This window comes from Silene latifolia, chromosome Y (genome assembly GCF_048544455.1).
Source record: "Silene latifolia isolate original U9 population chromosome Y, ASM4854445v1, whole genome shotgun sequence".
Lineage (NCBI taxonomy): Eukaryota > Viridiplantae > Streptophyta > Magnoliopsida > Caryophyllales > Caryophyllaceae > Silene > Silene latifolia.
This window is the reverse complement of record NC_133538.1, coordinates 369,353,283-369,425,371: the sequence shown is the minus strand read 5'-3', so window position 1 is coordinate 369,425,371 and position 72,089 is coordinate 369,353,283. Positions and strand designations below refer to the sequence as shown.

Here is a 72,089-nt window from a genome sequence, read left to right as displayed (position 1 = left end):
ACCATACCAGCCAGTCGATCGACCAAGGTGACAGGAACAGAAGCCCCTAGAGTCGCGGCACAGTCGATCGATCACACAAACCAGTCGATCGACTGAGATACCTGCTGTAAGTTTCTGATTTCTTCGAATTAGCTCAATAACTTGAGCTAATATGGTCTATGGACATGCAAATACACATAATAACGCGCCCAAAATTGCGCAAAACCCAAAGTAATAGTCTAAAATCTTTAAATCCTAAGCAAACTTATTAAAGCGAAGTCTCGCGCACACCAAAGCAATAAAAAGTCTATCAAAAGCAATAAAATGTTTCTTTTAAAAGTCTTAATCAACTAATAGTTGATCAAGAATGGCTACGGAATGGCCCACTTGCTCGGTTTCTGGCTACAAGAAGTAGCCTCTACAGTGCTCATCTCCTAAGCGGGGCTCCTAACAACTCCAATATCCGTTGAACTCAACGGATCGACATCTCTAACATCTTCCCAATCAATAACCTCGTCTGGCTCGTCAAATACCAAATCGGATTCCGTCACCTTACTGGCTCCTCATCAGGCTCCTCATCCGTGCCATAGCTAAGACATCCTAGACCGCCTCTTTGAACGATTGGCTCCTTCACAACTGGAGCAACACGCGGCTCTAACATCCCCAAACCAGCCCCTGCAACAGTCAAAACAAAAGGATCTTCCTCCACTTTGCTCCCAAACTGGGGCGGAGGTGTTATAAAAGAAATAGGCATAGGGACAGGCATATCAGGCAACACAACATAAAACGTAGCTACATTGCAAGTTACTGGGTACATAGCATCCTTTTTCTTATAGGTCTGGGCAAAAACAATCGACCGTTTCCCTACCTTAAAGGTCAATGTCCCTGAGCCTACATCTATAATTGCACCAGTAGTGTGCAGAAATGGTCTACCGAAAATGATAGGAATGTGAGCATCCTCGGGTATATCTAGCACAACGAAGTCAACTGGGAAAAAGAACTTCCCTATTTGCACATGAATGTCCTCTAAGACTCCTATAGGCTGAACCACAGAACGATCAGCCATCTGTACTATCATGTTTGTGATTGCAAACTTAGTCAATTTGAATTTCTTAGCAAGACTCAAAGGCATAACACTAATACTGGCCCCTAGGTCACACAAGGCCTTCTCGATAGAAAGGTGCCAATATTACATGGGACTGAAAAACTACCTGGGTCTTCTAGCTTATGAGGTGCAGTGTGAGTCAAATAGGAAAATGACTCCTCTGTTAGTGCGACAGATTGCACAGTATCAAGTGACTTCTTTTTAGACAACAGCTGCTTCATAAATTTCATGTAAGCAGGCACTTGATTAACTAATTCTAAGAAAGGAACTTGCACATTTGAACTACGAATAACATTTTCAAACTTGTGTAAACGATACATGTTTCTTTGTCGGCACTAATCTCTCTGGGTACGGGGCTGTAAGAAGCAACTTAGCCCTCTCCTCTAGGTCTCTCATACCGACATCAGTGGACTTAGGCTGAAAATCCACTACTTTGTCCTTGTTGTAGATCGAACCTTCTTCAGACCGTCTCAGGAATGAACCATTAACCGTCGTAGGGTTATACTTTGGAACCGGAACTGACCCATCATCATTTGGATCTTGCCTCGATAATTTCAGAGTCTTCGTACCCCGAAATAAGTAGTCCCTCAAGTTATCTGGCATTGGAGGACGAAAAGGTTCACAATCAGCAGCACCTTCAGTAAATCGATCATGTAGGTTAGTCGATCGACTGGCTTCCGTAGGACCAGAAGCTTCACTGTTACCCGAACTGGTCGATTGACCAGGTATGTCAGTCGATCGACTGATGTACCTGCTGATCGTCTTTTTCTTGCTACAGGTCATTCCAGCCTTCTTCTTACTCGGTTCCTCCCCATCTTTTCCAGTAACATCTTCCACCATAGCGGGCCCATCAAGGGTAGACCCACTCCTCAAAGTAATCGCATTTAGAGTCTCTTTTTGATCTGGCTGCGACGGTAAATGCCCCGGAGCTCTAGTTGCACTTTTGCTTGCCAATTGGGCAATTTGACTCTCCAACATTTTTGTAGAAGTCTCTCTAGCTAGAGACTTCTTTTGCAGAAAACCCGACAAATTCTGAACCATGTTTTTCAATTCAGAAATATCAGAACTTTGAAATTGCTGCTGCTGAGGCAGATAGGGAGGCTTTGATACTGCTGCTGCTTATGAGGGGGCACATAATTTTGCTGCTGCTACTGCTGCTGCTGTGGACCCGGATTAAGGACATTCTTGTTAGTCCGGACATTAGAGGGATCGGGATAAGTACCAGTCTGCCTAAAGTGTTGAAAGGCAGCACATGTTTCATTCGAACTAGTGAAAAACTCCGAAACATGTCCCTCTCCTCCACATATTTTGCATGTAAAGGGACTGTCTGAAACTGCATTAACTTTATATATCCCACCTTTTTGGGATCCCCCAAAATCTTGCTTGTCAAACCTCGCAGTAAGGGCCTCTATTGCAGCTAAAGCAGGAGATTCAGCTGATCTTCTCTGATTTCCTCTAGAATTCCCATGCTCAACTTTATGTGTGGCCAAGTCATCGATGATTTTCCACCCCTTTGTCTCACCGCTATTTTCTTGAAATCTCCCATTAGCTGCAGCATCTAGGACATCTCTTTGATCGTCATAAAGACCATTATAGAACTGGTTACACATAAACCATTTCTCAAACCCATGGTGCGGAATAGATCGCACCAGCTTCTTGAAACGGACCCATGCCTCATGAAAATCTTCATCAGGACCCTGTTTAAAGCTTGTGATCTGAGCTCTAATCGCATTGGTCTTTGATGTAAAGAAATATTTCTTATAAAATGTTAGGGCCAGCGAGAATATGAACATCGTCTCCTTTATCTGGTCCTGGGTCACACCTGCTGGTGGGGGTATGGAACAACAGTGGTCAATGAATATCTCCATATGTTTAGCTGCATCTTCATTTGTAGCTCCCCCAAATTGGTTTCTCTCAACCAAATTGATGTAGGACGGTTTTGCTTCAAATTTTCTTTCCGTCCCGGCTGGCAATGTGAATCCCTCATAGAGATTCTCAGCTTTTGGCTCGGAGTGACTGGCTATACTTGCTTCTTCAGCCGTATCTGAAGATGTAACGGTCTCAGCTGAAGAAGTAGAAATAGGAGACGAAGGTGGATCCTCCTCAAATAACTCGTTCTCGTAGTAACTGGACAGAGTACTCAACTCTTCCTCTGTCGGCAATACTCTAGATGATCGTCTCAACTCACGCAAAGTCCTTTCGATCTCAGGATCCAATGGTCGAAATTCACCACCCTGTGACTTGCGCATAAGAGGAAACTACAAGTAGAATATGAGAAGAGTTTAAGGAACAGATGTCCCTTAAACTAAGATAAAGACTAAAATAAAAACAACTAAAAATTTAAACAATTGCCTCCCCGGCAACGGCGCCACAATTTTATACCATCGTTTAGTATCAGAAATAATATTTATAACCTAAATACTACTAACAGAAGCTAGTGGCAGTCAGGGTCGAACCACAGGGAGGCAATGCAATTAATAATTGTCTAATTTTAGTCTAAGGTAACAGTTTTGAGGGGGGTTTGATTTGAATAATTCTATAACTAAAGGGCAATAAAATTAAAACTAAACTAAAGCAAATAAATGAGCAATAGATGAAAATATATGAAATCAAATATTTAAAAGGATGCTAAGATGGTCGGTTTACTGTAGTTTCAACGGCGGCAACTCTAAGTAAACTGTTTTAGGCATGTTAGACGGGAAAATAAAAAGTCCTCGCGGTCCAATTTAACAGGTAGCAACTTTTCGGCCTAAGCTACGGGTCCCTAAATCTCACTAATACTAACTTTCGTTCTTGATTAATGATACTAAAAACCTAAATTAACTTACCTCTCGATCTTATTAATTTAGTCGTCTTAATTAAGTAGTCTATTTCCCTCCCCATCTTTCGATCTGTCGGTTCGGTCAATTCCTAAGCATTCAACTAGTCGCGTGCACTCGATTCGTCAAATATAGCAATTAAATTAAATAAGACGCAGCTAATCTAACACGCGGCGGTCGATCGACCATGTAGATCGGTCGATCGTCCAGAGCCCGATAACAGGTCGCCTAAGTCGAAACCGTCTAACCTACAGATCCCCTACATCTTAACACAAAGGATTTAGCTACTCATGATGGTGATAATAACAACAATAAAATTAACAAATAAAGCAATTGAATTCATAATTGAATTAAGTAAATAAATAACTAACATGAGACGATAAATTGGCTTTTGGGAAATCTAAACTAGCAATTCTAAACTACGGAAGAATTAAAGCAACGAAATTGAACAAATGAACAGAGAATACCGTAAAGAAGAATTGAAGAGAAAAGATCAAACCCAATACAAAAGGGAACTTTATTGACGGAAAATTAATCTAAACTTATGAAAATAATCAAAAGTTCAACTTCTCTGTCTATTGAACCCTAATTAATTCGATATCCTAACCCGATGCCTGTTCTGAAACATAGGGTTCACGTTATAGGAATATAGCGTGATTCTTATTCTTAAAACCTGATTACAATTGGGCTTGTAACTTCTCATCCTTTTAATTTGCGTCAGATTAAAATAGCGGTCGATCGACCACTATGACCGGTCGATCGACCAAGATGCGATGTACAGAAGCTTCTGATAATCGTGCTCGGGTCGATCGACCCAAGGAATCGGTCGATCGACTGCCCCTCTTTCCTGCAGACTTTTGTTCAGCATTCTGACAGTCTATAGACCACGTAGGTCTGTCTATAGACCACTGTAGCTGGTAATCTGCTTCTGAAACTCTCGCAAATCTATCTTTCACGCCTTGATACGCGCACCAAGTTCATTTCTTGAGCATCTACTCCATGTCAAACGCAATGCTAAGAACTTAGGGACGGATTCGGCTTTATTTCCGCTGGATTCTTCACATTTCTGCAATATTACACAAAAACATGAAAGTAGACGGAAATAGGGAAAATAGTAGCATAAACTACATATTTGAGCTCTGAAATGCGTGTAAAATAGGGTTAAAACATCATATTTAGGACACGCATCACCAAAGATTTTAAAATCAACCATCATACAACTAATCGTCATACAACCAACTCAATGACCTAACCTTTGATGTTCAAAAAGCGGTTCTCCAAATGCAAAAGAACAAACAAGAAATCTTTGCTCAAATGTAAAAAGATAGCCAAGCAAAAGATATCACCATCAACAATATCCTTGCACATAACAGGATGCTTGAGACTCAAATGTCTTAAATGGCTTCATCAAGCTCACAAAGACAAAAATGACAATTATCTTCTCAAGCTAATCTACCCACAAGAAATGAAACGACTAATGTTATCCATTTGAGAAGTGCACTCAATATGAGAGTCCTATGGTGCGAAATCAAGAGATTATTGTTGAGGTGAGGAGCAAGATAGATGACAAAGGTTTGGAGAAGAATGATGAGGGTAATTCAAGGAAAAATGATGAGAAGGTGGTGGATGTAAACAATGATGAAAGTGAGCCAATGAAGAAGAATAAAGAAGAAGAAGAAGAAGAAGAAGAAGAAACAAAGTAGAAGGTTGAAGAAGAGCCTATTGTCATTCGGCTACCATTTCCATGTTGGAAAATAAAGCTTAAGATGGATAAGCAACTCGGGAAATTTATGAAAATTGTAAATAATTTGGAAGTCTCAATATCGTTCAACGAGTTAATTACCCATGTGTCGGCCTATGCAAAGTATATGAAGGATATTCTCACAAAGAAGAATTCCATTGGTCAAATGGAAACAATTGCTTTTGCCGATGCTTCTGGTGCTATCCTATAAGGTACTTCACCACCAAAGCTACAAGATCCCGGGAGTTTATCTATGTAACACTCGCTCTTTTCTAATAATAATTACAAAAATACTTTTATATTACTTTATTTATTTAATTTTATTATAAACGTAAATTTTATTAAAGCAATAATTTTAAAGCTTATTTTATATGAAATATACGTTCTAGTCGGATATAATAATAATAATAATAATAATAATAATAATAATAATAATAATAATAATAATAATAATAATAATAATAATAATAATAATAATAATAATAATAATAATAATAATAATAATAATAATAATCATAATAATAATCATAATAATAATCATAATAATAATAATAATAATAATAATAATAATAATAATAATAATAATAATAATAGTTTCCGTCTTAAGTTAATATAGACTTGAGACATATTCCCGTATAGCAAAAGACCGTCACATTTCAATTTTGTACCTAAGCTAAATTCGAACCAACAAAAAATGGACAACACCCTACCTACTTCTATGATTTTATTTTGTTGTCTCTCAGCCTCACAATTGGATAAAAGGAACATAACCCTGATTCCCCCTTTCCTTCTTTCTTCTTTTTTCGAATCCTTACATCAACAACAATAAAACTACAGTGCACCGTACAAACACCATTTCCGTGTCCTTCAAGCTCAGATTTCGGCTTCATTTCTCAACTAAATTCTATAATTCTTGCACCATTCTCCTCCTTACTTCCTCCTTCATCTTTCAAGGTAAGAAAGACGTAGTCTTTTGGAGTTTTTGTCTCGACCCATATTATGGGTGTGACGTTTTTAAGCTAATTTTGGGTGTAATTTTGGTTGCTAGGTGAAGACTTTAAGGACCCGGAAGGAAACTCATACATAGTAGACCATTCCCTCGAAGATTGAAGAAGTTATAAGGTAACGGTGATAGGTTATTCGACAAAACGTCGGGAAACTCGCCCTTCCTACTCGGCTTTTACTTTGTTTATTGTAAATTTTAAGTCTTTATGTGTTTCCTCATGGATGGAGTTGATTTTTGTAGTGCTTGTGGTTAAGTTACTTGGTAGTTGTGTGTTTCCACAGCTTAGCTTTCATTTATATCCGGTTATGAACCTCGAATATGGATGGTTGCTTGTTTTCTTGTCGAGTAAATGTGCATCTTTCTTGCTAATTTTCTGGGTTTGTCTATGCCAAAAATTGATGGTGTTATTCATATTATAGTCATGCCAATTCCTGTCTTAACATTGCCTTCAATGTCCGTCTAAAGTTGCGTCTAAAACGGGCTGCTAGAAACTGGTTTTGTGCTATGAAAATTGACGTTTTACCTCTGTTTTGGGATGGACAAATCAGTCCCTCGGAAAGGTTTTTGTGCTTGTTTTATTCATGATAGGATCGTCACATGTACACTTGATTTTTCCCGCTTGAAAAACCCAGTTTTGGTATCGTGCTTGCCCCTGTTTTGGGCGGCTGTTTACATCTCTTCTAGGCAGCCGCAAGTGGTTTTGGGTGGTCATCTTGCAGGAGATTTAAGGAATGTTTTGGACTGGTCAATGTGTGTATAAATATATACCTGTCTTAAGCATGTTCTTATGTCCGTCTTTTGGTTACCTGATAGTTTATTCGGGTGAGTACCGGTGAGTATTGGTGGTGTTTGCTGGCTGTTCGTGGGCCTGGCATGGCGGATGGGTGGTTGTGGTGGCCGACTGTGGGCTGGCAGCACGGCCACGGCCTAGCCACAGTTCGCGGTGAGCTCGGGCAGTCGTCGGTTGGTATGCTAGTTGAGTAGTATACATGCTTGCTAGTTTACTCTCTTGGCTTTAATTTTGGACTCACCACAACTTAGTGATTGGGCTCACCATATTTATTTTGTTGGGCTCACTCTTGCTTAATTTTTGGGCTCATTAAGTTCCATTTGTTGGTTTTCACATGCTTCCATTTGTTGGATTTCACATGAATATTGTGTTGGGCTTAACATGTTTCATTTTATGGGCCGCATATTTTGAGTTTGGCAATTTCATACTTGGTAATTTCTTTTGCATTCTTTTTGAACATTTTCAAAGTAACCCCATTTGTAAGAAGGGTACTTTTATTAAAGCATAGGTGTCTATTTTTGCTCCTCTTTTCATTTGATACAATTTTTGCAAACATTTGATTTCGATTTGGTACTTGAACTCCATTTAATGTTTTTTTTTGTGCGGAGCTCCCTTTTTGTTGACAAAATATGATGATAGAAGTGAAAGAACGGTTGCATGGCTTCAAAGGTCACCTTTGAATAAACGGTAGACAAGGAGTTATCACGCCACAAGGTACTCTTGACTAGGCCTAGTCCATGGGTCAAAAGATACTAATATGACACATCCTAGGGTGTCTTGAGGGTATTATAGCAAACGAAGTCTCAAGGAGAAAAATTTTCTACAAGGGCCTTATATAAACTTGTCAAGCTTCCCAAATAGGCATTTTCACAAACTTTTCTAACCATGTAACTACATGACATGATGCAACTAACATATATACAACTATAATGAATATGCTTCTATCAACTATTATGCCATAAAATCTAGATGCAACTCCTAACAACACATAGATACACAAACCGCAACAACAAAATTCACCACATCCTCCTTGACATGTAATCCCATCCTCCTCATATGAATAATGAAAATAAATGGAAGGGAAATAGAGATTAGAGCGATCATACCAAGCGGTCTTCATATTCCCTTGCTAATGGCTCAAATGAAGTGTCGTATCTATGTGAGAAGACGACAAAAAACACAAGTATATACAATTCTACACTACTAAATTAAGGAACATGTTTTTGGTTTTTTGAAATTTTTCAATTTTTTATGTATTTTTGGAATATAAATTCCTATCCTCCACTTTATTTTGGATATTGTCCTCAATGTACATGTAGGAGTAGGAATGAAAAAGAAATACATGTCTTTTGATTTTTTTGGTTTTTTGGAAGTTGAATTACAAATGCAATGATATGATATGAATGAATACATGCTTTAACTAAATGTAATTCTATATGACATATATAACAAATGAATGCAATCTAAACTACACTATATGATGTATGCTAAATGCTTAACTCACCTATGATCAAACCTCCCCAAACCGATTTAAGCACTATTTCTTGTGTAGAAATGAATAGGTTTGGTCATTAGTGATGATGTATGAATTCTAGTCTATATGCAACTAACTATATGAGATATATCACAATGAAAACTAATCTATTCATATGAGATATATTACAATGCAACTATATTATATGAACTAACTAATGTAAATGCAATATGAAATATAATACAAATGCAAGTGAGGTGTAAACTAAATGCAAGATGATTTAAAATGCAATGCAACTATACATGAGATATAGGTAAAGAGAGTATCATACAAATGGAGGTGGTGTGGTCAAACACCACTTGCTCTTTCAATCATCGTCATCATCATCATTGCGGTACCCACATTCGCTAGAGCCTCCTTGGTCAAAGAATCCTCCACCTTGGCCACCAAAGTTCCCTTCTTGGTTCCCATAGTTAGGGAACAAAAGGTGTGGTTGAGCCCAAGATGGGTGAGGGCCTTTAGGGTTGATGTACCCTTGTTGAGCCATATTGTAGTAGAAGGGGTATTGTGCCAAGTAGTAGTCGACCCTCCCTTCGGGCACTCCAATTAGATCGACATTTTGCATGAGTTGCATTAAATCATTGATGTTTGGAGCTCTTGGATATTGGGGAGTGAATGGTAAATGTGGTGTGGGGTAGGGTGGAATGGGTAAATAGGATGTTGGTGTATCTCCCCATTCCGGCAACTAACGAGGTTGACGAGGTGCTTCTTATCTTTTTGGTGGGTTGTTATAAATCTCAATGGGGAGGAGGTAGTTTGGCCTAGGTGAGTACCGACTAAACCGGGGCTCGATAGGTGGTATGTTCCACCCCAAGAGGACAAGTGAAGAGCATCCCTTTGTGAACCACACTACACTTACGACTTGATTGTAAGTGCACCACCGATGGTGGTTGAAGATAGAATCCTTATCTCTCAAAGTCCCCCCTTTGAGCTTTTCACAGCTCCCATGGAGGTTAAACCCGAGGCAAAGTTCATTGGCCAAAATTGTGATTAGGCCTCCCATCACAAAGGTCATGATATTAGAATTCCCTTGAGCATAGTCATTGAGCCTTGTAAGCATCTCAAGGGGTGTGTTGAAATTGTAAGCCCTTGTCCCTTATACATTCAAGTAGGACTCTAAGAAGGTCAAGTCAAGAAGGGTGCACCTATCTTGTTCTAGTCTACCATTGACGGTTCTGGCTATAAAGCGCTCGTCGATCCGAATCACCGGATGTTGGATGGTAAAGGTATAACATTGTTTAAAGGAATGGAGTTCTCTCCCAAAAATGGCTCTCTATATGTGGTTAACGGTGAAGTCGGAGGGCTTATCGGTGTTTTTCCTCGGCACTTCAAGACCAAAAATGTTTTCAAATTGGTCTATGGTTAACTTATGGTCTTGATTACAAAGACGGAACTCCAAACTAACATTTCTCCGTGTATTATGACAATACGGAGACTACACAAAAACTCGAGGGTAAGACTTAAGTAGATATCCTCTTGAGCATAGAATAACTTCCCAAGACCCAAACCATTGAAAAATATCTTGCTTTTATACCTTATGCCAAGAACTTCTAAAACATCGGTATCAATAAATTGAGTAGACTCGTAGTGCTTTCCTAACAATTGTTCAAATCTTCGACGGTGGTCATCGCTAATAAAGAGTACCTCGGGGAAGTATTCAAGTTGTGTAACACCGTGTATCTCTACATTTTAACGGCCCCTTGCCTCCCTTGGGGTGGATGAATTAGCACCCTTGCGCCGTTTAGGTGCGGCATCGGCGGATTTCTTGCTCTTGCCTCGTAGGTTTATCATTTTCTTGATGTGAATGTTAGGGTTTTGGTTGTTTTTATGATGAGGATTGTTTGTGGATGATGATATGATATTTTGGGTAGATAAGATAAGGAAAAAGACGGATGGTGAGGGGCGTTTATAACAAGGAAGTGATGGGAGACGAGCGGACCTGGGCTGGGCTCGGGCGGATAATTTGAGAACCCAGCCCAAAACCGTGCCAACCCGAGCATCCTGCTCAGGAGACACTCTGATTCTCATTCAGTGAGTCCGTGTGTTTTGCATTCAGTTGGGGACGAGCAGATTGTTGTGGGGATGAGCGGTTCTGCTGGGACGAGCAGCTTCTTGAGAATCTGCTCGGATTCACATCCAGTGGTTGATGCTACTCAAGTTATTGCCCAGGACTAGCGTCCCAGGCTCGACTCGAGCGGATTCTTATTGGGATGGGCGTCCCACTGCCAATCCGTGCGAATCTTTAGACATAGTTGATTTTTGCCTGCAGCAGGGCTCAGGACGAGCGGCTCGTGGCCAGGACGAGCGTCCTGAGCTTCTCTTCGTCAATCCCTCATTTCTTTCTTTTGAATTTTTATCTTGCACCCTTTTGCGATTCCTTCATATCATTTTCTAAAAAATATACTCAAAGAATGGGTAAGCAACCCTATCTCACTACTCTCATGTAATAATGCAAGTAATTTAAAGGTATATACAATGCAAAAATTGTGGGAAGGTATATATTACAAGTGGTGGTTTGAGATAGGACTCCACCAAACTAGTTTGAACTGTCGAAATTTTTTGTCCATAGATCTCAAGGCACTTAGAAGAAGGTCAAAGGCGTGTGAACAAGCCCCAAATAAGCATAAGTATGGTTTGCTCCAATTCAAAATAAAGCTTGGCCCAGGGAGCTTGTCATTCACTTTCTTTCTCACTTTACCCTTGGCACTTGAATAATTGCAATTTTTCAAACCAACATGCCCATGATTCTTGTCAACACTAGGCATGAAGTATGGTTCATTTTCATCAGAAGACTTCAACTTACCACCTTCTCCTCTAATTTCGGTGATGATGATAGCACTTGGATTGGTCAATCCTTCCAAAGTAGAAGGAGAATTCTCATAACATTAATGATCGGATACCTTAGAGGTTTGAATTGTAAGTGCCAAATCTCCACAAGTAAGTTCATTTGCAAGTTTGTTCTTGAGTATTTCCACCAAGTACCCTTTATATGAAGACTAGACTTTTTGTAGAAGGTCCACCATATCATCTCTAACAATCATAGGTTCCATGGTGGGTGTGAAATGGTCTTCATAGGCAATGGGGGAGAGACATTCATTTTCATCATGATAGGATGCCTCAGATTTATCAAGGATGGGCTCCTCAAGTAAGGTGATCTTACAAGTCTATTCTTCTCCCCTATTCCAAAGGTCCTTGCAAGACACATATTCTTCATAAGATTCTTTCACGATCTCGTCATCATGGCTATCCTCATTAGAATCATAAATGGGGACTTCACTCTTCTTCAATAATTCTTCTTCCACTATCTCGATATTCACATCAAAGGACACACCCTCATACTCACAAAGGCTAAGAGTATTTGGCGTACTCAACCTCATATCTTCTTCATCAAACACAACACTTTAATACTCACAAGAGCTCAAGGAGCTTGGCCCTTCCCACTTCTCATCAAAGGTAATTCCTTCAAACTCGCATTCATGATCAATGTCTAAGGAATGGTGAGGTGTAGTTACTTGGGCTTCCTTCATTTGGGCAATTTGAATTTCCAACTCCTCACCTCGGGTAACAATGCCTTGAAGAACATTGTCCCTATTTTGGCTCTCCTCTAGCATTTGTTTGAAGAAGTTTTGTTGTTCTTCCATCATTTGGAGAATCACATTTTGAATGGGCTCATCTTCTTGTTGTGGGTGGGTGTTAAATTGGCTGTATTGTGACATTTAAAATTCATTGTGAAGTGGGTATTGGGTGGGTGGTTGTTGTGGATATCGGATGTGGGGATTTTGGTGGGAAAAGTTGGGGTAGTAGCTAGGACTTTCATTGTATGAGTTGTAAGGTAGGTTTGTGTTGACTTGCTCCTCAAACTCCCTATACCCATAGGCATACTGAAAAGATCCACCACATGCTCCATATGTCATGTCTTGAGCCATCATAGCTTAGACAAGGAAACAACTACAACCAAGGAAACTACAATAAAATGGTAAGAACGACCTTGAGGAACTTGTTCCTCAAGGTTAAAGCACAATTAAAATAGACAAAAAAGTAAGAACTTAATCACATAACACCTTCCCCGGCAACGGCGCAATTTTGATGGTCAACGCGGTCGTCACACGCCGAATCAAACACATTTATAATCTCAACAAACAACTAGATAGTGATTAAGTCGAGGTCCATCCACGAGACGGTGTGCTTTCGATTCTAAGTCTATCTATCTCAATTTATGCTAGTGTCACAATTGATTTGGGTTTGTAGTTGTGAAAGCAATAAAGTAAAATAAGAAATAAGGTAAATAAAGATGTAAACAATTAATTAAGATACTGGGATGTCATGGGATTATAGGGGAATCATGTTAAGATGGCATAAATGAGTTATATAGATGCAAGCAATTTATTATTGTTGGATTTTAAGTTAGTTCATGTCAAATAATTCATAGGAAGATTTGGGTGCAGGAGCCGAGTCATTTGTGACTGTACAACACCTACAAGTCGACTTAATTCTTCCCATTAAACTATATTCATGATAAACGAAATCCTAGGGAAACTTACGTCTCGGAGCCAAGTCGTTTAAGACTTTACAACACCTACAAGTCGACTTGGGTTATCCCTATTCAACTCTATGCAAGGTCTAACAAGGCTTGAGTTGGTTTATATCTTACAAGCCTCATTAAAAAGATAGGAGATGGTCAAAAAATGCAAGGTTTCGTAGTCTAGCATTTCATCAAACATGACATGTGCATAAGTTGAAGAACAATAAGCAAGCATTCATATGCACTCATTAAGTATAAATCTATCCCATGATTAACTCCCCTAATCCCCCACTAATCCTAATTAAGTAACTACCTACTCATTATCATGGGAAACATGTTATTAATGGTGTCAATCATCACAACAAGTATAAACATGATAAGAGATTGAGGAAATAAACAATAAAGAGTAAAGAGTAAAGAGATTATACCAAACTTAAGATGGATAATTGGAAAGGAAAGAATAATAGAAGAAAACTTGATTGATTGGTGAAGAGTTGTCAATTCTCCAATAATAACCCAATAATCTTCAATTACCCAATAATAAAGCTTGAACAATAATTAATGAAAGATTAATGTGGAATGATTGAGATTAATCTATTCTAATCTACTCCTAATTTAATTTAAGGAGACTCTCTACTATCGGAACTTCCTCCCTTGATTATTACAAAATGGAATATCTATAGTAGTAAATCATTAGGTTAAGCAAGGGTGGGTTAGTAAATAACAATGCTAAGTGTTGGATAGAGAATTTCAAGTCCCGAGGGAAATGCGCAGATTAGGCTACTACTCCTAACACGATCCGCCCGGCCTCGCTTGAGGCACAGTTGATTCTGTAAAGGGATCCGCTCAGATCGCAAGGAAGACGCTCGGATCCAAGCTCCATGATCTGCTCGTCTCGTCTTCGGGCCGCTCGGATCAAGACATGGCAATCCGCTCGTCTGGTGCTTAGGACACACGGATCTTGGTACAGTGGTCCATCCTCTTGCTTCAAAGCCTATGATCTATGTATACTCTTTATTCTTACTTCGTTGGTCGTCGTTCTTGCCTCCTATTCATACTAGTCCATCTAAGATCGTTAACAAGCTTCAAAATATGCACGAGAGACGGGAATTCCGCCTCATTATCTTCTTTCCTACAAGACATATTGTTTTAGCAAGATTTTCCCTGTAAAGGGTCCGACTTGATTATTAGGTAGTGAGGGTATCTAGCTCTTTATATCAAAGTCCAAAGTATAAATAAATGAATGGAAAGTATGAAGTATAAACGATGTTGTTTGTATTTTTTGGATAAGCTGAATATTAATACGGAATAAATGATTGAATATACAATAAAAACAGAAGACAAATTGTATTCAAGTGATCTCTTTCTCTCCCCCTTTACAAATGCTTCCTCAAGCTATTTATAATCTTTCAATATTAACGTTGCATTCAATCCAACATTCCTCTTGACTGTTGAAGTTGTTAGCTGAAAAATAGGGCACATTTCCTATTAACCCGGTTGACTTGTTCTCCTTCAACCAACTTTTGTTCTTCTCCTTTTGCACGTTCTTATTTATGGAAATAGTGTGCTCTTGTAGTTGGACTTGGTCTTCCATGAGAATAGGACATGGGTATTGGTTTTTATATAACCGTTTTTCTGCTTGTTAATTTGATCCAGCCTGTTTAAGAGTCCCATCAGGCTATTCTAGGCTTACCATCAGGTCTTTCTTCAAGGGTTTAGTAGCTTGGTTGACTTATGGTATCCTCTATCTGCCAAATAATAATTAGATTTGTCCGGAGCTTGGTTGCCCCAATCAGCCTAATTATGCGAGACTGGATAAACCTCTGTCCAGGCTAATTTAGGCCTAACAATTGCCCCTTGACATTTTACCCGTGCTGGATCAGGTCAGGGGTGAGATGTCAATTTACCGGGCTCAAAAAATAAAGGGAATCGTAGTTATTCAGTGACTCTTAGACTTCTAGTGACCGTTAAACACTACAACGGCTAGCTTGATGATGTCACGCCGACAGTTTTGCAATTTCCAGGGTTTTTGCACCGTTATACTGCTCCTATAAATACGGTGTTAAGAATGAGTTTTATTTTCACCAAAATTCTTCTACTTCTCTTCCTATATTCTCTCTATAACTCTTAATTTTCCAGAAATCAAAAACTAACTTGTTCCCTGTAATTCTTAAAGAATTTTCTTAATTTTCACAAACATATTTATTTTTAAGAAATACCAAAGAGTATGGGAGCCAAAGAATGCCCTGCTTCTCAGAAGGCTGCGGCTGGTCCTGAACCAACAAAAACCCATAAAGTGGAGGTGGTTGAAGTTGATCCTCCTGCTCGTGCTATAGCTTTCAAGTACCAAGATTTTATTTTCTCTGCTCTCCGGTCACTTGATTCTTCTTTTTCTGAAGAGAACCAGTTGAAAACAAATTATGACGGGATTTTGAGGGAGAAAAAATTGATCCTTGATTCACCCGAGGTTTGGATCCCTGAATCTTGTCTTGTCAGGGCTAATTGAACGTCACTAGGCTGGTTTTGCATCTATGAGTGGGCTTTCAAGGCTGGTTGTAAGTTTCCTTTTACTCCTCTGATGATTGATACCATCTGGGCCATGGAAGTATCTCCTTTAAAGATCATGCATTGTCTGGAAGCTTGTTCACTCTGTCGAGAACTTATGCACCAAGCATAATCTTACCATTACTGTTAATGATATTAAGGCAGTATATCATTTAAAAAATCCTTCTACTGGTCATTTCAATTTGAGGATCTGATCTAACATGTCTCCATTCATCACCAACCTGGATTCAGGAGATGATAAAGGCTGGACGAAGACTTACTTGTTTGTCCGGACTGAGAGTCTGGGGTCTGGCCTGGACTATTTAAGATATCCTCCTTTGGAGAGTCGTAAGTTTCGTGTATTCCTGGTTTATACATATTTTAAATTGTACATATCTGAATTATTTAAATTTTACCTGAATGTTTTGGCGATGTTAGCAGCACCTGATTGGAATTTTGATCCTCTTGATGGGGAGTCTGTTACAAGGATAGAGGATTTCCTGGCTCTTCCCAAGGAAGAGAGAACTTAGCCTGGTAGTCTGGGTAGAGACCTGTTGCCCCGTTATATGAGGCCTAAGCTGAGTGTAATTAAGGCGCCAAAGGCAAGCTTACCACTTCTGCTCTTTCCTGTACGTCTTCTTTGTATTCTTGTGTTAACTATTTTCTTTCTATTATTTGAAGGCTGGTGTTGCTAAAATTTCTGAGCAATCCAGGAGTCAGGAGGCAACTGGTAGTGGGAGTGATAAAACTCTCAATATTTCGGTTTCTGGTGTTCAACCTCATAAGGAACTGCCCTAGCTTGTGTCTCCGGAAGTCGTCCAGCCATCCAAAAGGAGAAAAGAGGCTGTTATCGCTAAGGAAGTGGGAGAAGAGAGGGAGCCAATCCAGGCTCAGCCGATTAGGAGTATCAGGGAGGTGCCTGCTCAGGTTGGCGATATGGAAGCTGCCTGGACACAGATAAATGACTTTTCTGCCAGCATGAGTAATCAGCTATTAACTGATGAGGCTGTTGAGTCTTTCACTAGGGTTGTGGCTCTCCTGTCTTCTCCTGTGGAGAATTCTGATGCTCTCACTTCTCAGGCCAAAGAGGTTGGTTGTAAAGGGTTTCATTACTTGTTTTTATTTTTTATATTGCCCCCCCCCCTTTTGTTGGGTTAATAAGTTTTACCTTTCCCTTCTTAGGGTTTGAATGCTGGGTTGATTACCGCTTGCCAGCTCAAGGATGACCGGGCTAAGATTGTAAGTTTGGAAGAGAAGTTGCATAGGGTTAACCATGAGTTGCATAAGTCCAGGGGTATCGACTCAGTGCTTCAGCCCCAGCTAGGATCAGCCAGGGAAGCATCTAGGGCTGCTCAGGTTTGTGAGGTGGCAGCAAAAAATGCTGAGAAGGCGGCCAGGAAGGAGCTTGATGCTATAAACGGGGAGCTTGAAGCTGTCAGAAGAGAGTTGCTTATTGAGAAGCAGGCTATGCAGGATCAGCTGAAGAAAAACGAAGATCTAGGCGCTGAAAAGGAGTTGGTGGAGGCACGACTTGCTGATGCTGCCCTATATTGCTTTGGAAAAGGCCGGGTTGATACTTTGAGGGATCCTGAATCTGTCATGGTTAAGTGGGACCCAGATCGGGATAAGACAGCTTTGGATACCCATTAGCCTGACTTAGCCAACCTGGGGCATGAAGAGGAAGTAGATTCTCCCCCTTCCAAGGAAAAATCTGCTGATCAGGAAATGGTGGAGGGTTGTGGGTCGGTTTCTGATTCGAAACCTGTTTAGATTTCTGTCTTTGGTTTGGCCCATCCAGGGGGGATGTCCCTGGAATGAATATTTGTTTCTTTTGGGTGTTTTTGGTAGGTAGGTCCTATCAAGGGGGTATTTCACTAGAATGAATATTTTGGTGGTTGATCAGCTACGTTTTGATTAACCTTTGAATAATTGGTCTTTTGTAATTTTTCTGGTATTTGTGTAGTTTGATTTTTTTTTTTATTTTCTTTTTCTTTGGGGATGTATCTGGATAAGGTATATTCGTAGTGTTAGATGCGTACTGGATCGGGCCAGTTCGTTGACTGGATCAAGCCAGGTTCCTGGCACTGGATCTGGCCAGGCTTTTATTTTATGGGCGGGGTTATTGCCTGTCTTGAGGGCTTACGACCCATGCCTATATGGAGGGCTTATGACCTATTTATGACAAACAATTCAGGAAAAATATTCCCAAGTTTGTTTATTCGAACTGAGCTCAGTATTTTAAGGCCTATTTTGCAACTGAAAGTTGGGTATTTTTTGCATATGAGTAATGTGTATGCTTGTGGAGTAGCCCTCAATCTTGAGAATTTGTTTATGTAAAGTGTGAGTTATATGAATGCAATTGTGTGAGTAAACAAATATTCAAGATTCTATTTGGTAAAAGAAAAAATGAGAATATTAATAAATAATCAGGCATATAATAAGAAGAAACATGTAGGATATTTATTCATATAATGGCAAGTATTATACATGTAATTGTATATCAGGCCAGGCAGAAAAGGTAGAGTAAAGGTTTTTACCTGTGCCGAGGGGTATATTTCATATGTGAAATAATTTTAAGTGTGCATCATTCCAGGCTCTGGGGATCATCTCGCCATCCAGGTTTTGTAGCCTGTAAGCGCCCTGACCCACAATTGAGTCGATCAGGTAAGGATCTTCCCAGGTTGGAGCCAGTTTGCCTGCATTTTTTTCCTTAGTATTTTAAAAGACTTTTTCTGAGAACAAGGTCTCCTATCCTGAATACCCTGGTCTTAACAATCTTATTGTAACTTTTGGCTACTGTTTGCTGATAGGCTGCCATTCTTATGTTGTCTGCATCTCTTAATTCTTCAGTTAAGTCCAGACTATCCTCCATCAGAGGTGCGTTGTTTTTTATTGTGTTCAGGCTTCATTTGGCTGATGGGATATCAATCTCTGCTGGGATCACCGCTTCACATCCATAGACCAGGTAGTAGGGGGTTTGGCCTGTAGATGTTTTGGGCGTGGTTCGGTCAGCCCAGAGGACCAGGGGGAGTTCTTCAACCCATCTGCCTTTTCTTCTTTATAGCTTCTTCTTCAAGAAGCTAATTATTACTTTGTTGCTGGATTCTGCCTGACCGTTGGCCTTTGGATAACCTGGTGTAGAGGTTACCAGGTTAATATTCCATTGGGCGCAGAAAGCCGCTGTTCTTTTTCCCACGAATTGTGTGCCATTGCCACACACTATTTCTGATGGTATGCCTTATCTGCATATGATGTTACGTTTGATGAATGCTATGACATCCTTCTCCTTGACTTGCCTGTATGAATCTGCCTCTATCCACTTGGAGAAGTAGTCAGTCATTGCTAGCATGAAGACTTTCTGTCCAGGTGCTTGAGGTAATTTCCTACTATATCCATGATCCATTTCATGAACGGCCAGGGGGCGGAGATTGAATGTAACTCTTCAGATGGCTGGTGGATGTATGGTCTATGAATTTGGCAGGCTTCGCATTTAGAATTGAGTTCCAGGAAGTCGGCCCTCAGTGTAGGCCAAAAGTAGCCTGTTCTGAGTACCTTGCTTGCTAGGCTTCTGCCACCATTATGGTTGCCACAGTGTCCTGCGTGGATTTCTGATAGTATATGTTCAGCTTCCTGTGGTTCCAGGCATCTGAGACTTGGTCCTGCCTACGATTTCTTAAAAAGCACATCGTTAATGATGGTATATGAAGCAGCTTTGATCTTTAATGCTCTGGCGTCTTATTTATTTAAGGGAAGGATTCCTTGTTGGAGCCAATCATAGTAGGGTTTTGTCCATGAGTTGGCAACATATATTGGAAAGGCCTCATCTTGTTTATTTATGTAGGTTCCAATAAATGTATGATGGGGATTTTATCGAAATCAGGGGGACTGAAATTGGATCCTAGGCCGGCTAGGGCATCGGCCTGCGTATACAAGTCCCTGGGTATTTGGTCAATATTAAAATTGCAAAACTTCATTTTTAAATTTTGGACAACTTCTAAATAACGCATCATTTTTGAGTCCATTGCGGTATAAATTCCGTTTACCTGATTTGAAATGAGAAGGGAATCATTACGTACCTTTAGATTTTGTACACCAAGGTCAATACATAACTTTAATCCAGCTATTAGGGCTTCATATTTAGCTTCATTGTTCGTGTCTTCAAATGGACAACTTATAGCCTGTGCTATCTTATCCCCCTGTGGTGATTTTAGTACCACGCCCAAGCCAGTACCCCTCATATTGGCTGCACCATCGACAAACAAGGTCCATTCTAGGTCTGTCTGGTCATTGGTCAGTCTGTTTACTTCTTTTATCAGGTCAGGTTCTAGGGCGGGACTTAAATCAGCCACAAAATATGCTAGTGCCTCTGATTTAATTGTTGTCATGGGTTCAAAGGTTATGTTGTAATTGCTTAGCTGGACTGGCCATTTGCACATTCGTCCGGACAGTTCTGGTTTTTTAAGTACAGATTTAATAGGAAGATTGGTCCTGACTATTATAGGATGGCTTTCAATGTACGGTCTTAATTTAGTACAACTCATAATTAAAGCTAAAACATACTTTTCAAGTAGGCCATACCTTATCTCTGCATCTAGTAGACTTTTACTTACGTAATAGACAGGTTGTTGTTGTCCGTCCAGCTCTTTGACTAGGACTGCACTGACTGTAGTCTCAGTGACTGACAAATATACCGTCAGGGGTTCATCTTTGAGTGGTTTTGCCAGCAAAGGTGGGGAAGATAGATATGCTTTTAGGTCTTCAAAGGCTGACTGGTGGTCAGGAGTCCACTGGAAGTTTTTATTTTTCCTAAGCAGGTTGTAAAATGATTTGCACCTTTCTGATGACCTTGAAATGAACCAATTCAGGGCGGCTATTCTTCTTGTTAATTTTTGTATGTTTTTGACCGTTTTTGGTGGTTCCAGCTTCAGGATAGCTTTGATATATTCAGGACTGACTTCAATTCCTCTCTTTGTCACCATATAGCCCAAGAACTTGCCTTCTAAGACTCCAAAATGGCATTTTTGTGGATTTCGCTTCATGTTGAATTTTTCCAATATTTGGAATGCCACTTCTAAGTCTTTGACGTGGTCTTCTGCTTTCTTTGATTTGACTACCATGTCATCAATGTAGACCTCCATGGTGTCTCTAATTTGGTCTTTGAACATCATGTTGACTAATCTCTGATTGGTTGCACCTGCATTTTTTAATCCAAAGGGCATTGCAGTAAAGCAATATATTCCACTTTCAGTGATGAAGGCTGTACTTTCCTGATCTGGGAGATGCATCTTTATTTGATTCAATCAGCTTATAGCATCCATGAATGTAAACATCTCGTGGCCTGCGGTGGCATCCACCATTGCATCAATATGCGGCAGGGGGAATGGATCTTTTAGGCAGGCTTTGTTCAGGTCGGTGTAGTCCACACATACTCTCCATTTGCCATTTTTCTTTTGGACAACTACCACATTGGCTAGCCAGTCAGGGTACATTACTTCCCTGATCATTCCCATGTCTAGTAGCTTTTCAACTTCTTGATTGATGATTTCATTCCTTTCTGCAGCAAATTTTCTTCTTTTTTGTTGTACAGGCTTAAATGATTTGTCAATATTTAATTTCTGAGTTATAATATCAGCATCTATACCAGTCATGTCAAAATGTGACCAAGCAAAACAAGACATCTTAGTTTTGAGAAAGCTGACCAGATTAGGCCTGACCGAGTCAGGTGCGTCGGATCCCACTAGTACCTTCCTATCAGGGTATTCTTGGTCTAGAATGACCTCTCCTGTTTCCATCTGTGATTGGCCTATATATTCTTTCCTGACATGGGTTTTTAATTGCTATGCGAGGGACTTATCTGACTTTGAAGGTTTCAAAGCTTGAGTTGCTTTCTGTTCTCCCCTCATGGTGGTTATCCACAATTCAGTCTATATCTTTACGCATTGGTGATATGTCGATGGGATGGCTTTGATGTTGTGGATCCATGGTCTACCCAGGATTACGTTGTATGAGGATAGACAATCCATTACTCCGAATCTTTCATAGGAAGCCACGCCTTCTACATAGGTAGGCAAGTTAATTTCTCCCAGGGTGTTCTTTGTTTCTTTGCTGAACCCAACCAGGAGGCTGGATTTCTTGATGATTTTCTCCTTGTTTATTTTCATGGCTTTAAGGACGTCCAGCATTACCAAGTTGATTGAACTGCCTCCGTCTATCAGGATTCTTGACACTTTAGCTGTACCTATTTGCATGGTAATCACCAGGCTATCATGGTGCATGTCTGGTACTCCATACAAGTCTGAGTCATCAAAGATAACAGCAGGTAATAATTTAGATCTAGAAGGGGGTTGAAGTTTAGACTCCCTGACAATTCTTTTAGCGGCTAAGCTGGTCAAGCCGCAGATTTCTGAGCCTCCGTTTATGAATTTGACTTCATAGATGGGGAGGAGGAGGTGGAGGATCCCTGCTGTTTCCGGGATCTTTTTTCCCTGTTCTTTCATCTGTGCCCCCCGGGCTGTCGGATTATATCTTTCAGATAGCCTTTATTTAGGAGGTAAGCCACCTGTTTCCTGAGCTGAATGCATTCTTCTATGGTATGTCCAATATCCTGGTGGAAGTCACACCATCTTGTTGGATCTTTCCTGGGGTTGTCAGATTTCTTGGGCCATCTAACTGTGTCTCCCAGGTTTTCCAGGCATGTGATCAATCCTGCAGTATTTATAGAGAAGTTATATTCAGGAATAGTTGGTAGGTTGGAAAGGTTACCTTTGCATTCCTGTGCTACATTGACTTCAGACCGTTCAGGTCTAGAATAAGGTGCTGATCTGGGATTGTTTCCTTTCTGGTAGAAGCTCTTCCTGTTCGTGTGGCCATAGCTTTGCTTTCCTCCGAATGAGTTTGTTCGAAGTTGAGATCTTCTTCCACTATGACATGTTCTAAGGCAATGGAGTGAAAACTGGCGAAGTTTGGACTTGCCTTCTTGGTTAGATCTTCGTCGATGTCATTGTCAAGCAGAACTCCTTGCGTGAAAGCTTCCATTGCTGTTTCTTCGTCGCATCTGGGAATGGCCACATTTTCTTTGACGAATATGGCCAAGAATTCTTTCAAGGGCTCGTCTGGAAGCTGCTTAACTCTGAACAGGTTGCTGGGTCTCTTAGCCATGTCTCTACTACTTGCGAACTGCTGGCTGAAGGCATTGACCAAATCTGCAAAATTCATGATACTACCATTTGGGAGGTTGATGAACCATTGTAGTGCTGCTCCAGTCAAGGTAGTGCCAAAGCCTTTACACATGCAAACCTGCCTGCGTTCGCTGGGTATTGAGGGTGCTAGCATTTTTTGCTTGAATATGGCTACATGGTTTTACGAATCAGAGGTCCCATCATACGTTCTCATGGATAGAACGGTGAATTTCTTGGGGAGATCAATCTTTGCAATTTCATCTGCAAAGGGTGAGTCAGTGAAACTATCTATTTCCACTTCAGCTACAGGATCTGGTACTCCAGGTATATTTTCTATCTTGTTGTGGAGTTTCTGGATTTCCTGGAGCATGGCCATCATCATTGCTGTCTCCGTCTTGCTTGATGCATTGTCAGGGGTGGCGTGTAGATCGGAGGAGGCGTCCATCTCCGAGGTTCCAAAACTGGTGAAATCTATTTGTCTGATGATAGATGAAAATGGGGTTCCTGGTTCAAATTTGGGTTTGGAACCTGAGGCCTGGTTCTCCAATTTCTTTTTCAGGCTGGACTCCGATTCTTTTAGCCTAGTGATTTCAGCTTCTGCCTGGGCTGCTTTTTCTTGCACTGTTTCTAATTCCTTGATTTTAGCCAAGGCAGCAACTAATTGTTGTTCTGGGGTGAGTTCCACCATTTTCTCGTGTGAATATTAAATGGAAGATGATAAAGATTTTTTTTTTGAAGATTGATGAACTAGATGCCCCACGGTGGGCGACAATTGTTTTACCAAGATTTTCCCTGTAAGGGTCCGGCTTGATTATTAGGTAGTGAGGGTATCTAGCTCTTTATATCAAAGTCAAAAGTATAAATAAATGAATGGAAAGTATGAAGTATAAATGATGTTGTTTGTGTTTTTTAGATAAGCTGAATATTAATACGGACTAAATGATTGAATATACAATAAAAACAGAACACAAATTGTATTCAAGTGATATCTTTCTCTCCCCCTTTACAAATTCTTCCTCAAGCTATTTATAATCTTTCAATATTAACGTTGCATTCAATCCAAGGTTCCTCTTGATCGTTGGAGTGGTTAGCTGAAAAATAGGGCACATTCCTTATTAACCCGGTTGACTTGTTCTCCCTCAACAAACTTTTATTCTTCTCCTTTTGCACGTTTTGATTTATGGAAATAGTGTGCTCTTATAGTTGGACTTGGTCTTCCATGAGAATAGGACATGGGTATTTGTTTTTATATAACCGTTGTTCTGCTTGTTAATTTGATCCAGCCTGTTTAAGAGTCCCATCAGGCTATTATAGGCTTACCATCAAGTCTTTCTTCAAGGGTTTAGTAGCTTTCTTGACTTCTGGTTTCCTTTATCTGCTAAATAATAATTAGATTTGTCAGGAGCTTGGTTGCCCTAATCAGCCTAATTATGCCAGGCTGGACAAAAGTCAGTCCAGGCTAATTTGGGCCTAACACATATAAAATGCAATAGGAAAGCAAAATAGGAAGGAATTGACGGATAAAATGGCTATAAAATGCTAGATTAGTATACAAAATGGGTTCAATTAGGGGACTAAATGTGCGCAATTAAGAGTCACTTCAATCACCCCGGGATTGGATGCTATGATATGCCCTTCAAGTGTTACCATTGCAAGAAGCCCGAACATCTCGTCAAGGATTGCCCCGAGAAGAAGAAGACTTCTCCTCCTCATGCTCCGAAAGCCAAGCCAAGAAGAGCCATTCATGTCGAGAATCAGATTGGAGCCGTCGTTCCTCCCGACACTGTTACGGGTGTGTTTTCTATTTTTGATCAACCTTATCTTACTTTTATCCCGTGTTGCTCATCCTTCCTCTTAACTCTTTTTTTGTTTTACCTTCGGACTTCCTCTTGTATCCTTCTTTCCGCCTTACCCTTGGAATCCTTTTTGTAAATTTTTCCTCTAGACTCACCTTTGTACCTTTCCCTCTTTCCTTGACCATAAGCTTTATCGTTCATGCATCTCCTACTCTTTCGTTGTACTTCCCTTTTGATTCGAGTTTAGAGGCTCATAAAAATTCTATCTTTGACATCCTTGTTGACCTTACTTCGACTCTTACCCCTAGGAAATTCATCATAGCTCTTTTGTTGGTTAAGTTTGGATCCTCTTAGCGTACTTTGTATTTATGATATCTGTTTTAGCAGGAATTCTCACAGAGACAATGTCCTACCAGGGAAGGATTTGCAGGGTGATCTAACTCAAAATAAGTAGCCTGACTAGTACGACAAAGTGAATAAAGAATAAATAAGAAAGTCAGACACAAGAATTTATACGTGGAAAAACCCTGGGAATAAAGGAAAAAACCACGGGCACCAAGCCAGGAGGGATTATTACTATGGTTTTAGGTATCCTGACATGGAATGTGTATGTCAAGCGAAGGATTTAGGTGTGGTTGCTTAATAATAATGCTAAGTAATGTTTTAATTACAAGTATGAGAGTAAAAGTACGAGTAAATGAGTGAGCAAGTGTGTATCTTCTTTTCTTGTTCTTTGCTATTTATAGTAGCCTTGAAACGGTCCTTTGTGGTTGGTTTAGGGTTTCGTGGTAAATAGGCCTCGTGCCCTATTTACCCGGGAGTAGTTTTGTTGACTTCGGAAGTGGTTGCCTCTTTTCATGCATGCTTGGCCGCATCAATAGTTGTTGTGGACATTGTTGAATAACTCTTCCGTACAAATAGGAACTACTTTGATGATCTTTTGATGTTGCCTAACACCTTCAGGTTCTTCTTTGCCATGTGGGTTGGTTAGATATCCCCTCTAGGCTGGCTTAACGAATGCTTGACCTATCTTTCCCTCCTGGTTGGTGCCTGCTCAGGTGCTCAGATGCTTTGTGTAGAATGTCTTCTATTCAGGCTTAGCTTTGGATATTGCCTGACTCTTGTCTGATCAGCCATGGTAATTCTGGGCCAAACAATTTCCCCATATCTTCTTATCCCTAGTAGATCTGGCCAGGGATAAGGAGATAAAAATTCGGACCAGGCAAAAAATATATAGGAATATTTTACCGGAAAAGAGTTTGAGTTCCTTTCAACTTCTATAACGGCTAGACTTCATAAATGAGGTAGGTTCATCAAACCCTAGGAGAGTCATGATTGGATTTGTCCAGTGGTGTTATCCATTATTTTTGCGGCAATAAAACCCTTGCACCATTTGTTTTGCGTTCACATTCCCATTCTCTTAAATTTTCTTCTCTTCTATAATTCTCTTATGAAATTAATCTTTCTGAAGGGGGATTTCGTCGGGTCTCCCAATCAAACACATTTATAATTCTCAACAAACAACTAGTTAGTGGTTAAGTCGAGGTCGATCCATGGGACGGTGTGCTTTGGGTTCTAAGTCTATCTATCTCAATTTATGCTAGTGTCACAATTGATGGGGTTTGTAGTTGTATTCTAAACTAATGAGAGTAACAAAGTAAAACAAACAATGAACTAAGAAATGTAAACAAATGACTAAAAGCACTAGGATGTCATGGGGTCATAGGGGATTCATGGTGTTGATCATACAAACATGTTTAAAAAGTTGCAAGCAATTAATGTTGTAAAGGAACCGAGTTGGTTTATGTCGTACGGTTCATAGGGAGAGTTGGATCCCGGAGCCGAATCGATTAGATTGTACAACACGTTTAAGTCGACTTAATTTCCTCCTATTAAACTTCTATGCATGGTCTAGCAAGACTCGAGTTGGTTTATATCTTACAAGTCTTGTTGAGTAGATAAGAGATGAGTAAAAATGAAAGGATTCATAGGCTTAGCATTTCATCAAACATAACATGTGCATAGGTTGACATTACAACAAGCAAGAAATTTAGTTACGAAAACATATTAAATTAAGCATGACTAATCCCATGTTGGTTTCCCCTAATTAACCACTAATCCTAGTTAAGAGACTACTCACTCATTATCATGGGAAACATGTCATTAATGGTGTCAATCATCACAACAAGTATAAACATGATAATAGAATGAAGATATGAACAATAAAGAGTAAAGAGTAAAGGAATAATACCAAACTTGAGATAATGTAAATAATAAAGCAAAGAATAAAGGAAGAGAACTTGATTGATTGATGAAGGGTTGTCAATCCTCCAATAATAACCCAATAATCTTCAATTCCCCAAAAGTAACAAACTTGAACAATAGTTAAGGAGAGATTAATGTGTAATTTGTGAAAAGATTAAAGAGTAATCTATTCTAATCTACTCCTAATCGAATCTAAGAGAAATGTCTAATATGAGAACTTGGTTAAGAGACCTTGGTGGTTTGGTTATTACAAATGGGGTATTTATAGTAGGGATTAGGTTCACAAATTAAGGTTACTAAGGGCTTAAATGACGATTAAGTCCTTGAGGAATCGCTCCTCTCAAGAAAAGATGCGGTTATCCTTTTAGCTAGTCTTTCAAAAATATGCGCATCTCGAATGGAGCAAGAAGAGAGACGGTTGCAATGGAAAGGAATCCGAGGGGCCAAGGGGTCGCCACGCTCGGATCACAAGGCCTCAAGATGGGCGTCTTAGCATCGGGATGCTCGGATAATAAGAAGGGAAGACGAGCGTCTTTGAAGGGGGGGGGGGGGGACGAGTGGGTTGTCTCAGGGAACGAGCGTCTTGAGTCTCGGGACGAGCGGATTGGCGGACAGCTTCTTTGTTTGAGCTCGGATTGTAAAACGAACGTCATTTTCTCATCCGGACTCCTATTGGAGTGATTGAAAAGCCTAGATCACTTGAATTTCGACGCCGTTTTATCTAGCATACTATTAGAGCCAAAGGTGCAACTCTGGGTTTGGGTTCCGAGCTATTTCTTCATGTAATGGCTTCCTTTATTTTCCTCCTCTTGCATACCCCTTATTCTTGTGTTGTTGGCTCTAGTTCTTGCCGCCACCTCATACTAGTCCATCCAATATCGTCAATAACCTTCCAAATAAGCACATGAGACGGGAATTTTCGCCTCATTTATCTCCTTTTCTACAAAACATATGAAATGCACTAGAAAAGCAAATAGGAAGGTTTTGGCGGATAAAATGGCCAAGGAATGTTATAATAGTATGCAAAATAGTCTCAATTAGGGGACTAAATTTGCACAAATATGAGTCACATCAAATATCCCCAAACCGAATCTTTACTCTTCCCGAGTAAAGAGGTGACAAAAACTAGACCTTTATTTAAACTATCCTAATAACATAGCCGATGTGAGACAATTAGCGGGTCTCACTTCGCCCCTTCATCTCACAACAAGACATCCATGAGGTAGGATGCCGTCTTGCAAGGCAAGGTGGGGCTTCCCAAAATGGCGACACATCCAAGCATTAAAGCACACAAAACAAGTAATGGATGCATCTACAAAAATGAATAGCCACTTTCCTCATCTAAGCGGCGGAAATTATCTAAAGGGGAAGCAATTCAAGGGTACACACTCCTTCATAGATATGATTTCATCAAACTACTAAGCCTAGAAGGATACCAATATATCACCTCCAAGTTATGTCAAGCTAGGGTCCCTTTGTCCTCAATCGTTAAATGCTTTCGTCAAGAGTAGACTCCCTATGGTGTTAGAAACACTGGAGGATCGCGGAGTTCCCCTTCTTGCCTAGACAAGAAGAAGGGTCGTCCCCTCTCCACCATGCACAAAAGTGAATATGATGGAAAAGGGATCAATAGAATTTTGAGTTTCATGTGGGAGTTTGCTTTTGTCGTTGTTTTTCCCCCCAATTTCTTGTGGCATATAACATTTGAGAACACTTTCTTTTTGCCATTTCTTTTTGATTTTTGGCATTTCAATACTTGAGAATTTTCAACTTTTGCATTTTCTTTTGACCATTTTCAAAGTCACCCCAATTAGTAATGAGGGTGCCTTATATTTGAAGCATATGAGTCTCGCTCCTCTTTTCTTTTAATACAATTTGCAAACTTTTTGACATGACATTTCATTTCATTTCATTTCTTGAACTCAAATTTGAATAATTTTTGTGCCCATTCTCTTTGATGACAAGATGTATGGTAGAACATGGATGAATGATGGTTGCATGGTTTTAAGGGTCACCTTGGAATAAACGGTAGCCAAGGAGTTATCAAACCACAAGGTACTCTTGACTAGGCCTTAATCCATGGGTCAAAGGATACTAGCTTGACACATCCTAGGGTGTTTTACAAGTATTCTAACAAGCAAAGTCTTAAGAATAAAAAACATCTACTAGGGCCTATATACACTTGTCAAGCTTCCCAAATAGACGGTTTCCCAAAATTTTCCTAAATGCAACTATACGCCATGATGCAACTAATATTTATACATCCTAATGCATATGCTTCTACCAACTATTATGCCAAATAATCTAAATGCAATCCTATATTAACATTGTTTATACCGTATCAATCAAAATAAAGCCACATAGTCATTAATATAGAGAGGAAAAAGGAGATTGGAAAGATCATACCATGCGGTCTTCAATATCCTCATGTCTCGGATGTGGCGTAGTCGATCAATGTGATAGGAGGACAAACAAACACAAGTATATATACAATACTACACTACAAGGGAAATGGACATGTTTTTGGATATTTGAATTTTTCAAATTTTTATGGGTTTTTATGTTTATGAAAAAAAAAGATATGTTTTTGTATTTTTCAATTTTCAATTTTTATCATTTTTTGGAATATAAATTCCCATCCCCCACTTTATTTTGGACATTGTCCTCAATGTACAACTAGGAGTAGGAATGGAAAAGAAATACATGTTTTTGGAATTTTTTAATTTTTGAAATAAAGTACAAATGTAATATGATATGAATGAATGCATACTCTAACTAAATGAAATTCTATATGACATATAAAACAAATGAATGCAATCTAAACTATTTTATATGACGCATGCTTAATGCTTAAGTCACCTATGATCAAACCTCCCCAAACCGATTTAAGCACAATTTTTAGTGTAGAAAAGAATAGGATTGGTCATTAGTGACTATGCATGAATTCTAGTCTATATGCAACTATCTACATGAATCATGTGAAGTATATTACAATGCAACTATACTATATGAACTAATTAATGTAAATGCAATATGGAATATAATACAAATGCAAGTTAAATGTATATGTATATAACTAAATGCAAGTGTAAATATAATGCAAAGTGAAAGGAAAGGATATCTTACAAATAGTGGTTTGAGATAGGACTCCACCAAACTAGTTTGAATTGTTAAAGTTCTTTTGCTTTGTTCATAGAGCTCAAGGCTCTTAGAAGAAGATCAAAAGCTTGTGAACAAGCTCCAAATAAGCATAAGTATGGGTTGCTCCATTTGAACATAAAATTTGGCCAAGGAAGTTTGTCATATATCCTTTCTTTTACCTTGTCCTTGGCACTAGAGCTTTCCCAATTCTTCAAACCAACAAGCCCATGATTCTCGTCAACACTAGGTATGAAGTATGGTTCATATTCGTCCGAAGACTTCCACTTACCACCTTCTCCTCTAAGTTCGGTGATGATGATATCACTTTTATTTGTCAATCCTTCCAAAGTAGAAGGATAATTCTCATAACATTGATGACCGGATACCTTAGGAATTGATGTTGTGGGTGCCAAATTTCCACAAGCAAGTTCATTTGCAAGTTTGTTCTTGAGCTTCTCCACCAAGTACCCTTTATATGACGTTTTGACTTTTTGGAGAAGGTCCACCATATCATCTCCAACAATCATAGGTTCCATGGTGGGTGCGAAAAGGTCTTCATGGTTAATAGGAAAGAGACATTCATCTTCCTCATGGAAGCATACCTCAAATTTCTCAAGGATAGGCTCCTCAAGTAAGGCAATCTCACAACTCCATTCCTCTTCTTCATTGCAAGATACATATCCCGCATAAGCTTCTTCCATAGTCTTGTCATCATTGCTATCTCCATACGAATCATAGATAGGAGCTTCACTCCTCTTCATTGACTCTTTCTCCAACACCTCATTGTTCACATCAAATGATACACCCTCATACTCACAAAGGTTAAGAGTATTTGGCTTACACAACCTCATATATTCCTCATCAAACACCACACTTTCATACTCACAAGAGCTCAAGAAGATTGGCTCTTCCCACTTGTCATCAAAGGCAACTCCTTCAAACTCGCATTCATGATCTAAGGAATGGTGAGGGGTAGTTATTTGGGATTCCTTCATTTGGGAAATTTGAATCTCCAACTCCTCACCTTGGGTAACAATGCCTTGAAGAACATTGTCCCTATTTTGGCTATCCTCTAGCATTTGTTTGAAGAAGTTTTCTTGGTCTCCCATCATTTGGAGAACCACATTTTGAATGTCAAAGTTTAGCTCATATTCATGTTGTGGGTGGGTGTGAGAGTGGTTGTATTGTGGCATTTGGAATTGATTGAAAAGTGGGTATTGGGAGGGTGATTGTGGTGGATATTGAATGTGGTGATTTTGGTGGGAAATTTTGGGGTAGAGGTTAGGATTTTCATTATATGAGTTGTACGGTAGGTTTGTGTTGACTTTCTCCTCAAACTCCCCATACCCATTGTAGTCATACTCAAAAGATCCAACATATACTCCATAAGTCAAGTCTTAAGCCATCATAGCTAAGACAAGGAAACAACTACAAGCATGGAAACTACACAAAAACGGTAAGAGCAATCCTTGAGGAACAAGTCCCTCAAGGTGAAAACAAAATCAAAATAGACAAATAAGTAAGAACTTAATCAAATAGATCCATCCCCGACAATGGCGCCATTTTTATGGGGGATGTTTTCGGGTCTCCCAATCAAACACATTTATAATTCTCAACAAACAACTAGTTAGTAGTTAAGTCGAGGTCGATCCATGGGACGGTGTGCTTTCTAAGTCTATCTATCTCAATTTATGCTAGTGTCACAATTGATGGGGTTTGTAGTTGTATTCTAAACTAATGAGAGTAACAAAGTAAAGCAAACAATGAACTAAGAAATGTAAACAAATGACTAAAAGCACTAGGATGTCATGGGGTCATAGGTGATTCATGGTGTTGATCATACAAACTTGTTTAAAAAGTTGCAAGCAATTAATGTTTTAAAGGAACCGAGTTGGTTCATGTCTTACGGTTCATAGGGAGAGTTGGGTCCCGGAGCCGAATCGATTAGATTGTACAACACCTACAAGTCGACTTAATTTCCTCCAATTCAACTTCTATGCATGGTCTAGCAAGACTCGAGTTGGTTTATATATCTTACAAGTCTTGTTGAGTAGATAAGAGATGAGTAAAAAATGCAAGGATTCATAGGCTTAGCATTTCATCAAACATAACATGTGCATAGGTTGACATTACAACAAGCAAGCAATTTAGTTACGAAAACATATTAAATTAAGCATGACTAATCCAATGTTGGTTTCCCCTAATTAACCACTAATCCTAGTTAAGAGACTACTCACTCATTATCATGGGAAACATGTCATTAATGGTGTTAATCATCACAACAAGTATATACATGATAATAGAATGAAGAAATGAACAATAAAGAGTAAAGAGTAAAGGAATAATACCAAACTTGAGATGATGTAAATAATAAAGCAAAGAATAAAGGAAGAGAACTTGATTGATTGATGAAGGGTTGTCAATCCTCCAATAATAACCCAATAATCTTCAATTACCCAAAAGTAACAAACTTGAACAATAGTTAAGGAGAGATTAATGTGTAATTTGTGGAAAGATTAAAGAGTAAACTATTCTAATCTACTCCTAATCTAATCTAAGAAAAATTTCTAATATGAGAACTTGGTTAAGAGAGCTTGGTGGTTTGGTTATTACAAATGGGGTATTTATAGTAGGGATTAGGTGCACAAATTAAGGTTACTAAGGGCTTAAATGACGATTAAGTCCTTGAGGAATCGCTCCTCTCAAGAAAATATGCGGGTCTCCTTTTAGCTAGTCTTTCAAAAATATGCGCATCTCGAATGGAGCAAGAAGAGAGACGGTTGCAATGGAAAGGAATCCGAGCGGCCAAGGGGTCGGGACGCTCGGATCACAAAGCCTCAAGACGGGCGTCTTGGCACCGGGACGCTCGGATAATAAGAAGGGAAGACGAGCGTCTTTGAAGGGGGGACGAGCGGATTGTCTCAGGGGACGAGCTTCTTGAGTCTCGGGACGAGCGGATTTGCGGACAGCTTCTTTGTTTGAGCTCGGATTGTAAAACGGACGTCATTTTCTCATCCGGACTCCTATTGGAGTGATTCAAAAGCCTAGATCACTTGATTTTTCGACGCCGTTTCATCTACCATACTTTCAGAGCCAAAGGAGCAACTCTGGGTTTGGGTTCCGAGCTATTTCTTCATGTAATGGCTTCCTTTCTTTTCCTCCTCTTGCATACCCCTTATTCTTGTGTTGTTGGCTCTCATTCTTGCCGCCTCCTCATACTAGTCCATCCAATATCATCAATAAATATCCAAATAAGCACGAGAGACGGGAATTTTTGCCTAATTTATCTCCTTTTCTACAAAACATATGAAATGCACTAGAAAAGCAAATAGGAAGGTTTTGGCGGATAAAATGGCCAAGGAATGTTATAATAATATGCAAAATAGGCTCAATTAGGGGACTAAATGTGCGCAAATATGAGTCACATCAAATATCCCCAAACCGAACCTTTACTCGTCCCGAGTAAAGAGGTGACAAAAACTAGACATTTATTTAAACTATCCTAATAACATAGCCGATGTGAGACAATTAGCGGGTCTCACTCCGCCCCTTTAACTCACAACAAGACAACCATGAGGTAGGATGCCGTCTTGCAAGGCCAGGTGGGGCTTGCCAAAATGGCGACACATCCAAGCATTAAAGCACACAAAACAAGTAATGGATGCAATTACAAAAATGAATAGCCACTTTCCTCATCTAAGTGGCGGAAATTATCTAAAGGGGAAGCAATTCAAGGGTACACACTCCTTCATAGATATGATTTCATCAAACTACTAAGCCTAGAAGGATACCAATAAATCACCTCCAAGTTGTGTCAAGCTAGGGTCCTTTTGTCCTCAATCGTTAAATGCTTTCGTTAAGAGTAGACTCCCTATGGTGTTAGAAACACTGGAGGATCGCGGAGTTTCCCTTCTTGCCTAGACAAGAAGAAGGGTCGTCCCCTCTCTACCATGCACAAAAGTGAATATGATGGAAAAGGGATCAATAGAATTTTGAGTTTTATGTGGGAGTTTGCTTTTGTCGTTGTTTTTCCCCCCAATTTCTTGTGGCATATAACATTTGAGAACACTTTCTTTTTGCCATTTATTTTTTATTTTTGGTATTTCAATACTTGACAATTTTCAACTTTTGCATTTTCTTTTGAACATTTTCAAAGTCACCCCGATTAGTAACGAGGGTGCCTTATATTTGAAGAATATGAGTCTCGCTCCTCTTTTCTTTTGATGCAATTTGCAAACTTTTTGACATGACATTTCATTTCATTTCATTTCTTGAACTCAAATTTGAATAATTTTTGTGCCCATTCTCTTTGATGACAAGATGTATGGTAGAACATGGATGAATGATGGTTGCATGGTTTTAAGGGTCACCTTGGAATAAACGGTAGCCAAGGAGTTATCAAACCACAAGGTATTCTTTACTAGGCCTTAATCCATGGGTCAAAGGATACTAGCATGACACATCCTAGGGTGTTTTACAAGTATTCTAACAAGCAAATTCTTAAGAAGAAAAAGCATCTACTAGGGCCTATATACACTTGTCAAGCTTCCCAAATAGACGGTTTCACAAAATATTCCTTAATGCAACTATATGCCATGATGCAACTAATATTTATACATCCTAATGCATATGCTTCTACCAACTATTATGCCAAATAATCTAAATACAATCCTATAATCACATTGTTTATACCGCATCAATCAAAATAAAGCCACATAGTCATTAATATAGAGAGGAAAAAGGAGATTGGAAAGATTATACCATGCGGTCTTCAATATCCTCATGTCTCGGATGTGGCGTAGTCGATCAATGTGATAGGAGGACAAACAAACACAAGTATATATACAATACTACACTACAAGGGAAATGGACATGTTTTTGGATATTTGAATTTTTCAAATTTTTATGGGTTTTTAGGTTTATGAAAAAAAAAGATATGTTTTTGTATTTTTCAATTTTCAATTTTTATCATTTTTTGGAATATAAATTCCCATCCCCCACTTTATTTTGGACATTGTCCTCAATGTACAAGTAGGAGTAGGAATGGAAAAGAAATACATGTTTTTGGAATTTTTTGAATTTTTTAAATAAAGTACAAATGCAATATGATATGAATGAATGCATGCTCTAACTAAATGCAATTCTATATGACATATATAACAAATGAATGCAATCTAAACTATATTATATGATGCATGCTAAATGCTTAAGTCACCTATGATCAAACCTCTCCAAACCGATTTAAGCAGTATTTCTAGTGTAGAAAAGAATAGGATTGGTCATTAGTGACTATGCATGAATTCTAGTCTATATGCAACTATCTACATGAATCATGTGAAGTATATTACAATGCAATTATAGTATATGAACTAACTAATGTAAATGCAATATGGAATATAATACAAATGCAAGTTAAATGTATATGTATATAACTAAATGCAAGTGTAAATGTAATGGAAAGTGAAAGGAAAGCATATCTTACAAATAGTGGTTTGAGATAGGACTCCACCAAACTAGTTTGAATTGTTAAAGTTCTTTTGCTTTGTCCATAGAGCTCAAGACTTTTAGAAGAAGATCAAAAGCTTGTGAACAAGCTCCAAATAAGCATAAGTATGGGTTGCTCCATTTGAACATGAAATTTGGCCAAGGAAGTTTGTCATATATCCTTTCTTTTACCTTGTCCTTGACACTAGAGCTTTCCCAATGCTTCAAACCAATAAGCCCATGATTCTCGTCAACACTAGGTATGAAGTATAGTTCATATTGGTTCGAAGACTTCCACTTACCACCTTCTCTTCTAAGTTCGGTGATGATGATATCACTTTTATTTGTCAATCCTTCCAAAGTAGAAGGATAATTCTCATAACATTGATGACCGGATACCTTAGGAATTGATGTTGTGGGTGCCAAATTTCCACAAGCAAGTTCATTTGCAAGTTTGTTCTTGAGCTTCTCCACCAAGTACCCTTTATATGATGTTTTGACTTTTTGGAGAAGGTCCACCATATCATCTCCAACAATCATAGGTTCCATGGCGGGTGCGAAAAGGTCTTCATGGTTAATAGGAAAGAGACATTCATCTTCCTCATGGAAGCATACCTCAAACTTCTCAAGGATGGGTTCCTCAAGTAAGGCAATCTCACAACTCCATTCCTCTTCTTCATTGCAAGACACATATCCCGCATAAGCTTCTTCCATAGGCTTGTCATCATCGCTATCTCCATACGAATCATAGATAGGAGCTTCACTCCTCTTCATTAACTCTTTCTCCAACACCTCAATGTTCACATCAAATGATACACCCTCATACTCACAAAGGTTAAGAGTATTTGGCTTACTCAACCTCGTATCTTCCTCATAAAACACCACACTTTCATACTCACAAGAGCTCAAGAAGATTGGCCCTTCCCACTTGTCATCAAAGGCAACTCCTTCAAACTCGCATTCATGATCTAAGGAATGGTGAGGGGTAGTTATTTGGGCTTCCTTCATTTGGGCAATTTGAATCTCCAACTCCTCACCTTGGGTAACAATGCCTTGAAGAACATTGTCCCTATTTTGGCTATCCTCTAGCATTTGTTTGAAGAAGTTTTCTTGGTCTCCCATCATTTAGAGAACCACATTTTGAATGTCAAAGTTTGGCTCATATTCATGTTGTGGGTGTGGGAAATAATCTGTATACTTCCCTTTAACATGAAGGATTATAACGATATAATAAAGATGATCTATGATCATAAAATAAAATACATAAGCATAAGTAAAAAGATTTAGAATTAACCTCGGGTCCTTGCAAAATTGGCCTAAGAACAATATCAAAATTGATATTCGCCTATTAGTTGCACCCAAGACGATATAAGATATAACCTTTGATTATGCTGGAAATCAATCTAAAATTTTCTGTAAAATTTTATTGTCTTTGTGTTTTTTGTGATGAGAAAGAGGAGGCTAGGTCAGAAAAAGAATTAGGTTATAAATAATTCTCCACCTTTCTTTTTATATAGACCGAAATCCGAAATCAATTAGGAAAGATTTACATCACCTAATTTCGGCCAATGTGATCCGAAAATAAGGAATTAAATTTCCTTATTTTTGGTCTTTCCAAAAATATATAAAGTGTGTTAAATTGTAATCTAGTGAGGATCGAACCCATGACCTCTTCGCTTGTGTACCCTCATTATTACCACTATGACACATTCAACTTGTTGATATTAAATACAATTGATTATATTTAATTACGAATTAACAGATTAATTCTTTCAAACTAACCTTATATATATTTAATTAAATATAACTTATTATATTTAATTTACGAATTGACAGTTAATTCGTCTCAACTTAATATTATTTAATTTTCATTAATTAATTATCTCATCAACACATTGACTAACTTTTTAGTCATTTTGGGCATCAATGTAATTATATTTCTATAACCACATTTCTCAAATACGTCCTATAGGTGTGACCTTTAGGAACCAGTTGATCACCGCCATCTGTATGATAATAACGTCAAACTTTCTAGCAAGCCAACCGTTATTAGGTAAACGTTAATCAACTGATTAAATATACGAAGTATACCCTTGTGAACCTGTAAGAGATTTACAAATGTTATCACACTAATTTGTGGAGGACACCAACTCCAACAAACTCCCACTTGACCTCACAAGTGTATGTGCGATAACCGATTCTCATATCCTTTAAAATTTCTCCCACTCAATGTAAAACAATTTGCAAATCCGAATTCACAAAGGTCGTATTTTACAAGCGATCAGTATCAAGAGTGGTTTTCCCGACTAGAGAGTAACTTAACTGATAAACGAATCAACATTCGAGCATGGCCATGCATTTCAGTTACAACTCCTCGAGTGGCCCTGAGAAATAACTATACCTGATAAGGGATGGATATTTTCCTCAACTCAAATCTTGCAGGTGTAAGCACAGTATGAAATGACCCAGAAAAAATCTACTTAGCCCCAGTTACGGTAGACCGTGAGAAAGAAACCAAAGTCACCCAAAAACTGCCTTAATCTCAAGAGACAGTTGATAGTCAAAAGAATCGACTCTAGGTACACAATAGATGTCCTATCCACGGCCTGGCACCGAATGTTATAGAAAATTTAGGACTCCATTACGTTGTCACAAATAAAAATTGTCCTACGAGGTATCGTCATAATCTCGTATCTGTGATCGATTAGTCAACCGTTTAACTTATGGCGCGTTGAACCCACCATCAATCGACTGCACAATATAATAGCCGGAGTTATCAGCTCACATTTGGCGATTACAGACAAAAACAAATATAATGTAATTCAGTTCACTTTGTGGGGTTCAATGTTGTCAGTACAATCCACATGAAAAACAAAATATAAAACGATGAAGTTATAAAGAATATATGAAAAAGATAATGTATCAAATCCATAATCAAGCACTACAACTTAGGAACATGTTTAATTCCCATGGAATTAACATACCCTACATGCTTATCATAATTCAACGGTTTGGTGAGAGGATCTGGGATGTTATAATCCGTCGCAATCTTGTCAATCACTATCTCTTCTTGCTCCACGTAATCACGGATCAGGTGAGCCTTCCATAGTACATGTCTAGATTTGTTGCTAGACTTTGGCTCCTTAGCCTGGAAGATGGCACCTCTATTGTCACAATAGATGGTGGTCGGGTCATTCGAACTAGGAACTACCGAAAGCCCTTGTAAGAATTGACGCATCCATATTGCTTCCTTTCTTTGCCTCCGGCGGCATAGTACTCGGATTCAGTAGTAGAATCTGCTACAACACTCTGTTTGGAACTCTTCCAGCTGACCGCAGCACCAATAAGAGTGAAGACGAACCCGGACTGAGATTTTGAATCGTCTCGATCCGTTTGGAAGCTAGCATCTGCGTAACCGGTTGCGCATAGCTTACTATCGCCTCCATAAGTCAATACCCAATCCTTAGTCCTCCGTAGGTACTTGAGGATATTTTTGACTGTTATCCAGTGTGTTTCACCTGGAGTCTTTTGGTACCGACTCGTCATACTCAATGCATATGCCACGTCTGGACGTGTGCATATCATGGCATACATGATCAATCCTATTGCAGAAGCATAAGGAACACGACTCATGCGCTCAATACCTTCAAGCGTCGTGGGTGATCGAGACTTGCTCAATCGCATCCCGATCGTCATAGGAAGGTTCCCCTTCTTGGAGTTGGTCATCTTGAACCTCTCAAGAACCTTATCTAGATAAGACTCGACTAAGTGATAACGTCCGTCGTGATCTATCTCGGTAGATACGGATTCCCAAAATACGTTGTGCCTCACCCAGATCTTTCATCTGGAAATGGTTCTTCAACCATTCTTTAACCGAAGAAAGGAGAGGAATGTCATTCCCAATCAAGAGTATGTCATCGACATACAATATCAAGAATACAATCTTGCTCCCACTCGACTTGATATATAAGCATGGTTCTTCGACCGATCGAGTGAAACCATACTCTTTTATCACTTGGTCGAAACGATGATTCCAACTCCGAGAAGCTTGCTTAAGTCCATAAATGGAACGCTTAAGCTTGCATACTTTCTTAGGATGTTTAGGATCTATGAAACCTTCGGGTTGCACCATGTACAACTCTTCCTCCAAATAACCGTTTAAGAAGGCGGTTTTCACATCCATTTGCCAAATCTCATAATCATGAAATGCGGCAATCGCTAAGATTATCCGAATGGAACGTAGCATGACTACGGGTGCAAAAATCTCATCATAATGCAATCCTTGCACTTGAGTGAAACCTTTTGCCACAAGTCGTGCCTTATAGATATCTGGTTGCACGTCTGTAACGCTTTATTTTGTAAAGCCATTTGCATTGTAGAGGTTTTACCTTATTAGGTAAATCAACTAGATCCCATACGTTATTCTCATACATGGAGTCCATCTCGGATTGCATGGCTTCGAGCCATAGCTTTGAGTCGGAACAGGCCATAGCACCTTTATAGGTTGTGGGTTCATTACTTTCTAGAAGTAAAACATCATTCTCCTCGACCATACCAATGTATCTGTCCGGAGGATGAGAGTCTCTACCCGACCTCCTAGGTTCCTCAGGAATATTAACCGTATCGTCAGTTGGAGGTATAGCTTCCTCCATCTGTTCATCGGTTGTTGGTTTGGAATCTCCATGCTCGAAGGTTCTATTACTCGACTTGTTCTCGAGAAATTCTTTCTCTAAGAACGTCGCACTAGCCGCAACAAATACTCGATGTTCGGTTGGCGAATAGAAGTAATGACCAAATGTTCCTTTTGGATAACCTATAAAGTATGTCTTGACCGATCGCGGGCCGAGCTTATCCTCGTGTCTCCACTTGACATAAGCCTCGCAGCCCCAAACCCGAATAAAGGACAAGTTAGGTACCGTTCCCTTCCATATTTCATATGGAGTCTTGTCGACAACTTTAGACGGACTTCAGTTAAGTATAAGAGCAGCTGACAAAATAGCATAACCCCATAATGAATCAGGCACTACCGTGTGACTCATCATGGATCGAACCATATCAAGTAAGGTTCGATTTCTCTGTTCGGACACACCATTTAATTGAGGTGTTCCGGGTGGAGTTAACTGTAGAGTGATTCCACAGTCTTTCAGGTGTTGATCAAACTCATTTGAAAGATATTCGCCACCCCGATCTGAACGGGCTGCTTTAATCTTTCTACCCAGTTGGTTCTGTACCCTATTCTGGTATTCCTTGAATTTCTCAAAGGACTCACTTTTATGCTTCATTAAGTAGACATATCCGTATCTACTCAAATCGTCCGTGAAAGTGATAAAATAACTATAGCCATCTCTAGCGGTAATTCACATAGGTCCACACACGTCCGTATGTATGAGTCCTAATAGGTCACTAACGCGCATTCCAACACCTTTGAAGGAAATTCGAGTCATCTTGCCAATGAGACATGATTCACACGTGCCATATGCAGAAAATCCGAATGAGGAAATAGTCCCATTATCGACGAGTTTCTTTACGCGTTTCTCATTTATGTGTCCCATTCGACAATGCCATAGATAGGTTTGATCTTTGTCACCAACCTTTAATTTCTTATTATTCATGTGTAATACTTCCGTGTTTTGATCTAAGATATAAATTCCATTCATGGAAACTGCTTTGCCATAAATCATTTCATTAAAAGAGAAAATACAACTATTATCCTTTATTGAAAATGTAAAACCGTCTTTAGCAAGTATGGAAACAGAAATAATGTTCTTAGATAAACTGGGTACATAAGTGTGATTATTTAATGATAACTCAAAACCACTAGGGAGTTGGATTACATATGTTCCCTTCGAGGCAGCGTGACTACTCGTGCTCCATTCCCGACTCGCAGTCCACATCACCTTTTTCGAGAGGTATGATGTTCTTTAGGCCCTGCAAATGATTACTCAGATGAGAACCACAATCAGTATCTAGTACCCAAGTTCCGAAACTTGGATGGTTAATCTCAATCATATGAATATAAGATGACATACCAACAGGAGCGGCAAGGCCTGCTTTGATGTCCTCACGGTAGACGGGACAGTTCCTCCTCCAATGTCCAGTCTTGTGACAATGGTGGCACTCTATGTCACCGCCCTTGCTCTTTGTCTTGCCCTGTGAGCCACTAGTCTCACCAAGCGCACTCTTACCGTTTCCTGGCTTCTTAAACTTTGGCTTACCTACAGCTAGGTCGCCATGAGCCTTGCCCTTACCTTTACTCTTGTTGTGAATCGTGAGAACATCCTGCTTCATGCTCCCACTCAATTTCATATCCTTCTCGGTCTGCACGAGAAGGGAGTGTAGCTCATGAGGACTCTTTTTCAAGTCATTCATGTAGTAGTTTGCCCTGAAAAGGGCAAAACCATCGCGAAGAGAATGAAGCATTCGGTCAATGACAATGCTCTCACTGATTCTACAATTTAGTGACTCCAGTTTCTCAACATTCTCAATCATGTGAAGAATGTGTGGGCTAACCGGTTGGCCCTTCTGAAGTTTCGCATAAAAGAAGCGACAGGTATGCTCATATGTGATGATTCTCGGTGCCTTTGAGAACTCATTAGTGAGCGTGGTGAAAATCTTGTTTGCACCTTGGGCAATGAAGCGTCTCTGAAAATTGGTTTCCATTGCAAAGATGAGTACGTTCTTTATCGCATCCGCTTCCATAACGAAATCACTATAAGCGAGTGACTCGTTGGTTCCTGCATTTGTGCCTGGGTTGACCGGTATTGGCTCAGTTAAATACCTGAGCTTACCGTCAGCAGTGGTAGCATTCCATAGTGCCGCCTCCCAGTCCGCAAAATTGGACCCATCATTCTTCAGTCGAGTGGACTGATTCATTTGGTCCATGAACATTTTAAGCCAGGATGAACGATCTAGTGTGGCACTAGGCATTGGGATTGCGTTATTTCCAGCCATTTGTTGTAACAGTATTATTGATAATAAGCGTGTTCTACACTCGAAAGAAGAATAAAATAATAAGCATACATCGTTTTTATTTTAAGTCTAATGAACTAATGTCAAAACGCGAAGACTCAAAGACATTTATACAATTGACCTCCCTCAAGAATTATATAAATGACCCCAAGACTCAATTCTCTGTAAATTGATAAGCTAACCTTTTAGCTAATTCTACCGTTAGAATTCTTTGTCGATAAATTTCTGTAAATTCTATATATAGTCCATCATAATCACGAGAAACTCTTCGGACTATGATGTTGAGGTAAACTAAGTCAACACAACTACTTACCCAACGTAGAAGGGGTCATATTAGGCCTATCGACGAAGAAGGGACTCATAGATGTTTGCCCTTATAAAGACTAATCTCAATTTCCGTTTTAGAGGAAGATCCCATCAACTTTTTAATTCATTTTAAGTGAACTATAATCTAGCATGCGAGAATGATTTAAACTAAGGTGATGGCTTAAAGACTGTGACATCTGCATGTCCATGAAAACTAACATACAACCTATATGAGTCAATTTTCATGCATTTTAGTAGTAGGTGGTTTGGTTTTAGGCGGAATATGATGCAATTACTAGCATGTGAATGAAAAGCAATAAAATGAAAAACGTAAAAAAAAAAAACAGTAAAAGTCCTAGTGTGGCCTATCCTATCAAAATGAACAATAAATACAAGTTTGGAATCCATCCTTGGACCTGAGAAGCTTGTCTTGATGTTCCATCTTGATCCATGTAGCGGGAGTGAGCTTGAATCTTCATCTTTAGTCTTCTTTGAAATTACAATAAATAAAATTACATAATTGACCTATTAATTACATTCTAATTTCAAAAACCCAAAACTAAAATAAAGGAGATTCGAGATCTCATAATTACATAAAAAATTATGTTTCCTTCATTACGAAAACATAATTGACTAAGGCCACACTAAGTATTACAAATTACAACCGATTGCAAAATTAAATACGTAAATAAAATTCATTCATTCGATTCATTCAACATAATTAAAAGCATCAACTAAAAATAAATTAAACATACATAATACAATAAATCAATTATGTTGATTAATTTATGCAAACCGCCTATTTAAATTAAATTAAGTGACAATTCCGCAATTTAATCACATTAATTTCATACTTAATCCATATTATACTTGTAATATGAATTCTATCCGTCAAAAATTTTAAACTGCTTTAAAATAACTCGGTATCATTAAATTGTGAACCGATTCACAATAACTAATGGGGACACTTGGTATCAAATTCATGGACGCAAAATCATTCAGATCCTTGATGAAGAACCAGAATTGCTGCAACTTACTGAAGAAGATGTTCAATCTGAACTTGACTACTGGCAGCAGGCAGTTGTTGGATTTGTTGTTGGGGCAAACCCTCCATGGCAGGTTCTTGAAGGCTTCCTGAAAAGGATATGGAACAAATATGTGATTGATAAAATCTCTTTCTTACCAAATGGGGTTTTCCTTGCACGTTTTCAAACTGAAGAAATGAAGCTTGGGAGTGGATATTTCCTATTTGACGATAAACCTTTAATACTCAAACCCTGGCAGCCAGAGATTGAACTTACCAAGGACGGGATTAAATCTGTTCCAGCCTGGATTAGATTGCAGAAACTACCCTTGAAGTTTTGGGGTAAGAGTCTTCCTAAATTAGCAAACCTGGTTGGTAACTATATCAAAAGTGATTCTGCTAATGAATTGAAAACCAGATTAGGGTTTGCCAGAGTCATGGTTGAATTAAAATTAGGCCAAAGTTTCCCAAAGTCCATTAAATTCTTAGATGAAAATAAACAAGTTGTCTCTGTTGACATTGTTTATGAGTGGAAGCCTAGTTTGTGTACTAAATGCAAGCAGTTGGGGCATGAAAAAGATCAGTGCAGAAGGAATAAGGCAGTAACTAAAGCTAATATACCTGCTGCTAAGGCTCCTGTGGCACAAAAAGTGTGGCGGCCAATTACAAAGCCTGCTGTACAAATTGCTCCACTAATTGCAAATAGTTCTGAATCCCCTGTTGCAAAAAAAACAGCTGATGAGGATGAGAATGTAACTACCCCTATAACTAGGATCACCAATACTTCTTGTGGGACTATCTCCCCTATAAGACAGCCTAGGCAGGGGAGTGATGACAGCAGGAATATTTCAGCCTCTCCTCATCTCATGGAAGAATTGAAGGGAACTTGCAGCCCTAAGAAGGGAATTGGTGTGACTGGTAATGATCCCCCAAGCATTAATCAATGAATTTTGGTTTTTGGAACGCGAGGGGGATGAATAAAGAAGTGAAGCAACGTTTTGTAAATAATTTTCTACATTCAAATAATATTGGCTTGTTTGGTTTATTGGAAACCAAAGTTAAAGCTAGTAATCTTCATAGTATTGTCAATAAAATTTTCTCAGATTGGAGTGTTTCTACCAATAATGCTTATCACCATGGAGGTAGAGTTTGGGTGATATGGAAACCTCATGTGTTTGATGTTAATTTCATCAAATATGATGCCCAATTTATCCATGTTCAGGTGACAAATAAGCTCACTCTTATGCAATTCTACTATACAATCATCTATGCTTTTAATGGAGTGGGAGAAAGAGAGTCTTTATGGTTGAACCTCAAGCACATTGCAAGGAATATTATTGCTCCATGGGCTATTGGGGGATTTTAATTGTGTTTTGCAGTGTCTTTGAAAGGCTAGGAGGAAATGTGACTGAGGCTGAGATAGAACCTTTTTATGACTGTATTCATGAGTGTGGAGTGATGGATATGCAAGCTACTGGTGCTTTTTACACGTGGAATAATAAGCAGCCACCAGAAACTCGGGTCTATAGTAGGTTAGATAGACTGATGGTTAATCAAGAATGGTTGGACCAATTCCCTGAATATTTGGCTAATTTCTTACCTGAGGGGTTATTTGATCATAACCCTTGTCTAGTGAGTAAAGGTAGCATGGGAGGAAATCAACACAAACCATTCAAGTACTTCAATATGTGGAGTGCTGCTGAGGGCTTTAAGGAAAGTGTATCTAATGTGTGGAGGCAGTGGGTATATGGAAACAAGATGTATAGAGTAGTTAAAAAACTGAAGATGCTGAAACCTGAGCTTAAGAAGATCAATAAAAATCATTTCTCTGATATTGAGAAAACAGCTGATATTGCACAGCTTAGGTTAAAGCAGATTCAGGAGGAGCTTCTGACCAAACCTGGAGATTTGAGTCTAATGCAGCAGGAATATGATGCACATCAGCATTATATCTCTCTGTATACTGCTAAAATGGACTATCTTAAGCAGAAAGCCAAAGCTCATTGGTTGAAGGAAGGAGATTCTAACTCAGCTTATTTTCATGGAGTTCTTAAAGCTTGAAGAAACAAGAACTTTATTTGTCAAATTACTGATCATAGGGATAAAACTCATAGTGATCAGGAAGGGATTCAAAATGCTTTTTTGAACTATTATACTATGCTGCTGGGATCAAAAACCTCTACTACTAAGGTTAATAAGTTCATAGTGAAGCAGGGGAATATATGTACTGATGCTCATAAAAGTATTCTTCTTTCCCCTGTCACCAAAGATGAGGTAAAAGAGGTAGTTTTCCATATTCCTGATGACAAGGCTCCTGGCCCTGATGGATATTCAAGCAAGTTCTTCAAGGATAGCTGGGACATAGTAGGAGAGGAAGTCACTGATGCAATCTTGAACTTCTTTAACTCAGGGCTCATTCTGAAGCAGATTAATGCTATTATTGTCACTCTAATTCCTAAAATCACTAGACCCACTAGTGTGCTTCAGTATAGACCTATAGCTTGTTGTAATGTCATTTACAAGTGCATTTTCAAGATCCTGTGCAATAGACTAGCTAGAATTCTATCTGATCTGATTGCTCAAAATCAGGGTGGATTCATACAAGGGAGGAGCATCATGGAGAATATACTTATTTGCCAAGATATCATCAGACTTTATGAAAGGAAGGCAGTTTCACCTAGATGTCTGTTCAAAATGGACCTCCAGAAGGCTTATGACACTGTTGAATGGGAATTCTTGGATCAAATGCTGAGTGCCCTTAATTTTCCTGAGCAATTTAAAGGGTGGATAATGCAATGTGTCACAACAGCTAGTTATTCCCTCAATCTTAATGGCAATGTGTTTGGATTCTTTAAAGGAGAAAGAGGGCTGAGACACGGTGATTGTTGGAATATGTGTCCTCCGACAATAATGCGATCACGACTGTTGATCATGATGATCACATGTTTAAGTCTCATTAAAATGAATACAATTGGGAAGTAATATTGTTACTGTCAACTGGTCAACATATATCGGTAATGATTGGCTGACTAGAGTTTGACATTACTGTCGTGTGACGGTGGTGATCAGTTGACCCCCTAGGTCATACCTATAGGGCATTACTCTTAATTGATTATTTAATTAATCGTATAATGTTACGAGTTAATTAAATTACTTGAAAATTGACGGACGATTTTGGAAGTAAAATTTACGTATCATATTGAAATATGATTAAATAAGATACGGTCTGAGTAATTGAATTGTATCATTACTCGGATGAAATAATTGTTTAATGTAACAATTAAATTGAATGAATTGTTATAAATACAATCAGTTGTAATTTATAAAAGGTAAAATATTTTGGCACAAGTAATTGTAAAATTACCAAGTCGATTTTTGTGTGACGTATTTTTGATAATACGTTATTTTTTAATATGTTAAAAATACATAACAAATATATGTCACATGTGACATGTGACATATTTACAATTGACAAAAATAAAATGGATCACTTTTAATCCATGAATGCCGAAATAAAGGGGTAGTGGAAGCTAATATTGTGTTTGTTTAATTATTATAAGAACACAATGATTACCTACATTCCTAGCCATGCAACCCTAATATTCTTGTGAAGACAAAAGTGTTCATGCATTGGCTCCCCTAAAAGCCCCCCATTCCACCCGATTTTTATGTGAAAACCATCATTGGTTTTTCTCATAATTTTACCTATTATTACACTAAAATGTGTTAGTGATATTCATTCAACTTATCATCCAAAAATTAGTATTCTAGAGAGATAAAAAGCTCTCTACCTCTCCCTCCATAATACCGAAATATTTATGTGTTAATAAATATTTTGGGTCAATTTTCTACTAAGATTAATATTATACTAGATCAAATAATATTAATTAAATTAAGTGAAAGCCTTGGGTATAAAGCTTGGGGAGAGATCTTATACTTAGATCTTGTTCATCCATAAAGGAAAAGCTCAAGAACAAGAGAGATAGGTGATCTCTCTTGTGCCCTAATAGCCGAAATCCATTTTGTAAGGACATGATTTCTCCTATATTTATATCATTGTTTGCATGCATAAGATCCGTTTTAATTTTATGACAAATTATTTAGACATATATGAGTATGTTAATATGTAAATGAATCTACATTTCCTTCAATCGGTATCAAGAGCCACGGTTGTTTGCATGCAAATTGGTTAAAAGTTTTTCCGAGTTATATGAATAACAAATAAAACTTGTAAAATTTGTGTTATTATGATATATCACGAAATTATTACATGCATGTTTATATTTCTGGTCCTAAAATGTTTTAGGATATTTTGGTTAATTTTTCGGATTTTTATTGTTCATAATTTGCAATAATGGCATTTAAATGTGATTTTATGAGTAAAAATGTCATTTTTCATCTAAAAATAGCTATACTTCGAATTTTCACTTGGTTTTTGGATATGATGTTACATATATTTTTTTGAGATAACCTGTAAATTTTCATAATTTTTGGACTTGTTATGCTCGAATAATGAATTTTTCATTATTAAATTCGGATTTAAGTGAAAAATAGGTTAATATGAGTTAAATTTCGAATCTGGTTATAGAAAATTAATATGTTGTCACATGCAATTTTACAAGACGTGTGTAAAATAATTGGCTATAAAGAAGTCTTTTTGCATGATTTATGAATTTTTGAAGAAAAATAGCATAAATAGTGACATTATTAGTGAAAAATTAATAAAACATAATCTATGACTTAGGAAAAACGTCTAATGTTGCATTTTATTATATTTTTCAGATCTAAAATTGAAAAGTTAATGAAAATAATTTTTCCATGTTTTTATGATTATTTTATTATAAATTGATAAACCGCAACATTGTTTTTCCGGAAAAATTTCGAAATTTTTAACCTAAGATTTTGAACATTATGAGTGTCATGGAATTTTTCCAGAATGTTCATGAATTTAAATTTCAAATTTTGAATTTATTTGAAATTTTGTGATTTATTTGAAGTCTAATAGGTTATTTTTGTAATTTTGGTCCATTTATGAACAATTTTGTAAATAAAAGTTAATTATGGTCAAATTATTAGTGAAGAATATATTTTGAGTCCTAAGAGGTTAGGGTAATTAACTTATGCATAAATGTGAGTTTATGTATTTTTGTGATTATAAAATGTTGAAATCACGCAAATCCGTAAAAACCGAGTAATATACGATATTGGCTAATTAAAGGCGATTTAGCATAAAAATTGAGCATGTTCATACATATTATAATGCTGCATTTTCTTTATGATTGTCATAATTTTAATTTATGTAAATTTTAATTATGTAATTTTACTTAGTATGGCCTTAGATTTTAATTGGTATTTCCCGAAATGTATGGGAATATCGATTCGGTTGTAATTTTATTGTGATCTCGTATCACCGTTTTGTAATTTAATAGATTTATTTTATTTTAGTTACAAATGTATAATAGGAAATTATGTAATTTATTATGTAATTTTATTCATTCGGAGTTCCCAAAGACGGATTTCTTCAAGAATGGCGATACATAAAGACGGTGTTACCTCGAGATGTGTGCCACAACCGAAGTTCAAGGGACCAATGGAGTTGGTTTCCGAATATGTAATAGATTAATAGTTTTTCTATTTTAGGAAAGGCCATACTAGGATTCATTTACTTTCATGCTTGCATTTTATTTTATGTCACATGCATCGCTAAATCGCCATAACTAAACATGCATTGTCTTTTTATCGAGTTTATCGACCGTGTCAATTAGAATTATCGTAGTTCACCGCTTTAGTTCACTTAAAACGTGATAGATAATAAATTGACATGACCTCTCGCTAAAACTATCAATTGAGACATAGCCTTACCAAATAGTAGAAACCATGAAAACCTATTTCGCGAGGGAGTGCACTCGGCTACCCCGGGGTACAAACCTTGTTACGTAGGGGAAGTGGGTGATAAATGTCTAATCCACCGAATTCATGTTGATGAGGGTTTCATCGGCTACCCCGTGCCCTTCTTGATGTGTTTTGGGCTATAGATAAATATTAGAGTAATTTTATCGACCAAGAGTTCTAAAAGTAGAATCGATTAAAAGGTTAATCCACCGAGTTATATTGATGAGGGTTTCATCGGCTACCCCGTGCCTAAGTCGATATGAATTTGGGTCTTGGAATCATTTATTCTAGTTGGGTAGAGGTCACTAGAAAAATGCATAAAACTTGTTTAAATCATTCATTTTTACGAGTATAATTAAAATGACAATTGTTTTACTCCTTATGTTTTGTTTTGTAGACCACTTCTTATTCATAACAAATGGCAACACCAACTCCTAATGCTACACCACTCGCTACTTCATCTTGGCTCCGATCCTTTATGGATCGATGTAAACTTGAAAAGAATGGGTCAAATTTCTCCGAGTGGGATGCCCAACTCAAATTAGCCGCCGAGGGTGACGACAAGCTTCGTTACCTTACCGAGGCCTCTCCACCCGAACCCTCCACTAGGTCCACCGCGGCCACGAGGGAAGCCTATGAGACTTACCAAAAGGAGTCCGCCGCAATGAAAAATGTATTAATATTTGCGATGGAGGCGGAACTCCAAAGGAGAGCCTTCAAAATGGGCAATGCTAATGAGATTTACTCCAAACTTGTGACCATGTTTTCACAAACTCCGCGGATCGTCCAATATGAGGCGGCCGCGGCATTCTTTGATCTCGACTTCAAAGAGGGCCAAAAGGTTAGCCCTCATGTGCTCAAACTCATGGAGCTTGTCGAGACCTTGAAAATTCAAAAGGTTGAAATCCCCAAAGAACTCATCGTAGATAGGATTCTACACTCCTTGTCTAAAGTCAAGGCATATGTGCAATTCCGGGTGAATTTCAACATGCAAGACAAGGATGTGTCTCTTGAGGAGTTGCACAAGTTACTTGTGCAAGCCGAGAGGGACATGGGGTTAAATGTGAACCCTCCCAAGGATGTGCTTAACATAAGCACAAAGAGTAAGGGGAAGTTCAAGAAGAATGGGAGAAAGGGCAAGAAGCTAGCTCCCACATTCACCAAAGCTAAGTCTTGTGAAGCTAGCACATCCAAAGTCAAGAAGGGTCCTCTTGACAAATGCCATTATTGTAATGGCATGGGACATTGGAAAAGGAATTGTTCCAAATACCTTGGTGATATCAAAGATGGAAAGATCACTCCAGTAGGTAAATGACTAACCTTCTTTTATGTTTCTAAATTCAACTATGGTATTATGATGCAAAGTTGTGATAATGTATCTCCCTTTTTATTGTAAATAGGGCCTCCACCAAGCAAAGACAAGGGAAAAGAAAAACAAGCATAAGAAACCATGGAGAAGCTAAGGATAGCTTTTATGGAGCTTTGTTTTTCATTGTCTTATTTTAAGTTATGTTTTGAATTTTAGAACTTTAAGTTTCCGTGTTCGACATGGAAAGGTATTTTGGATAATGGTTTGTATTTTGGATGATGGTGACTTGGTTTGCAACCCAAGTCACCCGTTTTATCATTTATCCTTTATGTTCTAAAATTTCATCTTTAAATGCTTGCGTTTTGAAACATAAGATAATTCACTTAAAAGTGATCCAATAGACAATTATAATGACGGGTTTCATTATATGTCCACATGCTTAAGGCTTGTGTATGATCATTTATAAAGTGATTTTGAGTCTATGAACTCTCTTAAAGGTATGTCAATCACCAAGTACACATATAAAATCAATAACTATTAGTCTATCTATGAGATAGTTCTCCTTATACTTCAACATCATTAATTTGTGTCTCATATACTATCTTCGAATGATTAGTGTATTCATTCTAAAGATAGAGTGGGAGAAAAATGAGGACACAAGGCAAAAATGAAATTGTGTACTTGTGTAAATGAAGATCTACTCAAGAGAGAATGATTTGAATGAAGGTATATCTATTTACATAGTATGCCGAATAGATGAGATCTATGGTCTCAAGTTAGTTCTATATGACTAAAGAGACCAAGTGTAGTAATCATAAGAGTATATTCTCAAGATAACTACACGAGGAGACCAAAAGATGGTTTTGGAAGAAAATGACTAATGTAAAGTCTCAACAAGTTTTTGACTAAGTTTATGAAACTTTTGACCAATAGTTTCAACCTTGAGATTTACTTAAGAGCCTAAATGAATCAAAGTAACATACTAGTTATGATCAAAATCAAGTTGCAAAGATTGATATTCCGATATCTTCAATAGCCAACGTATTAACCATACAAATGTCATTACTTAACCTCCCTATGAAATGGTTAAATCTCCTTCCAAAAGGGTATTTGCGAAGGAAGTATTCTAAATATTATTTGTATTTGAATAATGACATTGCCACACTTCATTATGACATAAGTGTGTTAGAGATTTAAAATCTCTTTCTGTAAGGTTGAGATGAGACCACTTCAAAATAGGCATTATTTTGAAAGGATATGATGGGAACATATATGGTTTTATCCTAATAACTTGGCAATGCAATTTATATTTCAATTCTTGAATAAATTTCAATTGAGAAGTCAATTTCGAAATATGTTGAATTGAGTGGGAGTTAGGAAATTCTCATGTGAAGACATGGAATTTAGTGGGAGCTATCATCCTTGAATGTATAAAACTCATTACTCATTAAAGAATGACGAGCTAATACCTACTTTCATAAAAAAGCTTTTGAGTTTTCAATTCTGGTTGAAAAGGGACAATGATGAATCCAATTACATCATGGGACGTTGGATTAGTATTAAAGAGATACACATCGTATCAACATTTACATAGGTTATTCATATGAATGAAAATGGGATTACCATTAGCAGTCATGGTGTAGTTCATTGAACCTGAGAGCGGTTGATCTCATGATTATTAGTAACTAATGTTTCCGCCATTAGAATAATCATGTACAATGTCAATTTTGAATCATATGCATAAGAGCATGATGATTGGTTGGTGAGCCATAATAGAAACGTCATGAATTCTCGAGTAGAATCCGATGAGCGATTTCGGTGTTTGACGGAATACTCGATTATGTGACAATAGGTTGCACATATATATGAAATCCGAACACAGGTAAGGATTTATGAGAATCCTAAAACTTTCGAGCTAGAAAGAGAAATGAGAAGCTTTGGAAAGATGCTTGGTTGAATAAGAAGTTATTCAAAACAATCTTTCCTAGTAAAGCTAGGACTTGTGAGAAGTGCTAAGCTGAATAATCTTGTAAATTGTTACAAGATTCTACAAAACATATACCTAGTGCATTGTGTGTGGATGGAACACTTGATCAGTACAAGTTGTATTATTCATCGCAAATTCGTTCGTTATGAGACGAGCGATAAGAAAGTTCTTTCAAGTTAAAGAACCAAAACCAAGGTCGAGAACCTTGATGTGTACTTGGTAAGATTCATGCTATGAGAGAAAACATGAATGTGAAGGAAAATGCAAGTGTAAGAAGTTTGAACATATGGACACATGGGATGTTAAACTTCTATTGCAATCAATAAGTGTTTACACTTATGATAAACATCACAAGGTTGCAATATCATATTGACTACCCAAGTGTGATGTCGACATTTGTCGTATGAGTCATTCTTAACTCACCCTGTACATTGTTATATCCAAACGGGTTGTAGAGACAATTGAACCCCGTTAAAGTGAACATGGATTAACATTGTTTTTGCCCATAGTTACTTATATGAGGTGACGTCTCGAAGTGACTAGAGTGTGAGGCGATTGATGGCAAGTTCAAGTGCCATAGAGTCATGTGAGATGACTAGTCGATCACATAGGCAGACTGTTAGGAACATTTTGTCGGGCCTAATGACCGCTTATAGAGTTCTGGCAAATTTATATAGCCTGGTCGTGGCGAGAGCTACTATAGTATTCAAATGAGTCGATTCTTTTGACTAAAGACTATTCGCCTAAGATGGCACAGTTTCAGATTAACTTTGATTTGTGTTACTACGACCTTCGTAAATGGGGTCAAATGGGCATATTTTGGGTTATGATGGCTGTGGCTAGTCGAAGGGAATGAGTGCGATAGGAATTGTCCACCCCTAGTCAGGGTTATAACAATATCTCGGGGCCACTCGAGGAGTAATGAATCGGATATGCGTGGCCACGCTCGGATGGCATCCGAGTGGATAAATCCGGTCAATCGTTATTCTCAGATCGAGGAAACCACTCTCGATATGATCACTTGCAAGTATGACCTGAAAGACACCTTGCATTGAGTGGGAGATAGTAATAGGACAAGAGAATTGGTGACGCACACTTGTCGAGGACAAGTGGGAGATTGTTGGAATATGTGTCCTCCGACAATAATGCGATCACGACTGTTGATCATGATGATCACATGTTTAAGTCTCATTAAAATGAATACAATTGGGAAGTAATATTGTTATTCGTCAATGGTCAACATATATCGGTAATGATTGGCTGACTAGAGTTTGACATTACTGTCGTGTGACGGTGGTGATCAGTTGACCCCCTAGGTCATACCTATAGGGCATTACTCTTAATTGATTATTTAATTAATCGTATAATGTTACGAGTTAATTAAATTACTTGAAAATTGACGGACGATTTTGGAAGTAAAATTTACGTATCATATTGAAATATGATTAAATAAGATACGGTCTGAGTAATTGAATTGTATCATTACTCGGATGAAATAATTGTTTAATGTAACAATTAAATTGAATGAATTGTTATAAATACAATCAGTTGTAATTTATAAAAGGTAAAATATTTTGGCACAAGTAATTGTAAAATTACCAAGTCGATTTTTGTGTGACGTATTTTTGATAATATGTTGTTTTTTAATATGTTAAAAATACATAACAAATATATGTCACATGTGACATGTGACATATTTACAATTGACAAAAATAAAATGGATCACTTTTAATCCATGAATGCCGAAATAAAGGGGTAGTGGAAGCTAATATTGTGTTTGTTTAATTATTATAAGAACACAATGATTACCTACATTCCTAGCCATGCAACCCTAATATTCTTGTGAAGACAAAAGTGTTCATGCATTGGCTCCCCTAAAAGCCCCCCATTCCACCCGGTTTTTATGTGAAAACCATCATTGGTTTTTCTCATAATTTTACCTATTATTACACTAAAATGTGTTAGTGATATTCATTCAACTTATCATCCAAAAATTAGTATTCTAGAGAGATAAAAAGCTCTCTACCTCTCCCTCCATAATACCGAAATATTTATGTGTTAATAAATATTTTGGGTCAATTTTCTACTAAGATTAATATTATACTAGATCAAATAATATTAATTAAATTAAGTGAAAGCCTTGGGTATAAAGCTTGGGGAGAGATCTTATACTTAGATCTTGTTCATCCATAAATGAAAAGCTCAAGAACAAGAGAGATAGGTGATCTCTCTTGTGCCCTAATAGCCGAAATCCATTTTGTAAGGACATGATTTCTCCTCTATTTATATTATTGTTTGCATGCATAAGATCCGTTTTAATTTTATGACAAATTATTTAGACATATATGAGTATGTTAATATGTAAATGAATCTACATTTCCTTCAGTGATCCCTTATCTCCTCTACTTTTTACACTGTGCATGGAATATCTTTCCAGGATCCTTTCCTATTCTACTGGGGCAAATGATTTTAACTATCATCCAATGTGCAAACAAATGAAACTGACACATCTTATGTTTGCAGATGACCTACTTTTGTTTTGCAAAGGAGATTGCTCATCAATTTTGACCATCCTCAGATCCTTTGCAACTTTTTCCAAAGCATCAGGTTTAAATATGAGTAAGGGCAAGTCTAATGCATATTTTAATGGAGTAAAGGCTGAGTTGAAACAGGATATCTTAAGGATCTCAGGTATGGTGGAGGGTTCTCTCCCTTTTAAATATCTAGGAGTTCCTATCAAAACCACAAGACTTAATGTAAATGACTGCAAGCCTCTCATTGATAAAGTTGTCCAGGAGAATCGTAAATTTAGGAGCCAGGAAGCTATCCTATCTTTGGGGTGATCTTGATTCAGCTGTCCTTAAGACCCTTCACAATTCTTTGGGCTAGTATCTTCATACTACCTCTTTGGTGTGATCAATAGGATTGAGGCTATATGCAGAAATTTTCTATGGGATGGAGGGGTGGACTACCTGAGGTCACCTCTTGTCTCATGGGAAAAAATCTGTAGACCTAAGAGTGAAGGGGGTTTAGGTCTGAACTGTGCCATTGATTGGAACAAAGCGGCCGTTGGAAAATTAGTCTGGTGGCTAGCTACCAAGCCTGATCATTTGTGGGTGAGGTGGGTCAACACAGTCTACATAAAAGGTAAGCCGTGGTTGGATTATAGTCCTTCTAGTAATTCTAGCTGGTCTTGGAGGAAAATATGCCAGATCAAATCCCTATACCAGGAATCCTATCAGCAGAATATCTGGACAATGGATATAGGAAAAGGATATTCGATTGCTAAAGGTTATGACTTTATCAGAAATAAGGGAGGAAGAGTTCAATGGCACAGTCTAATCTGGACCAAGTACACGTCCCCCAAACATAGTTTCATAGCCTGGATTTACTTTCACAAAGCCTTTAAAACCAATTTCAAAATGCATAAATTTGGGATTGGTGATGATGATACCTGTACGATCTGTGGGATGGACTCAGAGACGGAATCCCACTTATTCTTTGAATGCGAATATAGCTCCAGGATAATTGCACTCATTGGAAATCAGATCAGGGAGATCATACCTGCAAACAATCATACTGAATGGCGTAAGCGTTTATCCGGCTCAGGGATACGAAGAGAGGTCATAAACGCTCTGGTAAATGCCTCAATCTATGCCATATGGAGACAACGGAACCAGTGCAAGCATGATCTTGTGTTGCTTAAGCCGGAAAAAGTAACAAATGGGATTATTAATGAGGTTACGAATCGTACCTTAAGTTTTCAGGAGCAATTGGGAAGAAGAGATAGAGAGCTGATTGAGAGATTGCAGGCTTACAATGGATGAGGATGAAGATGATGGATGAGCAGTTGAGGAGTCTTAGGATGTTGGTGAGATTTGTCCAGAAATCTGGTTTTGTTGATAAGATTCTAGACATGTCGGTAGTGTTGCTCAATTTTGTTGGGCTGCGGTTTTTTTTGGTTAAGTCTTAAGAGAGTCGGGTCGGGTCATCTCTCCCCGTCATTTCTTGTATGGTGACGTTTTTATTATTTATACACTTACATTTTACCGAAAAAAAAAACTAATTGGCCAAAATAAAGAAAAATAAAATCCAATTCTCTAAATTTTACTCGGCCAAAAAAAAAACGAAAAGTCCTTTTATTTTTTATTTGACACGGCTGAAAAAACAAAAAAAAAACAACTCCTTTCCTATTCTAATTCGGTAAATAGGAAAAACAAGAGAAAAGGAAAAAAAACTTTCCAAAAAAAATTCTCTATATTTTTTTCGGCAAAAAGCAAAAAAAACTTTCCTAAATTTTGTTTTTTCTTTTTCACGGTTTACCAAAAATAAAATTAACAAAAAAATTTTTTTTTTCTTTTCGGTAAACCCAAAAAAAAAACAGCCTCCTTTTTTTTTTTTTTTTTTTTTTCCTGTTGCGGCAATTATGCCCTAAAACAAGATTTGATGATCAATTGTTTATCTTTACTATTAGAACATGATTAGCATATGAAATAATAATCATGATTAATTTATATGCCAAAAACTATATAGCAAAAACAATCTTTTAATCATAAACATGACGATTCCATTTGATTTTAACTTAATCTGCATTAAATCAAAAACTACCAATTCTTCATATGATAATTTTAAGTGATTATAAACTATAATATGAAAAATAGAATGGAAAAACTATCATCAACCAGAAAAAAGAAACGGCACAACAAAACGGCATAAAAAATTTCGATCCAAAAAAAAATTGAAACCCTAATTTTTTCTTCTCGAAACTCTTATCGTTTACATACAAATTTTATGAAAATGATAAAAATTAAAATCGTAGCCAAAGGCTCTGATACCACTTGTGGGAAATAATCTGTATACTTCCCTTTAACATGAAGGATTATAACGATATAATAAAGATGATCTATGGTCATAAAATAAAATACATAAGCATAAGTAAAAAGATTTAGAATTAACCTCGGGTCCTTGCAAAATTGGCCTAAGAACAATATCAAACTTGATATTCGCCTATTAGTTGCACCCAAGACGATCTAAGATATACCCTTTGATTATGCTAGAAATCAATCTAAAATTTTCTGTAAAATTTTATTGTCTTTGTGTTTTTTGTGATGAGAAAGAGCAGGCTAGGTCAGAAAAAGAATTAGGTTAGAAATAATTCTCCACCTTTCTTTTTATATAGACCGAAATCCGAAATCAATTAGGAAAGATTTACATCTCCTAATTTCGGCCAATGTGATCCGAAAATAAGGAATTAAATTTCCTTATTTTTGGTCTTTCCAAAAATATATAAAGTGTGTTAAATTGTCATCTAGTGAGGATCGAACCCATGACCTCTTGGCTTGTGTACCCTCACTATTACCACTATGACACATTCGACTTGTTGATATTAAATACAATCGATTATATTTAATTACGAATTAATGATTAATTCTTTCAAACTAACCTTATATATATATTTAATTAAATATAACTTATTATATTTAATTTACGAATTAATTGATTGATTAATTCGTCTCAACTTAATATTATTTAATTTTCATTAAATAATTATCTCATCAACACATTGACTAACTTTTTAGTCATTTTGGGCATCAATGTAATTATATTTCTATAACCACATTTCTCAAATACGTCCTATAGGTGTGACCTTTAGGGACCAGTTGATCACCGACATCTGTATGATAATAACGTCAAACTTTCTAGCAAGCCAACCGTTATTAGGTAAACGTTAATCAACTGATTAAATATACGAAGTATACCCTTGTGAACCTGTAAGAGATTTACAAATGTTATCACACTAATTTGTGGAGGACACCAGCTCCAACAGTGGGTGGGTGTGAGAGTGGTTGTATTGTGGCATTTGGAATTGATTGAAAAGTGGGTATTGGGAGGGTGATTGTTGTGGATATTAGATGTGGTGATTTTGGTGGGAAAAATTGGGGTAGTAATTAGGATTTTCATTATATGAGTTGTAAGGTAGGTTTGTGTTGACTTGCTCCTCAAACTCCCCATACCCATTGTAGTCATACTCAAAAGATCCAACATATACTCCATATGTCAAGTCTTAAGCCATCATAGCTAAGACAAGGAAACAACTACAAGCATGGAAACTACACAAAAACGGTAAGAGCAATCCTTGAGGAACAAGTCCCTCAAGGTGAAAGCAAAATCAAAATAGACAAACAAGTAAGAACTTAATCACATAGCACCATCCCCGGCAACGGCGCCATTTTGATGGGGGATGTCGTCGGGTCTCCCAATCAAACACATTTATAATTCTAAACAAACAACTAGTTAGTGGTTAAGTCGAGGTCGATCCATGGGACGGTGTGCTTTGGGTTCTAAGTCTATCTATCTCAATTTATGCTAGTGTCATGATGCGTGTCTAATATATGATGTTTTGCACCTCATTTCACACGCATTTCAGAGCTCAATTGAGTAGTTTATGCTACTATTTCCCTTGTTTCCTGTTTTTATTCCTTTTTGTGTGATATTGCAGAAATATGAAGATTTCAGCGGAAAATGAGCCAAATCCGTCCCTAAGTGTTTAGCATTGCATTTGACATGGACTAAAGACTCGGGAAGCGAACTTGGTGCGCATTTCAAGGCTTGAAAGACATATTTGCGAGAGTTTAGAAGCGAACTACCAGCTACAGTGGTCTATAGACTGACCTACATGGTCTATAGACTGTCAGAATTCTTCTCGACATTACAGCCTGCTTCAGATGGCAATATCTCGAGTTCTAGAGCTGATAATCAAGTGATTCCAATTGGAGGTGAAAGCTTATCCGCTTAGCTTTCCAATGCCGCGTAGAAGGCCTGATTTGACCAAGTAACGAAGAAATTGTAGCTATTTTAAAATCGGTGTGCGCTGTCGGAATCGTCAGAATGCAATTCTGTAAAGTGCATGTGGTCGATCGACTGGTCCAAGTGGTCGATCGACCACCCCACGAGCTGTTGCGCAAGTTAAAAGATCGAGAATTCCAAAGCCCATTGTGATTAGGTTTAGGAATAGAGGTTATGCAGGATTATTCCTATATAACATAACCTTAGTTTTCAGAAGAAGGATCAAGTTTTTATCATTCAGTTCTTAGATACAATTCAACATTCATTAGTTTTAATTATTTCCGTCAATAAAGTTTACTCTTTGCATTCGGTTTTGATCTTTCCTTCCTGTTCTATACGGTATTCTTCTGTTCTTATATTCCGTTTTTATTGCTTTCGTTCGTAGTATAGAATTGCTAGGTTAGATCTCCCGAAACCAAATTATCATTTTATGTTAATCGTTTGTTTAGATAATTTAAGTATGATTTCGAATACTTTAATTGTTGGTTTTATTGCTATTTTTATCACAAGTATGAGTAGCTAAACCGTCATTGCAAAGATGTAGGGGAGCTATAGCGTAGATGGCATAAATTATAGGCGATTTCGATACACGGTATGGTCGATCGACCGGTACCCATGGTCGATCGACTGGTTACGCGTCTGGGTTTGCTTTGTTTGTTTCGTTAAGTGCTTTATCTTTCAATGAGACCGAAAGGAGACTTGATAGATGCTTAAACTTTAACCATCCCGTAGATAGAGAGATAAGAATGGACAATAATTAACGAATTAAAACGACTAAATTGCTAAGATCGAGAGATAACTGGATTTAGTTTGCATTAGGAATCATTAATCAAGAACGAGAGTTAGTATTAATGAGACTTAGGGATTAGTAGCATAGGCCGAGAGGTAGCTACTATTTAACATGGGCCGAGAGGACTTATTTTCCCCATCCTTCGCGACCGTATTTCGAAGTCACCTAGATTATGTGCCATCGTAGCTATAGTGACCCGATCATCCTAGCTCCTTTTCATTATTTGTTCACATCTTTAATTTTCTTGCGTATTTTTATTGTCTTATTTATTTTTATTTGCATTTAGTTTAGTTATTAATCAATCCAAACCCCCACAACTGTTACCCATAGACTAAAATTGAAAGCAACTATTATCTCCCTACCTCCCTGCGGATCGACCCTTACTACCGCTTGCTAGTAGTAGTTTGGTTTTATAAATATTATTTTTTATAATCACTTCGACAGGTATCATGTCATAATTGATGGGGTTTGTAGTTGTATTCTAAACTAATGAGAGTAACAAAGTAAAGCAAACAATGAACTAAGAAATGTAAACAAATGACTAAAAGCACAAGGATGTCATGGGGTCATTGGGGATTCATGGTGTTCATCATACAAACTTGTTTACAAAGTTGCAAGCAATTAATGTTGTAAAGGAACCGAGTTGGTTTATGTCTTACGGTTCATAGGGAGAGTTGGGTCTCGGAGACGAGTAGATTAGATTGTACAACACCTACAAGTCGACTTAATTTCCTCCTATTCAACTTCTATACATGGTCTAGCAAGACTCGAGTTGGTTTATATCTTAAAAGTCTTGTTGAGTGGATAAGAGATGAATAAAAAAAGCAAGGATTCATAGGCTTAGCATTTCATCAAACATAACATGTGCATAGGTTGACATTACAACAAGCAAGCAATTTAGTTACGAAAACATATTAAATTAAGCTTGACTAATCCCATGTTGGTTTCCCCTAATTAACCACTAATCCTAGTTAAGAGACTACTCACTCATTATCATGGAAAACATGTCATTAATGGTGTCAATCATCACAACGAGTATAAACATGATAATAGAATGAAGAAATGAACAATAAAGAGTAAAGAGTAAATGAATAATACCAAACTTGAGATGATGTAAATAATAAAGCAAAGAATAAAGGAAGAGAACTTGATTGATTGATGAAGAGTTGTCAATCCTCCAATAATCGCCCAATAATCTTCAATTACCCAAAAGTAACATACTTGAACAATAGTTAAGGAGAGATTAATGTATAATTTGTGGAAAGATTAAAGAGTAATTTCTAATATGAGAACTTGGTTAAGAGAGCTTGGTGGTTTGGTTATTACAAGTGGGGTATTTATAGTAGGGATTAGGTGCACAAATTAGGGTTACTAAGGGCATAAATGACGATTAAGTCCTTGAGGAATCGCTCCTCTCAAGAAAAGATGCGGGTCTCCTTTTAGCTAGTGTTTCAAAAATATGCGCATCTCGAATGGAGCAAGAAGAGAGACGGTTGCATTGGAAAGGAATCCGAGCGGCCAAGGGGTCGGGACGCTCGGATCACAAGGCCTCAAGACGGGCGTCTTGGCATCGGGACGCTCAGATAATAAGAAGGGAAGACGAGCGTCTTTGAAGGGGGGGACTACCGGATTGTCTCAGGGGACGAGCGTCTTGAGTCTCGGGACGAGCGGATTGGCGGACAGCTTCTTTGTTTGAGCTCGGAATGTAAAATGGACGTCATTTTCTCATCCGGACTCCTATTGGAGTGATTCAAAAGCCTAGATCACTTGATTTTTCAACGCCGTTTCATCTAGCATACTGTCAGAGCCAAAGGAGAAACTCTTGGTTTGGTTTCTGAGCAATTTCTTCATGTAATGGCTTCCTTGCTTTTCCTCCTCTTGCATACCCCTTATTCTTGTGTTGTTGGCTCTCGTTCTTGCTGCCTCCTCACACTAGTCTATCCAATATCGTCAATAACCTTACAAATAAGCACGAGAGACGGGAATTTTTGCCTCATTTATCTCCTTTTCTACAAAACATATGAAATGCACTAGAAAAGCAAATAGGAAGGTTTTGACGAATAAAATGGCCAAGGAATGTTATAATAGTATGCAAAATAGGCTCAATTAGGGGACTAAATGTGCGCAAATATGATTCACATCACTTTCTTTTAAGAAAAAATCATCTACATATTTCAATCATAAAAAATGGCCGGAGGAAGGAGGAAGACTGTTGCATCCAAGGCTGCTGCTGCGGCTATACAGGCTCATGTAGTGGTTGACGTTCCTGAAATTATTCCTGAAGATGAAGTTGTGGAAATTCCTACTCCCCCTGAAATTATGTCCATGTCGTACAAGGGTGTCACTTTTGCCCCTGTAAAGTCTCTGTCTTCTTCTTTCCCTGAGGCTAATCAACTCAAGCCTTCTTTTGAGCATTATTTGAAAGGTAGGGGTCTTCTCCCTTCTGAAGCTGAAGTCTGAATCCCTGAGAATGGTCCAGTCAGGGCTAATTGGTGTAGTCCTGGCTAGTTTTGTGTCTTTGAGTGGGTGTTTAAAGGAGGTTGTCACCTTCCACTTTCTCCGTTCATTGTTGAAGTTCTCACGGCTGTCAAAGTTGCCCCTTTCTAGCTTTTGCCTATGGTTAGGAAGATTGTTCACTCTGTTGAACACTTATGTGCCAAACATAAGTTGGAAATTACTCTTGAGGATTTCAAGAATGTTTACCTCTTAAAAAGCAATACCACTAGGCGCTTCAATCTTCGACTCAGGGAAAAAATGAGTCATCTGATTACAAATTTTTATTCAGGCGTCGACAAGGGTTGGGCGAAAACCTATATATTCATCAGGGCAGATTCTGTTGCCCCTGACTTGGATTACCTCAACTATCCTGCTGTTAAGGGAGGTAAATTCTTTCCCCTGCATTCAATTCTGGTTAGAACAGTTTGTATATTAAATTTTGAAGATAGACTTACTTGAATTGTATTTGTAGTGGCTAATTGGGCTAACAACCTTAATGCTGAGGGGTCGGCTGACCGGATTGCTGCTTTCATGGCTCTGCCAGATGAGGAGAGGGCGTGGCCTTGCTGTCTTGGGCAAACGCCTATACCTCATTTTAAGAAGGCTAAATTGAGTACCTATAAGGTTGTTAGGGGTGCCAAAGCTTCAAGGGCTTCTTCGTCAGATAGTAAGTTTTTGGTCCTTTCTTTGTGAGTTTCATTACCTAAACACATGTTAGTATTACTGATATAGGGTTTCGTCGTGTAGCTACCAGGGTTCTGCTAGGATTGCTAGTTTTGGCTTGTCTTTAGTGAAGGCAGGCATTTCTCAGATCACAGGGGAAAAATCACGGAGCAGTGAGGCTACAGGGAGTGATAGCACATTGCAGGTTTAGGCACCTACCTAACATGCTCAATTGGTGTCTCCTCTAAAGGTTGTGGTTGATGAGCTTGGTCGTGCTGGTAAGAGGAAAAGGTCGGATGAGACTTCTGAGGGAGTTGGTGAGGTTAGGGAGGTTAAGGCTAGGCTTGGTGAGATTCAATTTGCTAAGGAACAGATCCAGGCTCACTCTTTCATGGTTGATGATCCCTATTACAAATATCAGGCTGAGGAATCGTCTGCTCAGGCATTGGCTGCTATGTATCGTTCCAGGGACTGTGCTACTAACCTGGTTACTATGCTGCATGAGGTATGATTCTTTTTTCTTTAGTTTCATTTTGGTTGTATGTTTCTTGTTTTGTCTTGCCTGATTTGTAGTCTTCTTGTAGAATGTTAATGATATGTTGAGGGGTGCCTGTTAGCTGGATTCTTCAAATGCTATCAAAGATACTTTGGATTGGGAGGTGCAATCCCTGAAGGAGGATGCTGAATCCCTGAAGACGGATTTAGAAGTGCGGAAGGCGGGGAATGAATCTCTAAAGAAGGAAAATGAGGTAGGAAAAGCACGGCTGGTTGTGGAGACATCAAAGTTGGGTTCTGCTTAAAATGCTGTAAAGTCTATCCAGGCTAAGCTTATCACCGTCCAGGAAGAATTGAAAGCTGAGAAGTAGGCAATGTAGGATCAGCTGAGGGTAAATGAGGGGCTGGCTGCTAAGAGGGACTTGGTGTAGGTTAGATACAAGGATGGGGCCATGTATTTCTTTCGCAAGGGTCGTGTAGATGCCATGAAGGAGCCTGTTGAAGTCAGGCCATACTGGAATCCTGATAAAGAGATGGCTGACCTTAATGCCACCTATCCTGACCTCTGCAAGTTGCATGCTGATGATGAAGTTGATTCTCCCTCATCCAAGGAAAAAAGTGGTGAGCCTGATAATGAGGAGGATGATGAAGAGGAGGGGGGGCCAGCTGATAAAGGTATCAATTCTGCTACTGCTTCCAAGGCAGGTTAACAGCTTAGTTTTTTAGCTTAACTGTTTTTTATCCTATCCTGGGAGGGTTGTTCCCTGGACAAACTATTTTTATATTTGCTGGTATTTTATCTTACCCAGGAGGGATGTTCCCTGGGCAAACATTTGATCTGCTATTTTTGCATTGATGAAATTTGAAGGTGTTTTCTTGTTCCTTTGTGTGTCTTGAATAGATTGATTGGTACCTGTAATAATGCAATTTGAACCGTTTTTTTAGAGTAATGCCTGTCAGGAGGGCTTATGGCCCTCGTTCCTTTTTTAGGAAGTCATGGCGTTTTGCATGTCAGGAGGGCTTTTCTGCGTAAGAGAGGTGGTTGCCAGTCAGGATGGCTTATGGCCCTCAGCCTGTCAGGAGGGCTTTAAGGCAAGTGGTCTGGTCTTTTCCACCATTATACTTGTCTTTTTGTACTGAGCTCAGTTTTTTGTATGTGATTTTTTGGATGTGGCAAAATGCCAAGTTTTGTGAAGCATTTTTGAGATGTTATTCAGGTTGGGTCGAGTGGCCCTCAATCATTAATATTTGTTTAAGCTTGTGGTTATAATGATCTAGATAAATTATGGAAAAAGGCGTAAAACAAGTTGTCAGGATTTTAACATAATGTCATGGTAGAATTTGTACTTGCATAAGAATATAACAGGCGGATATTCAAGTAAAATGACAGTTAGCAGGAAAGCATGTATTCATAGCATAAAAAGATTTGGTTGCCGATTTCAAAAGATCCGGCTTTATCTTTATAACCTTTCATTTTCTACTTTCAAGTTTCGAGGACGAAACTTTTTAAAAGATGGGGTGATTGTAACACCCGCTCTTTTCGTATAATAATTATAAAAATACTTTTATATTACTTTATTTAATTAATTTTATTATAAACGTAAATTTTATTAAAGCAATGATTTTGAAGCTTATTTTATATGAAATAGACGTTTTAGTCAGATAGAATAATAAAAATAATATTAATAATAGTTTCCGTCTTAAGTTAATATAGACTTGAGACATATTCTCGTCTAGCAAAAGACCGTCACATTTCAATTTTGTACCTAAGCTAAATTCGGACCAACCAAAAATGGACAACACACTACCTACTTCTATTATTTTATTTTGTTGTCTCTCACCCTCACAATTTGACAAAAGGACCAATACCAACCCTGATTCCCACGTTCCTTCTTTCTTCATTTTTCGAATCCTTACAGCAACAACAATAAAACAACAATTCACCGTATAAACACCATTTTCGTGACCTTCATGCTAAGATTTTGGCTTCATTTCTTAACCAAATTCTATAATTCTTTCACCATTCTCCTCCTTACTTCCTCGCTCATCTTTCTAGATAAGAAAGACGTAGTCTTGTAGAGTTTTCGTCTCGACCTGTATTATGGGTGTGACGTTTTTAAGCTAATTTTGGGTGTAATTTTGGTTGCTAGGTAAAGACTTTGAGGACCCGGAAGGAAACTCATACATAGTAGACCATTCCCTCGAAGATTGAAGAAGTTATTAGGTAACGGTGATAGGTTACTCGACAAAACATCGTGAAACTCGCCCTTCCTACTCGGCTTTTACTTCGTTTATCGTAAAGTTTAAGCCTTTATGTGTTTCCTCATGTATGGAGTTGATTTTTATAGTGCATGTGGTTAAGTTACTTGGTTGTTATGTGTTTCCATGGCTTAGCTTTCATTTATATCCAGTTATGAACCTCGAATATGGATGGTTGCTTGTTTTCTTGTCGAGTAAATGTGCATCTTTCTTGCTAATTTTCTGGGTTTGTCTATGGTAGAAATTGATGGTGTTATTCATATTATAGTCATGCCAATTCCCGTCTGAACATTGCCTTCAATGTCCGTCTTAAGTTGGGTCTAAAACGGGCTGCTAGAAACTGGTTTTGTGCTGCGAAAATTGACGTTTTACCTCCGTTTTGGGACGGACAAATTAGTCCCTCCGAATGGTTTTCTTGCTTGTTTTATTCATGATAGGATCGTCACATGTACGATTGATTTTTCCCGTTTGAAAAACCCAGTTTTGGTATTATGCTTGCCCCTGTTTTGGGCGGCTGTTTACAGCTCTTCTAGGCAGCCGCAAGTGGTTTTTGGGTGGTCATCTTGCAGGAGGTTGAAGGCCTGTTTTGGACTGGTTAATGTGTGTATAAATATATACCCGTCTTAAGCATATTCATATGTCCGTCTTTTGGTTACATGGTAGTTTATTCCAGTGAGTACTGGTGAGTATTGGTGGTGTTTGCTGGCTGTCCATGGGCCTGGGATGACGGCTGGGTGGTTGTGGTGGCCGGCTGTGGGCTGGCGGCACGGCTTAGCCACGGTTCGCGGTGAGCTCGGACATTCGTCGATTGGTATGCTAGTTGAGTAGTATACATGCTTGGTAATTTACTCTCTCTTGGCTTTAATTTTTGACTCACCACAATTTAGTGATTGGGCTCACCATATTTATTTTGCTGGGCTCACTCTTGCTTAATTTTTGGGCTCACTATGTTCCATTTGTTGGTTTTTACATGCTTCCATTTGTTGGATTTCACATGATGATGTAGAGTGTCGTTGGGGCTCTCAATCAAACACATTTATATTCTCAAGAAACAACTAGTTAGTGGTTAAGTCGAGGTCGATCCACGGGACGGTGTGCTTTGGGTTCTAAGTCTATCTATCTTAATTTATGCTAGTGTCACAATTGATTTAGGTTGTATTTGCGTTCTAGACTAATGCAAGCAATAAAGTAAAACAAGCAATAAATTAAAAGATGTAAACAATTGATAACAAATAATAAAGGATACTAGGATGTCATAGGTTCATAGGGGATTCATGGGAGTTTGATCATACAAACATGTTCTAAATTATATAGCAAGCACCTATTATTGTGATGGGATCGAGGTGGTGTATATGCTTACAATCCCTAAGAAGGTTTGGGTCCCGGAGCCGAATAGATTAGATTGTATAACACTTACAAGTCGACTTAGTCCTTCCTATTCAACTATATGCATGGTCTAATGAGGCTCGAGTTGGTTTATAAGCTTACAAGCCCCATTGAAAAGATAGGTGATGGGTAAAAATGCAACGATTCATAGGATCGCATTTCATCAAGCATAACATGTGCATAAGTTGAAATCACAACAAGCAAGCAATTTAATTGTGAAGACATATTAGATTAAGCATGAATCAAACCCCATGTTGGTTTCCCTTAATTTTCCATTAATCCTAGCTAAAGAACTACTCACTCATTATCATGGAAACATGTCATTGATGGTGTCAATCATCACAACAAATATAAACATGATAAGAGGATGAGGAAATAAACAATAAAGAGTAAAGAGTAAAGAGATTATACCAAACTTAAGATGAATAAATGGAAAGGAAAGAATAATAGAAGAGAACTTGATTGATTGATGAAGAGTTGTCAATTCTCCAATAATAACCCAATAATCTTAAATTACCTAATAACAATAAATTTGAACAATAATAAGGAAAGATTAATGTGGAATGGTTGAGATTCATCTATTCTAATCTACTCCTAATCTAATCTAAGTGGATTTTCTATTATGGGAACCTCTTCTCTTTGATTATTACAAATGGAGTATATATAGTAGTACATCATTAGGTTAAGCAAGGGTGGATTAGTAAATAACAATTCTAAGTTTTAAGTAGGGAATTGCAAGTCCCGAGGGAGATACGCATATCACCTAGCTACTCTCACCAAGATCCGCTCAGATCGAATTGAAGCACGTCCAGTCTGCCTGGGAATCCGCTCGAATCAAATAGGAAGATGCTCGGATCAACGGGCAATGTTCCGCTCGTCTCATGATCGGGCCACTCGGATCTGGTCAAGGCAATCCGCTCGTCTTGTGCTCAGGACGCACGGATCTTGATGCAGTTTTCCACCTCTTGCTTTGGTAACCTATGGTCAACGTATGCTCTTTATTCTTGCTTCATTGGTCATCGTTCTTGCCTCATCTTCATACTAGTCCATCTATGATCGTTAACAAGCTTCCAAATATGCACGGGAGACGGGAATTCCGCCTCATTATGTTCTTTCCTATAAGACATATAAAATATACTAGGAAAACAAAATAGAAAGTATTTGACGGATAAAATGGCCATGAAATGCTATAATAGTAAGCAAAATAGGCTCAATTAGGGGACTAAATGTGCGCAATTAAGAGTCACATCACATGAATATTGTGTTGGGCTTAACATGTTTCATTTTATGGGCCGCATATAGTTTATGTATTTGGCTCATAAATGAGTCCCTTGAGTTGGTCATATATTATTCCGTAAATTTCACATAACGTAAATTATTCATTATCACTTGTTATATTTTATTTAACCGGCATGTTAAATTATGAAATTAAATACTTATTAATATGCTACAAGTATGAAATATTTATTATTCGACTCTTGGATGCGAACTGTCCTATCGCATGTCGAATCGGGAACAGTACTGTCCCGAGAGTCTGGCCAGATTTAGACTAGGACTAAGTTGCTGTGATCATTATTGTCGTCCTACCAGGGAATTATATTTAATGAGTAGTAAAGGTCCTGCTTGGCATAGATATTGTCAGATGTCATTTAAGGCAAGAGTTTTGCCTTGTATTGTTTGGTTTTAAGAGTCTTGGTCCTATCGGATACTATAGGTGAGTGGTAAGCCCTCTAGTTGCGATATGATCGCCGGGATTGATGTTCCCCTCCGTTCTTATGGTAAGATGTAAGCCATAAATATGAATGTGACATTAGTAGCCATGTCCCTTGAAATGTTTGCTATGAGGTTTTCAAAGAAATGGCTATTGTTTTCAACTACATGTATTGCGATGATTGATCAATCGTTTGTTTTTCCCATATGACTTAAGTATTAGTCTTGTATAATTTGGATAGTTGCATATATCACATTTCATTGAATTGGTGCTTGTGGTTAACTAACCGTATCTATGTTCTTTCCTGTACTTTACTTATTTAAATATGCCATGACGTGCTCATTTGCTATTCTATCTTGTTTCTCTCATTGTGTTATGATGGGTGATGTCGTCGGGTCACATCCAATCAAACACATTTATAATTCTCAACAAACAACTAGTTAGTGGTAAGTCAAGGTCGATCCATGGGACGGTGGTTACTCAAATTATTGAATCTAATTATGGTTGTGCTTGGGATTGTCACAATTATAATAGGTTGATGATTTTAATCTAATAAAAGCAATAAACAAGCAACAAGAGGAAAGATGTAAACAAATGATTATAAGTGCTAGGATATCATGGGTTCATAAGGAAATCATGTGAGTTGATCATAAAAACATGTTCTCAATTATAAGCAAGCAATTATTGTTGTAAAGGAACCGAGTTGGTTTATGTCTTAAGGTTCTTAGGAAGAGTTGGGTCCCGGAGCCGAATCGATTAGATTGTACAACACCTAAAGTCGACTTACTTTCCCCCTAATCACTTATAAGCATGGTCTAACAAGACTTGAGTTGGTTTATGTCTTACAAGTCAAGTTGAATAGATAAGAGATGGTTGTAAATGCAAGGATTCATAGGCTTAGCATTTCATCAAACATAACATGTGCATAGGTTGACATCACAACAAGCAAGCAAATTAATTATGTGAACATATTAGATTAAGCATGAATCATTCCCCATGTTGGGTTCCCTAATTACCCATTAATCCTAGCTAAGAGACTACTCACTCATTATCAAGTTTGACATGCTAACAAGGTTGTCAATCATATTAACAAGGCAAAACATGATGAACAAGTAAGAAAGATTAACAATAATTAAAACAAGGATTAAGAGAATTATACCTATGGAGATTCCAAAATAATAATGCAAAGAATAATAGAAGTACTTGATTATTGTTGGAAGGTTGTCAATCTCCCAATAAACCCAAATGATCTTCTAATTACCCAATAATAAACTCGAATTACTCAATAATAAACTTGAACAATGATTAAAGGAAAGATTAATGTGTGATTTGAGGAAAGATTAAAGAGTAATCTATTCTAATATACTCCTAATGAAATTTTAACCTAATCTAAAGAAGGATTGAATTAATCTAATGAAAACTTGATGGTTTGATTATTACAAATGGGGTATATATAATAGAGCATCTTTAGGTTAAGTAAGGGTAAAATAGTAAATAACAATGCTAAATGTTGGGTAGGGAATCGCTCCTCTCAGAAAAGATGCCGATCTCCTTTTAGCTAGTCTTTGATAAATATGCGCATCTTTCATGGAGGGAAGAAAAGGACGTATGGGCCTGTAAGAGAATCCGGGCGTCCAAGGGGTCGGGACGGGCGGATTCTGGGGTGGCTGGACGGGCGGATTAGTGCGTGGTTGGAAGGGCGTCCCTATGGCAAAGACGCTCGGATTCATGAAGTGTTTTTCTTCATTCTTTTCTGTCAAATAATCCAAGCGTCTTGAAGGGAAGATGCTCGTCCTGCAAGAGACGAGCGGATTGGGTCTCGGGACGAGCGGATTGGCGGACAGCTTCTCTGTTTGAGCTCGGATTGTAAAACGGACGTCATTTTCTCATCCGGACTCCTATTGGAGTGATTCAAAATCCTAGATCACTTGATTTTTCGACGCCGTCCCATCTAGCCTACTTTCAGAGCCAAAGGATCAGTCATTGGTTTGGTTCCGTGGTGCGTCATAAGGCTCGCCAGCCGAGACAAGGAAATGTACCCGAGGCATCTTC

General features: G+C 38.1%; 2 protein-coding genes across 2 annotated transcripts; both read left to right on the top strand.

Moving 5' to 3' along the window:
* The first annotated feature begins 23,586 nt into the window (after window positions 1–23,586).
* On the top strand, window positions 23,587–46,264 carry LOC141631823 (uncharacterized). Its single transcript, XM_074444443.1, has 4 exons — window positions 23,587–23,892; window positions 44,182–45,121; window positions 45,307–45,499; window positions 45,583–46,264. Exons 1-4 carry the CDS (start codon window positions 23,587–23,589, stop codon window positions 46,262–46,264), a joined length of 2,121 nt encoding a protein of 706 aa, XP_074300544.1.
* Window positions 46,265–46,360: 96 nt separating this feature from the next.
* On the top strand, window positions 46,361–57,218 carry LOC141631821 (uncharacterized). The gene is made up of 3 exons (XM_074444442.1): window positions 46,361–47,036; window positions 55,915–56,082; window positions 56,281–57,218. The coding sequence occupies exons 1-3, from the start codon at window positions 46,361–46,363 to the stop codon at window positions 57,216–57,218; spliced, it is 1,782 nt and encodes a 593-aa protein (XP_074300543.1).
* The last annotated feature ends 14,871 nt before the right edge of the window (window positions 57,219–72,089 follow it).

Excerpts from the sequence above, each read along its gene's own strand:
- LOC141631823 (XM_074444443.1), top strand. The coding sequence starts at position 23,587 with ATGGCCATCATCATTGCTGTCTCCGTCTTGCTTGATGCATTGTCAGGG. Across the intron at positions 23,893-44,181 it reads CAACTAATTGTTGTTCTGGG|ATCCTTGATGAAGAACCAGA; the intron begins GTGAGTTCCACC and ends AAAATCATTCAG. Across the intron at positions 45,500-45,582 it reads AATGGAGTGGGAGAAAGAGA|TGTCTTTGAAAGGCTAGGAG; the intron begins GTCTTTATGGTT and ends TGTGTTTTGCAG.
- LOC141631821 (XM_074444442.1), top strand. The coding sequence starts at position 46,361 with ATGCTGCTGGGATCAAAAACCTCTACTACTAAGGTTAATAAGTTCATA. Across the intron at positions 47,037-55,914 it reads TTATTCCCTCAATCTTAATG|ATGACCTACTTTTGTTTTGC; the intron begins GCAATGTGTTTG and ends TTATGTTTGCAG. Across the intron at positions 56,083-56,280 it reads GGATATCTTAAGGATCTCAG|TATCTTCATACTACCTCTTT; the intron begins GTATGGTGGAGG and ends TCTTTGGGCTAG.